Source organism: Dermacentor albipictus, chromosome 6, assembly GCF_038994185.2.
Source record: "Dermacentor albipictus isolate Rhodes 1998 colony chromosome 6, USDA_Dalb.pri_finalv2, whole genome shotgun sequence".
Classification (NCBI taxonomy): Eukaryota; Metazoa; Arthropoda; class Arachnida; order Ixodida; family Ixodidae; genus Dermacentor; species Dermacentor albipictus.
Window position 1 is genome coordinate 2,391,997 of NC_091826.1, and position 72,089 is coordinate 2,464,085.

The 72,089-nt window shown below is 49.4% G+C and overlaps 1 protein-coding gene and 1 long non-coding RNA gene across 2 annotated transcripts; both read right to left on the reverse strand.

The window, feature by feature from the left end:
* Positions 1-15,666: 15,666 nt before the first annotated feature.
* On the reverse strand, positions 15,667-60,009 carry LOC135917048 (uncharacterized). Its single transcript, XR_010569164.2, has 3 exons — positions 59,939-60,009; positions 16,753-16,839; positions 15,667-16,041 (listed from the first exon to the last, which is right to left on the reverse strand). It is a non-coding gene; the product is annotated as an uncharacterized lncRNA (long non-coding RNA).
* On the reverse strand, positions 21,219-22,745 carry LOC135917040 (uncharacterized). Its single transcript, XM_065450524.2, has one exon. The coding sequence runs from the start codon at positions 22,740-22,742 to the stop codon at positions 21,492-21,494; it is 1,251 nt and encodes a 416-aa protein (XP_065306596.2). The 5' UTR covers positions 22,743-22,745; the 3' UTR covers positions 21,219-21,491.
* Positions 60,010-72,089: the final 12,080 nt, after the last annotated feature.

A 72,089-nucleotide genomic window follows, 5' to 3' on the forward strand; every position in this document is an offset into this window, starting at 1 on the left:
GAATCCCACAGTCGCTGGTCTTCTCCGGTCGTGTTGGTGCGTAGAAAGGATGGTTCGATCAGGTTTTGCGTCGATTACCGCCGAGTAAACAAGATTACACGCAAGGATGTCTATCCGCTACCGCGTATTGACGACGCCCGGGATTGCCTTCAAGGAGCCGAATATTTCTCGCCGCTGGATCTGCGCTCCGGCTACTGGTAAGTGCCCATGGCTGAATCCGACCGCCCAACAACGGCTTTTGTCAACCCTCACGGTTTACATGAATTTAATGTGTTGCCTTTCGGCCTTTGCAACGCGCCTGCAACTTTCGAGAGGATCACGCGCTCTATTCTGAGGATTCAAATGACAGAGCCGTCTGTGCTACTTATACAATATAGTAGTATTTTCTGCAGATTCACTCGCCTTGAACATCACTCGCCTTTAATAACAAGTTATCGAGTGTCTCAATGCCACAGGATTACAGCTAAACTTGAAAAAAATGTCATTTTGGCGCCCGTAAACTTACGATCTTAGGGCACGTAGTCCCGAAAGAAAGCATCATACTGGATCCTGCGAAGCTTCGTACGGTTGTCCACTACCCCAAGCCCTGCACTCTAAAGGAGCTCGGTAGCTTCATCGGCTTGTGCTCGTGTTTCCGACGTTTCATCGCGCAATTTCGCCTCCACTATCGCGCCTTGACGCAGCTTCTTGCCTGCAGCAGTGACCTCTCGACCTGGAATCCCGAGTGTGATGAGTTATTTACAACGCTTCGCCGACTCCTCACACCCCCTTCAATACTGCGTCACTTTGATCCTAACGCACCTACTGAAATCCACACGAACGCTAGTGGTATCGGACTTGGTGCCGTACTCGCCCAACGCAAGCGCGGCTTTGACGAGCATGCTGTGGCATATGCCAGCCGTACACTAACAAATGCAGAGTCAAATTACTCCGTAACGTAAAAGGAATGCTTGGCCATTGTTTAGGCAATCGGTAAATTTCGTACTTACTTTTACGGTCGTCAGTTTGACGGACCACCATGACCTGTGGTTATCACCGTTGAAAGATCCCACTGGACGCCTCGCTCGCTGGGCTTTACGTCTTCACGAATATGGTGTCATTTGTTGCCCGGTAAGAAAACACTCGGACGCTGGCGCCGTTCGCCCCTACCTACTCGGCCTGTCTGCTCCGGCGATGCGTCGTCTCTCACCGACATGCGCCGGCGGAACAGCGCGAAGACCCCCGGACTGCTTCGCCGCTGGAGCACACCCACTTTCGCCTTGAGGGCCCGGAGGCGAGGGAGGGCTTCAATCCTTCTGACAATGTTGGCGCAAATGTGCGGAGCAGTAAAGAAACGACAATAAACAATCGCGACACCGACCTGACGATACCTGCGATACCGACCTGACGTTTCTGATGCGAAACCTATTGCTTAAGCGGCTGCTTATGCAGAAGAATGCCGTCAACTGGCGCGTTCGTTTACCACGCAAGACCAGCGTCGCCAAAAATCTCGCCATGACATATCTGCATCTAAAGCACACTATTCCCCCGGAAAGCTGGTTTGGCTGTGGGTTCCATCTACCACTCGGGCCTTTTTACCAAGCTCTTGTCCAAATACCACGGCCCTTACAGAGTCCTAGAGCAAACGTCGCCCGCGAACTATGTCATCGAACCGGTCCAGCCAGCTCCCGACAATCGTTTCCGAGGGCGCAGAACAGTTCATGTCGCACGGCTTGAACCGTGCAACGACCCGCCTGTGCTGTCTTCTTCCTAGGTCGCCAGGTTGGCTCCTTTCTACCCGGGGCGTGTTGTACCAGAGCACTTCGGCGCCAGTTCTGTGCCAGCACAGAGAAAGAAGTTGACGTTCGTGTGTGTGTCGGTTTTTCGGGCTGTGGCTGCCTTGTGTTAGTGGCCCTTTTCCAGAAGCCGTGTCCACGGTGCTGAGACGAACACGCCTGTTACATTATATATATATATATATATATATATATATATATATATATATATATATGATAAGAAGCCAACAAACACTGACACCAAGCAAAATATAAGGGAAATTACTTATGCTTACTAAATAAAGTAACGAAACGATGAATCAATGGAAATGAAAATATGAAATGAAATGAAAGTTTATATATATATATATATATATATATATATATATATATATATATATATATATATATATATATATATATATATATATATATTGTCGCAGCACTGCGCGACTGAGGCAGAGAAAGAAGTAGAGTGGGCGCGTGTGATCTCGGGGTACTCTGCGCCGGCTGGGTGTGGCTTCCATCTCGGACCTCGTTTCACCCTGCAAACCAAAATCATTCGTAACATCTTTGGTGGACGTGCGGGGTAAATCTTGGACGATCCTGGACGACCCAGCTCTACCAACTGTCCGACGGAGCAGGCGCTTGGCCGGTTTACGACCACAAGCAGCGGACATGGCCGATTCCGGAGAAGGCAGTGACGACCCCACCTGTGGCGGACCAGACAGTAATCACGCAGGTCAGGCTGGCTACTGGACACCGCTGCGACAGCCACCCACCTTTTCGGGGAAGGCGAACCAAGACGTCGACGACTGGCTTAAACGCTACAACAGAGTGAGTCGCCACAACCACTGGAGCACTACGAAGCAGCTCGATAACGTGTTTTTTTTTTTCTCGCTGGAACCGCGCTTCTCTGGTTTGAAAACCACGAGAGCGTTCTGACAAGCTGGGGCAATTTTGTAGAAGAATTCACCAAGTGCTTCGGGGACCCGATCTCTAAGAAAAAAAAAAAGGCTGAGCAGACGCTTTCCCGACGAGCTCAATTACCTGGCGAAACGTGTACAACGTACGTAGAGGCTGTTCTGAAATTATGCGGAATCGTCAGCGCTACCATGACAGACGCAGACAAAGTAGAACATCTTAAAGGAATCGCTGAAGATGTTTATAATTTGCTTATAACGAAGGAAGATCTTAGTACTCCGTCTGATCTGAGGAAACACTGCCGGGCGTTTGAAGCGCTGAAAATGAGAAGGATTGGGCCAAAGTTTGGACGCTTGGACAACGTTACTACTATTGCAAGTGTGTCCGTCCCAACCCACGACGACATCTCCTCGGTTATTCGGCAAGTGGTTAAAGAGGAACTTGAACGCCTTAAGGTTGTTGAAGGCGCTCATGTGTGCCATCAGTGTGCATTTGATCATAGCTCTCGTGTGCCACCGGACACCTGGGCACCTCAGAGTTACCGAGAACCTGGCAGGACCTATGCTGATCGTACGGACGGCAGCAACTTGCCACCGCAACCGACAAGTCTGGGACGCCGACAAGATGCACAACAACGATTTGTTCCGCGGGCTCTTACCTCCTACAACCAGCCTGAGAGTACGTTTCCACCCATAACACCCATGTCACCGGTGCCACCCGCGACAAGCCGCGACTCCCGCATTTGCTACAGCTGCGGCGTGCCTGGACACATTGCTAGGTATTGCTGCCACCGCCAGCAGCGTGCTCCACGGTTTAATTCCTACACACCCCGCGTGCCCGCTGACGAGCCCTGGCCGTATCCCAGTTCCTTCCAGCGGCTGCAGCATGGACGCGCGAACCGCAGCGACTCCCCCGTTTCCGATCGCAGCCTGACACCACCACCGACACGACAACGACGCTCTCCATCACCTCGTCGTCGCTCGTTATCACCGCCGCCACTGGGAAACTAGCTGGTGCGACCGACGGGGGTGAGGCCGCAATATGTTCATCTTCATCAAGACCACCTTGTGTAAAATTGTTTAAAAACAAAGTGTGCGTTTTAGTTGACAATGTGAGTGCTTTTGCTTTAGTTGACACAGGGGCGGCAGTTTCTGTTATGAGCCTGTCCTTCAAAAATCGTCTTGGACAAAAAGTTATGTTTTCTTGGGATCGGAACGCTACCTTTCGTGGAGTTGGTGGGGAAATGTTACGCCCACTTGGGGTCTGTTCTGTTTCAGTTACAATAGGGGACCAGACATTTCGAAGTGGATTTACTGTGCTTGAACGTACAACGCATGACATTATTTTGGGGATTGATTTCTTGCGTGAGTGGGGGGCAACTTTGGATTGTGGAAGTGACGCGATTTCTCTTCGTCGCGACGCACGAACTTCAATGACAGATAGCACCAGTGATGCCGCCGACGTTCTCTCCGTGTCACAAGATGTGTGTTTGCCCCCTCAGACTGCAGTGTTTGTACCTGTGAATACTTCTCGCCCACGTACAGGTTCTTGTTGTGGTTTAGCCGAGCCCGACTATAACAATACGCTCAAGAAAAATGCGATAGCCCCTCGCTCCCTCGTTGTCACCACTGATGGCTGTACTCGTTTGTGGACAGTGAACGTTTCAACCCAATCCATAACATTGCCGCTAGGACTTAAACTGGCAAGTTTTGATGAGCAAACTATTGTCAGCGTCGGAACGGTCGAAATGTCCACTGCCGAAAAGAAATTCAACCCCAATTCCAACCATGATAATTCTGCTGACTTTAAGCGCATGATTAAAAAGTCACTATCTTCTAGTGAGCAGTGTCTGCTGGAAGCTGTGCTCGCTCGCTACGCCACAGTGTTTTATTTTGCTCAAGGCCAACGAGCGTCCCATGCACCACCGGCGTCTCGTATGCAACACCGCATCCATACAGGGCAAGCAACGCCAATTCGTCAGAAGCCCTACCATGTTTCACCTTCAGAAAGAAAAGTCATCGCTGAGCAGGTCGAAGAAATGTTACAGAAAGGAGTGATCCAGGAATCATGCAGCCCTTGGGCTGCTCATGTGATCCTAGTGAAGAAAAAAGACAACTCATGGAGATTCTTCGTGGACTATCGCCGCCTAAACACCATCACAAAGAAAGACGTGTACCCCCTACCACGAATAGATGACGCCGTCGACTGCCTACACTCCGCGTCGTATTTCTCTTCTGTTGATTTAAGGTCAGGATATTGGCAAATCCCCATGCACCCCTCAGACAAGGAGAAGACAGCCTTCGTGACACCTGACGGTCTCTTTGAGTTCAACGTTATGCCCTTTGGCTTATGCAACGCTCCAGCGACATTCGAGCGATTTATGGATACCGTACTCCGCGGACTTAAATGGGAAATTTTCATGTGCTATTTCGACGACATCATTATCTGCGGCCGGACATTTCACGAGCACAATCAGCGCCTGTCGATCGTTCTTGACTGTATCCAGAAAGCTGGCGTTATTTTAATCTCGAAGAAATGTCATTTCGGTGAGCGTCAAGCCCTCGTACTAGGCTTTCTGGTCGACAAAGACGGCATACCCTGAAAAAAATAGCAGCGGTTTGCGAGTTCCAACAGCCACAAACGGTGAAAGATCTGCGAAGCTTTTTGGGCCTTTGCTCATATTTCCGGTGCTTTATCAAGAATTTCGCACAGCTTGCCTCTCCCCTCACGTATCTCCTTCACAAAGACACCCCATACTTGTGGACTGCTGACTGCGAGTCGGCGTTTCAACAGCTGAAAGTTTTGTTGACTTCTGGACCGGTACTGCGGCATTTTGATCCGGAGGCGTCAACTGAGCTGCACACTGACGCCAGCGGTGCGGGTGTTGGCGCGGTGCTTGTTCAACTCTGCGATGGCCGTGAGCATGTAATTGCCTACGCTAGTCGAACACTTACAAAAGCGGAGACAAACTACTTCGTTACTGAACTCGAGTGCCTAACAGTCGTATTCGCCATTCAGAAGTTCCGTCCGTATCTACATGGCCGTGCATTCACGATAGTGACTGACCATCATTCACTCTGTTGGCTGGTTGGGCGGCGTGACCCGACATCATTCGCAGTCGGTTGGCCCGCTGGGCTTTGCGCCTTCAAGAGTACAGCTTTTCAGTTAACTACAAGAGCGGGCGCTGTCACACGGATGCTGATTGCCTATCCCGTCTCCCTTCGCCCCACACTAAAGCTGAGGATGATGACTTCGATGACTACCTAGTTTCCATCTCTTCCGACTTTCCAGACCTGCGTACCTTCGAGAGCGAGCAACGTTACGACCCTACCTTGAAATCCCTACGGGCAGCTGCACGTGAGCCAGCAGGAACACCGTTTTCTTTTCGTAATGGTTTGCTGTACAAAAAAATTACTCGGCGGATGGTCCCCCATTGCTTCTAGTTGTGCCCGAAAATCTGCGCCCTGCTGTCCTTCGTTCCATGCATGACGATGTCACGTCCGGGCACCTTGGCTTTGCACGCACACTACACCGACATAGACAGAGATTTTTGTGGCACAAGCTCTGGAAAACAACGAAACAGTATGTCGCCAGCTGTACTGTTTGCCAGCGCCACAAGCAAATGACGACGGCCCCAGCAGGCTATTTACAACCAGTTAGGCCACCGACGCTACCCTTTGAAAAAGTCGTCATCGACTTGCTTGGCCCGCTCCCAAAGACGTCAGCTGGCTACCGCTGGATTATAGTATGCGTAGACTACCTTACTCGCTACACGGAAACGGCGGCACTTCCATCCGCCACTGCAGCAGATGTCTCTTCATTTTTGTTGCATCGCATCATACTCCATCAGGGCGCTCCCCGTGTTGTCATCAGTGACCGTAGACGGCAATTCACCGCCGACGTCGTTGAAGAACTTTTACGGCTTTGTGGTTCTGCATATCGTCATTCCACTCCTTATCACCCGCAAACCAATGGCCTCACGGAGCGGACGAATCGAACCCTCACCAACATGTTATCAATGTATGTCGCTGCTGACCACAAGAATTGGGACGCCGTCTTACCTTTTGTAATGTACGCGTACAATAGTGCCAAGCACGAAGTTACTGGATATGCGCCACTTTTTGCTGTACGCACGCGCTCCGCAGAGCTTTCTGGACACTATTCCACCCTTATCGTGCCAAGAAGATCCTTCCATCGCCCAAACTCTGTGTCGTGCTGAGGAAGCACGTCGACTGGCGCATCTTAGGACGTTGTCCTCACAAGGCAACAGCAAGATTCGCTTTGATGCGCGGCATATCCCCGTCAGCTTTACTCCCGGTGATTATGTTTGGTTGTGGACACCTGTTCGCAAAAAGCTAGGGATTGTACCGCAAGTTTCTCGCCACTTACACCGGACCATTCGTTATACTCAGCCGCTTGAGTGATGTGAACTATGTCGTCGCCAAAGTGACGGCAAGTAATCGGCGTTCACGTGCGACGCAAGTTGTTCACGTGGCCAGACTCAAACAGTACAATCACAGGTCCCTTTAACTCGCTCAGCGAGCTTCGTCTGCCCCCGGGGAAAATGTCGCAGCACTGCGCGACTGAGGCAGAGAAAGAAGAAGTGGGCGCGCTTGAACTCGGGGTACTCTGCGCCGGCTGAGCGTGGCTTCCATCTCGGACCTCGTTTCACCCTGTGAATAAACGTCATTCGTAACAATATATATATATAGAACGACCGCCTTTTCTTATATTCTAGATTTCGAAACATGGAAGGGCACCTAAGACAATAAGAAGTTCACCTTCTTTGAATCCCGGGCATCGTCGTCACCGTCGTTGTGATTCGCTAGCTATCTTGAGCAGTAAGTGAACGGATGAGGTCTGTTCATTCTATTTGCCCGTGTGTGGCACGTCTTCGACTTGGCAGGCTATAAGCCTTTATCGGCCTCCTTCAACTGCTCAATTCGGCGACCCCTACGGCTGCGGCGTTGTTGTGCGCCATTGTTCGTTGTCTACGCCAAGGTTAGCGCTGTTGTCGTATCGCGGCAGAAGTGCTCAACCGTGTTTAAATTATGGGGCTTTGCCTGCCGAACCCACAGTATGATTATGACACACGCCGTAATGCGACACTCCAGGTCAATTTTGACCACCTGAGGTTATTTGCCGCGCACCCAAGCCTGAGCGTTTTCGGCACCGTCGAAATGGGGCGACCTCGAGCAGCGCCGGCAGAGCGGCGTGCGGCCGCTTTCGCCCAGAGGCTGCGGTGCCTCTGCGCGCCCTGCGTCAATTGTACGGTGGACAAATTTGCACGGTGTTTACTACAGCGAAGCTCGGTACCTCTACATCTAGGGAAATTTTCGTGTCGTTGCGGTAAGCAAAAAACTCCCCATACGTGGTCCGACGCCGAAGATGGCGCAATGCCGGGCCGACCCGCGGTGGAGGTGAAGCAGGCCTTAAGCACTCCCCATACGTGGGCCGATCTCGAAGACGGCGCAACGCCGGTACGACCCGCGGCGGAGGTGAAGCAGTGTTAAGCACTCCCGATACGTGGGACGACCCCGAAGATAGTGCAATGCCGGCCCGACCCGCGGCGGAGATGCAATTCGCCATTAAGGGGCCCACATACACAGCTTCGCTCATCGTCCTTCTTCACAGAGTGGAAGGGCACTGAGATTTTTTTCTTTTGAGAAATAGCAGACAGTGTACCGCAGCTTGAACAGACATTTGACTGCTGTAGCAGTAGGTGTAGCGTCTCCTTGAGTCCATTCACGCTCAACCAACCTCCACCCCCCGTGCAGGTACATCGGTGCGATTGTGGCACGATGTACGGAAGCGAAGCTACCCGCCGCTTTACAATAAGAAACAAAAGAGCTCGAAGTTTGGATCGCTCTGCTTGCAGTATTTCGTCATCAATGACGCATCAAATTGGTGGTGCCCGAGTATTGCGCAAGGTAGTGACAACGCGTCGCATCTAGCTTTATAGTGTGCAACCGTAGAGCTTCACGAAAGGTTCACTTCACACACATTTTGCAACACTCTGTGACATCACTGCGACAGTGTCCCGTCTAATGACGCGCGTTTGATGTGTCCTTCTTACGCGCGCATATAACAATCGCGGTGAACCAAGATAATCGCCTTTCGAGCTACAGCGGTTGGTTTGTTCAAGGTTAAACCGCAAGCTGACACCTATAAGCCTGCGCAGGACCACGGCAATCACATATTATTTCTTGCTAATGCTGTTATAAAAGCTCATGTACGCAAACGTGTCATCCGGTGATTTGGTTCGCCCACCTATCATGCGATGCCCCTCGTCGCGGAAATTAAGGTATAAATAAATAAATATGTGGTTGTAGTGGTCCTGCGCAGGCGTCGAGTGTCAGCTTGCGGTTTAACCTCGAACGAACCAACCGCGGTACACCGTCAAGGCAGTGGATATAATCGCATCGCGCTACTGAGCTCCCGGTATACAGCGGGTTCCATGAGAGCCGCATTTCGACGAGGTGGCCGCAATATATGCAAGCACGCTCATGTACTTTCATTTATTGGGCGCAGCACGATAAGAAAGGACACTGGAGGGCGGAAATCAATATAGTGTGCCTCGCAATAAGACGGGCTTTCTAGCGCGGGAAACCGAAAGAATTAAATTATTAATGAATGGTTTATGTCCAGCGCTTGCACTATCGCCTTTTTCGCCTTTGCCCTTGTTATTCTTATGCCACAATAAGAAAGCACATATATATATATATATATATATATATATATATATATATATATATATATATATATATATATATATATATATATATATATATATATCCGAGCTATAGATTAAGCGCGCACAATGAAAGCATTATATATCTTGCATGGATTCGTTGCCATTGTTACTTGAGCACGGCAATAGTTAAATTTAAAAATAAGATAGGATGTATGTAGCGGCTCCAAGTCATATACATGTTATATGGGAAATCCATCCCCTTTAAGTCCTCCGTCAGCTAGCAGCACACATTTACCACGCCAGTTCTCACTGCTCAGCAATTGTAATCGTTATTTTGGCGTTGAACACTTTCTTTAATTTAGTTTTTTTTATATTCGTAAAATTTGTGACGAGTTAGGTCAAAACATTTCGATCAGGAATCACTAGACCAGAATTGATTTTAGTGCTACATATTTCGTTTAATTTAGTCGGGAATATAATAGCGCGAGCAAAATGTCTAGGTCTTCCAGGTAATTCAAGAGAAAAGTAACATTTGGCGCAATTCCAATGAGGTGGGTGCGAGCAAATGTCGTGCGTATGTATTTCACAATGGCCTGATTATTGTACCTCTCAACCAGATTGTGCAGTTGCCAACAGACGCTGCAACCGCCCGTCCTTGGAGTCCTTTTGGTTGGGGCACACACACGTTCCATCGTGTCTAGGTGAATGCACGAGTGAGTACGAACAAGGCTGCCGCCCGGCATGAGTGCGCTTTTCCCTCAATTTCCCGTGAATGGCGGCCAACGCCTTGTCAACGACTAAGGAACGTAGCAAAAGAAGAGAGCGATCGAAAGAAGAGAAATAAAGGCAACACTTCTTGACGAGCCCTCTGTACCAGCTGCACGTTAATATCGCGGCGTTGAGAGACGCCTTCCACGCACGCCGTGTCCGAAGGGGGCGGAAATCCGGGCCCAGACATCGAGGTTTCGAATTTGCACCAGTCCCGACGGCGCCATGAGCGTGCCTTGCCTCCCGGAAAACGGATCGATGCGCGACGGGCGTGGCGGCGGCGTCCTTGTTGCTGACGTCACGAGCCGCGTTCGGGCCCTTCTCGGCTAACGTCAGCTGGTGCACTGTGTCTGCAACGTGGAGAGGGCACAGTCCCCGTCGGAGCTCCACGTGCGTGCAAAACAGACGCGCCAAATGCGTCACAGTGGCATCCATCGATGCGCGCCACGTGTCTCGGGTTCCTGTGCGCGGCAACGAGGCCTGCCGTGTCGAACGTCAGAGCGCGGCTTCGAGCTGACTTTTCCATCCGCCCAGATCTTGCCAGGTAATCGCTGCCCTGGACTGCGGCGTCGAGTGGCGGTGCTGCGCGCCCGTGCGGCGTTCAAGCGAGTGACCAACGTCTCGGCAAATGTCGATCTTGCCCCTCGACGTAACCATCTTTTTCCTTCCTCCATGCGTCCGGTACAGAGACGCTTCCACAGAGCGCTGACACGTTCAAAACAGAGCGCTTTATCGGCGGTTCGTGGGGCTTATCTGTGTGACGAGGGAATTCTTACGGCGGAACAAAATATATTTGACGCCATATCCGTTAAAAACACAAACGACGTCGTTTTTGTTACCAAAGGCGCGAAAATTTATTTTCGCGGCCTACTGTTAGAACTGTATTTTTACGTGCCCCGCAATTCCACTCGATGGGCGCATTTAGCGTGAAAAAGGGTGCAGCAAAATATGAGCCGCACGGGCGCCGAAATCGTACGCACGCACAGAATATCGTTGCTCGGCTGGCCGAAAAAATGCTTTGGGAGTCGCATCGTCGGGCAGCGGCGCCGCGCGAAGGCACCTAAACAATTGCCTCACGGTCGCTTACCCTCGGCGGAACAGCTACAACAACGATGAAACACAGCTCGCCAGAGTCCAGAGAAAACGTAACGAGCAAAAAGAGAGAACGTCCGAGGACTAGCGTTTAGAGCATTGGAATTTTACGAGCGCGCCTTTCTTCAAGAAGCTGCACGGTACTTTAACTGATATCAACGACCCCTTTCCTTACCGGGCACTGAAAAAGTACGTTCCTCTCACATTCGTCTTTAGCGAGTTCTTTATGATAACTGTCAAGGTATTGTTCCTGAAGAATAGTTATTAATTGTTAATGATACAGGAAAAGAGAGTTGACTTTTCTTTCCTCGCCAAACACATGCAACATTGATTGGGATCTGTTATGTTCGGTGAATGAAACCAAACTGTGTCTTACTTTAATTAAATAAGCGGATTTTCTTTTTGTTTGTTCCCCCACCTCACACAGCCGCGCTCCAATCGCTGCTCCCATAGCCACCCTCGCTCATGTCGGTGACCATTGGCTCTGGGCCGATTTTCGGCCGCGGCCCATTCGGATCGGCCGTGCTGTGTCCCGAACATCGCACGGCATCTTCCGCCTTGCGCACCAGAGTTGCGCGATCTGTCGCTGCACGTACCGCGTGCTGTTAGTGCGTGGCAGCTGCTTTGCTGAGGCCTGCAGGTGCGACGGCAGGCGAGGAGGCCTCTCCTCCTCCTCGCGGTCGCGTGCCGCCGCGGAACGATTCGGAGATGTTTCAGCTCGTACTTTGCGCAACTCACGCAATGTCCGTTCACACGGGGTCGTCGGCGAAGCAGCCTTTCGGTGCATCGGTAACTGCGGCATGCGGAAATATCTCTTGTGGATGCAAACATGTGACGCGCGTTTCAACCGCGGTGTGTGTTGTCAACTATTTTAGCTGTATCGGTTTTAATTCAACCTAGAGAACCGGCATCTGTGTTTCGGCAGGAAATTGAAGATATGCTCAACTATCTGATCGCTTGGCGTAGGAACTGAAACATAAGAGCGCATGCTCGTATACGGCCAAACCAAGGTAACCCAGATACATCTAAGCGCCAGGCGCTATCAAATATTTCTGATACACAGGTATCGTCCTCACGCATTTCAAGCCTGGTAGACTGGAAATCACTATAATATGTCTACGCTAGCCTCCTGCATGAGGCCGATGGCGTTGCTCAGCACAGCGATCATTGCGGTTGGTGAGCCAGCATGATGCATATGTAAGATATCTGCTTCGGTGGAGGAGGAATGAACGTTTATTGTGAGAAACAGCGAGAAAGTGTTCTTTCCTCGCCCTAGGTGGGCGGCTCTCTTAGTCCAGAAAGCCGTTGGCTAATGCCGCAGCCCGGGCCCGGTCCACCAGACTTCGCTGATCTTCCAGGCTCTGTACCTTTAACATTGCCTCCCACGTTTCTTCGATCGCTTGTAGCGGTTCTGAGGCATCATCTCGACTGTTTTTCTCGCGGTGTGGGCACGCCAACATCATGTGTTGGAGGGTGTCTGGTACATCAAATATCGGCATAGGTATGAGAATTTCGTGGGGTGCATTCGGTGCATGATAATTCCATGGACGTACGTATTCGTTTGTATATCTGCGGAGGGCGGTGGCTTCTTCCTTGCTTAATTTTGTACGTTGTAGAGGATATTGTCTTCTTTCCAGTCGGTATAATGTTGCAATATTACGGTGTAGTTTATGGGAATGTCCTCCACCCTCGTCACTTTCCGGAGACCATGCGGCAGGAAATCCCGGCTGGTATGCTCTCGGGCGACAGCATGTGCTGCTTCGTTACCTGCCAGGCGTTCGTGGCCTGGGGTCCATCCGACGTAGGTTTCGGGTAGTTCTTGGCGTCTTGTAATTTCTTTCAGAATCTTCACTGCTGCGGCAGAAATGCGGTCTTTTCGTAGGTTTCTACATGCCATTTGCGAGTCGCTCAAAATTATTGCTGTGTCTTTGCATGGGGCGATGCCGAGGACGATGGCCACTTCCTCCACCGTTTCTGGATTTCTGGCCTCTATGGTCGCAGCGACTAGCTCCTTCCCTTGGTTGTTGGTCACGGTAATTGCGTATGCTCTTCTACCTGGGTATTTTGCTGCATCTGTATATCTCGTGTTGGGGTCCTTGAGTATTTCTTGCTCGTGTCCCAGTGGAGGCGTTGCACGGGTTGAGTGCGAGCCCTGTGACTGCGCCGTATTTTCTCGTTCTTAGCGCAGAATATTGAGAGAAACCCAGAGGGGGTTGTGAACACATGCGGACGGCACACGCGCAAGGATGGCGGGATACTCGACAAATCGAAGGGCGGGAAGGTTTAGTCGGGCCCCGCACACTCTCAAGTTCCAGCGGTCGCCACAGAGGGCGAAAAATCAACCACGGCGTGTTCCAGCATAGGCGCGCAAGTGGAGCTACGGTAACTTGGTCGCATAGTTTAATTCGTATTTTTTTCTGCTAGGGGGGCTCAACGGGGAGAAATATTGGTGAGATTTTGTGGTGAATGGACGTGCTTTTTTGGGGCTCCGTGACGGCGACGAAATCATGTTTTTGTGCATGCTTCGAGCTTGCTTCTGTTTTTGATTTGCCAGTTTTTTTGCCTTTAAATAGTAATTGGGTGGTTTTATTTTTTCCTTTTTTTGTCTCTCGTATTTCCTGTGCGCGGGCGTGTTTCATGTACGTTCGGTTTTGCAGGTTGGTTAGAGCGCCCTTTCGCGCCACGTGCTTCAACACGTGCAGCCGAGTGGGATGTTGAGTTATTAGAGAGACTAATAGCTATTAGTAATAGTCGAGACTACTATTAGTAATAGTCGAGACTACTAATAGTTGAGTTGACTACTGATAGACTACTAATAGTTGACTAATAGTTGAGACTAATAGCTATTAGTGGTTTTACTGTGTGTGTTTTGGTAGGAAAGTGAGAGCGTGGCCTCATCGCTGAGCGCGTGCGAGAGCATGTCATATCTTGGGTTTCCGCAGCGTTGATTGCTTTTGAAACAGTGGTGAGAGTTGCTTTGCGACATTTTGAGGATTTGGATCCTGTGCGTATCGGTTTTTGCTAAAAGGCACGTGCTCTGCATTATTATATTATTATAGTGTTTGCATCAGAAAAAGCCGTGCAATACATGGCAAGAAAGCCGGGTAAGCGGGCAGTGCGCGGGGGTCCCTCAATGCTCATGAGAGCACGGATGAGAATAGGGAGGGAATCGAGTCAACCGGCACACAGTGTGATGTTGATACTAGGCTGCAGAAAATGGAGCCCTTCCAGGAAGAGCTTGTCAAACAGGTGGAACAGCTCAAAAATGAGATAAACAGGGAGCGGGATGCACGGAAGGTAGTTGAAGAAAGACTTGAAGCAGCCGAGGAAAAGCTGAACAGGACCGCCATTGTGAACGAGAATGTGCGTGACAATGGAACGCAGTCCCCCGACGTGACAGGAGAGGGAGTGCTAGCAAAGTACGTGGAATGCGTGCAACGTGGTCAAGGGTTAGCTGGAAAGAGCGGCACCTACCTTGAACCTGCCACGCAGAAAAAGCAGGGGCACAGGGGACAATGTCCCTTGTCGAGTCCGAATCACGCGGAAAAGGACAAAGGGAAGCAGGGAGAGGTAGGAGAGAGCGAAATAGTGATTCTCGCCGGTGACTCAAACCTGGCTTGGTGCTCAGGAGCAATTGTGGAGAAGGTGAAAGGCGGCAAAAGAGGAGCGGTAGGGACCTTTCCAGGGCGGACACTGGGTTCTGTCATGGAACGAGCAAAAGAAAAGGTCGCGGAAAATGCCCACGTGCGCAACCTTGTTATAGTAGCAGGTGGTCTAAATGACGCCCTAAACAGGAAAGGGGAGGACTAGCCCAGCGCTTGGCGAAGGGGGTGAACGACTTGCGCGAGCTATCCCCTCAGGAATGAAGCGAGATATAAGAAGGAAGAAGAAGCATGTGCATGCTGCGATAAAGCTAGGGAAACTATGGAGCATCTTTTATTAGAATGTGAAGACGTCTACCCAGCGGTCGATTTAGGCACCACTTGCCTCCTTGAAGCCCTTGAGTTCAGTGAGAGCAGTGGAAAAGTAAACATGTCCGCAATATGGATTCGTAAGAGGCGATTGGAGGATTGAGGGAATAAAAGCATGGAAACGACAAAAAACGGAGACGTAAAAAAGCACAGTTCGCAATAGGGGATTAGAAAATTGGGTTGTGGGAGTTCATACTGTTTTTCTTTTTCTTTTTTTATTGTTTAACCTAGGTAGGGCATTAGGCAGTATAATAGCAAGAGCTTGGTGGGGCAACCCACCGCCCCGTTCAAAAGGGGACTCTCATAACATCCATCCATCCATCCTATTGGATCTGTAAATGTACATATAATAACCGTCAAACTTAGTTAACATGCAATTTTTTGCTAAATAAGAAGACAATTGTTTTTATTAAACCGATCTTATGAAAACATGTGCTTTATTACTTGTATACAGGTTTTAAGACCTCACTGACGTGTGATAAGCAGCAGCCCACTGGTATCGATTGCAGTCCGTGCGGTTTATCGATTCAAATTGTAGGGCAGCTATATTTGTGAACGAGGTGGTCGTTTTCTTTGTGCAGCATCACGCAGGTCCGTTTTAATTAGACAACAATAATATCTCAGCCAGCTCGTGCGTCCGACTTTCGATAGCCGCTACGAGACGAACGTGTTTAAAGACGCTGAATTTTATCAGCTGCGGCGTTTCACTGGCGTAATGGCTACATACACGGCTTCAATTGTCAGTGATCTGCCGCCTCTGGCCGCCTAATGACGGGCTGCTTGAAAAAAATGTACTAGCTAGCGTGAAAACTCGTCGCTGGAACTGGGCACAGTCTGTCTGGAAACCAACCAAGAAAGGGGATTAACCTTGCAGCCTCTGGGTGTGTGCACCGATGAGTAAAAAAACACTGCTTCGCATTTTCAACTTAAAATTTCTTCGGTTGCGAGGCGGATGAAACAGATTCCTGTAATAAATTTTTTTTTCAAATTGGAAAATCATAATAAAGTTGTTGCTCTTCAAAGGCAACTCAAACAATACTTTTGTTATTTTGCCACGTTGAAAAAATTCCTAACACGGAGTACAGTATTAAAAAGTAAATCGTTTTGACTGTGTCTGCATGAATGATACACTGCGATAAATTCACAGCACATCAGTGCAAGTGTACTTCCGGTGATACAGTTCGATTATATCACTTGATACATAATAAAATTACTGTGTTTATTATCTAGTAGCTGCCAGAAAATTTAATCCAGGCTTCACTAAGCACAGCCTGCACAAGGAGGAATCCATTGAAAGAATGCCCACTCAAAACAGTGTTCTATGTGTGTGCGCGCGTGTGCGTGTGTGTGTGTGGGAGTGTGCGTGTGCGTGCGTGCGTGCGTGCCTGCGTGTGTGTGTGTGTGTGTGTGTGTGTGTGGTGTGGTGTGTGTGTGTGTGTGTGTGTGTGTGTGTGTGTGTGTGTGTGTGTGTGTGTGTGTGTGTGTGTGTGCTTTTTGTCATGGAGCGTTTTGTGCGCTGTTCTTTGTCATACATGAATTACAAACTCACCCAAGCTTCGACCATAGTAAGTGAGGCTCTTCTTTTGCCTCCCAATAGGCTGCTCATATTTGATCATCCCTTTGGACTCTATTGTCTCTGGAAATACAAGTCAACAGTGAAAGCGTCACCGCGGAGCCAGAATCCTCGCAAGATATGTTTCTGAACACTTCAACTAGAATCGTGATTTGTTCATTTATTAGACAGACAAACTTTTGTTTCGCCATTCTCTGCTTACATGGTTGTCATGGCTTCATGATTTCTCTTTTCAGGATGGACAAAAGAGAGATTACTGGTTTGCAGGCTGCCCACGTCAAGCCAGAAGAAGCTCGACGGTCACCGTAATGACAACAGGTCCTCTTGAACTACGTGCCCCACCATGAAATGTTTGCAAGTTTACCAGATAGAGGGCTGTGAGCTCTATCAAGAAAGGAGCAGTCTACAGTTTTGTATCGTACCGAGCGGGAATGCAAAAATTTGACATACAAGCTTACTTGATTTTAAGAGTATTTTATGACAGTTGGATAAGTAACGAGTTGAGCCCCAACTTGTTTCTTTTGTCGTCATGTAGCAAGCTCCTACTTGGTAATGCACAAAATCTGTCATCTGCTATTTGCAAATCAAATTGCCGGACATTACCACTAAGTATCACATGCTCCCTCATGGCGTTAATTTGTTACATGAAACTGCAAAAAATTTTAACGCCTTCAAAAGCGCTCAGTGAAATTTTGAGGAAATGATGCTTCATGTTCACTGCAACTCTGGTAGTCACTCTTCACTTCATTATTCTATTTTTTATTTAAAATGGTCTGATGGCCATATACCGTTAAATAGGGGAGTCGTTACAAAACAGTACACTCTAAGAAGAAAAGGAGGAAATGGGGTATTGAGGTTACTCCTTTAGGGGAGCAACTGATCTGCCACAACCATTCCTCCCTTTAGGGGGTAAGTGCGAGGGGATGAACTGTTACTCCTCATGCCGTTACTCCTCCGAGGACTAACAGTTGCTCGTTTCCGATGCTCCTCAAAGGAGTAACGGTCATTATTTCCGATGCTCCGCAAAGATGGAATTAATGAAATTAGGCATTTATACTCTAATAAAAAAGATTACTGAGCTGAAAAAGAAAGAAAAAAAAGGGCCCGAAAGCAGGATTCGAACTCACGTCCTCGCGCTCCCATGTTAGCTACTCTAACCACTGCACCTCGGCAGATTTTTTTTTTCTTTCTTTCATGGTATTTATTACAGTAGCAACAACCCGATATTCACCAGTTGTGCGTAGTCAGAGAAAGGAGAACACACTGACAGTCACTCAGAGAAAAGGCATCGTTCATACTGTGGGTAGAAATGTGGTTTCACTTTAGAAGGGTGGTAAGGATAGGCACCTCACCAAAATGGGGTACCAGTCCGGCTGGGTATCAAGTCCATCATAAACCTGCTTTAAGTGTAGGGTCATTTGGATGAAATTCACCCTCGTAGGTACAACCGTTTCGGCGTTTCTGTCCATAATTCGCGTTTTCCACAAACTGTGCATTCCGATGAGAAAAAACATGTCAAAAGGCGCACTATTATCAGCGGTCGGCAGCAGGTATCGCACAGTATGAGCGTTGATGTCAAAGTCTTTTTTTAAAGTCCGTTGGAGGACATCCCAAAATAGTATGGCGTCGGTGCAGCTAATAAAACAATGTTCAATCGTCTCTGGCACGTCACAGAGGCGACAGTTAACAGAAGAGACAAAGATACCCTTTTTCTGTAGCCATGTTTTAACCGGTATGGTTTCACTATGAAGTTTATAAAAGAACGTTTTGCAGCAAGGGGATACATACATTTTACGAACTCGCTTTAGAACATCGTGACCTGGCCATTGAATGTATAGTGATCGGTAAAATGGAGGCGGAAAAAGCATGCACAATAGATCTTTGTATAACGTTTTACGCGACGCAGAGTACAAGTATTCAGTGGAAAACCGAACTGTCAGGAAACGAATCGCCAAGTAAACTTCTTGCATGAATCCCCACAATCATAAACGCGAATAAAAATTCGAAGAAACAATTAAGTCGGGTAACGCATTAACAAGTGTGACTTGCATGAATGACCGAAGTATAGGATGCGATGTATCGCGAAAAAAGAAGAAACGAGACACTATTTGCCGCACATAAAGATGCACTAAACCCAGCCCACCTTCACTAACGGGCCTGAAAATATTGTCTCGCCTCATGGGCTCAAAAGTTGAAGACCATACGAAGGTTGCAAAGATTCGGTGAAAGCGTTGGATGTAGAGCCTGGCACAATGTATAACTTGCAATACACAATAAATTTTTGTTGCCAAGAACTTATTGCAGGCCTCGGCTTTCCCAAAAATAGAAAGTCGGTGTGGAACGAATGTCTGGGCGTAACTTTGCAGTGCCGAAACTTGTTCTTTCCAATAGTGTGCGCTTAACTTATATGCGCCTGGCGGCACGCCGAGATACTTTGGCGGGACACCGGTCCAATTAACGCCTACAAACTGTTCTGGTGTATAGCACCATGAGCCAAACCATAAGCCTAAGCTTTTTGCGGAGTTCATTCGTGCTCCTGATACGCTGCCAAATTCCTCTATTGTTGATACTACCTTTTCAACACTCGACTTATCCATGCAGAACAACGCTAAATCATCTGCATAAGCTAAGACTTTTACTTCATGACCCAGTATATTGAAGCCATGGATGTAACTCGACTGAATAACGCTTAAGCATAGCGGTTCCAGATAAAGGGCGAATAGTAATGGGGACATAGGGCATCCTTGTTTTACCGAAGAGCAAATGGAAACGGGTTTAAAGAGTTGCCCATTAATAACTAAACGAGTAGTACAACACGTATAACAAAGCTTAACGCCTTTAAGCACAACGGAGCCAACATTGGCATGCTCCAGAAGTGTAAATAAATAGGAGTGACTGACACGATCAAAAGCTTTAGCAAGGTCTACCTGGAGCATTGCAAGCTGCTCAGTGGAACCGTAGCAGTATTGAAGGAGTGTACGGGCGATATGTATGTTGGTTTGAATGGATCGGCCCCTAATTCCACACGTCTGATGGGAACCAGTGAGAATTGACATCGCAAATTGCAATCTATTCGATAAAACTTTTGCAAAAATTTTATAATCCACGTTTGACAATGTTATTGGTCGGTAGCTTTCAACAGAACGCAGTTTCTCCTTATCTGCACTTTTAGGAATTAAAACTGTGTGGGTTTTGCAAAAAGATTGCGGAAGGGCGTCTACCTCTAAACTTGTAATAAAAATGTCCAATAATATGGTTTGAAAGCTTTGTAAAATTCACAGGAAAGTCCATCAGGGCCGGGTGTTTTCGACAGAGGCAGCTGATCAATAGCTAGTTCAATTTCTTGGATCGTAAGGCTACCACTCATAACTGCACATTCATCATCCTGTAATGGTTTTACAAGAGATACAAAACTCTCTAAAACTTTTGCATCGTGATCATCCGGAGGGGCACTAAACAACATAGTGTAGAAAGTTTCGAACTGAGAAATTATGTATTAGTATTTGTTAGAAGACTACCTTCGGAGTATATTTCCGGAATTACTTTGGAAACAGCGTGACGTCGCTCGTCAAGTAAAGCTTGACGTGTTGGTTGCTCAGACTGCAGAGCACCCCTATTTCGAGATCGAACTCGCGCACCTCTGTAACGCAGTGCATCATACTTTTGCAACTCACATTTAAGATTTTCTATGTCAACAATGTAAGTGCCTGGCATTTCGCATTCCATCTGATAAAGGTTGTGTAGGCTTTTAAGAAGTATTGTTTCTTCATTCTTTCTATAGAATGCTTTCAGCGATCCAATTTCTATAGCCACTGTACGAACCTCTTGTTTAAAGAGTTCCCAAGCTGCAAGTAACGGCAAGTCAGTAGAAAAAGAATTTTTTTAGGGTCATGCGCACGCGATTAATAAATTCCTGATCATTTAGGAGCTCAGAGTTAAGCTTCCAGAGTGCCCACTGTGGTCGGAAATTAGTTACAGATTTCTCACCAATCTTTGCGATAACCATGCAATGATCAGAGAACGAAACTGGGATAGTAGTGCAGGACAGTTCCCGGGAGAGGAGGGATGAAGAAACATAAATCCGATGAAGGCGGGCGTAAGAGCGGCCTTGAATTCGTGTATAAGAGCGAGCTCCCTGTCCCGACACTCCTATATCAATGAGCCCTGCTCTTTCTATTAGGTTAGATAAAACTTCACCACTCCTGTCCCGCTGAGTGTTAATGCCGCTTCGATCGCACGGATCACATACACAATTGAAATCTCCCATTAACACAATGCAACGATCACAGTCCATTAGACTACGCACAGTATCAAAGAAGACAATTCGTTTTGCAGCGTCATTAAATGCATAGACGTTGACTAATCGCCATGGCACACCCTGCAACACAAAATCACAACATATATATCGACCTCCAGTGTCTACATGGTAACTAAGTGCTGAACAAAATAGGCTCTTTTTCAGAAACAGGAAACAGCCCGCGGATAAACCAAGAGCGTGTGAAACGCAGACATTATATTCAGACAGAAAAGGTCGCAAAGCCCTTTCTGTCTCGTCATCACTCTCAATCTTCGTCTCCTGCACGGCGACGAAGTCGAGGCGCTTCCTAGACAAAAGCCGGCGAAGCTGCGCCTGTTTCTGCAAAGACCTAAGGCCTCGCACGTTCAAAGTTGCGAAGAGAAGTTGCTGGGACAGGGCCATGGTGACTACCCACTATTTATACTTGATTCTCTATGCGGTCGGCCCTAGAGGGTAACGGCGAGGCTCCCTCCGAACTCTCACCAGGCCTCCTGGACCGTGATCGCCGGCACTTTCCTGAATGTGTCGATGTTTTGCGGCGACGTGCTTTTCTTGTGGTACTCGCCGTCTCGCTGTCCGTGCTTGACTCTGATCTGTTAGTCGCACGGCGCTTCGGAATTGACGTATCCGCGCTACTTCGGTTGTCCTCTGCCAGCATAGCGCACGTGTTGAGGTGCTTCGGTGCAGCAGATGAGTCATCAGCGGCTGTCTCATTCGCTGGCTGGGCGGCAACTGGCTGCGTGGTAGCGGGCGCTTCTTTCTTTTCGGTACTTTCCTTTTCCACAGGCAGTTCTGCGATGTCATTCTCTTTAACATGTAGAGGGGCCTTACTGGCACAGCTGGTATCCGCGGAAGAGGGAACGTCTCCCGTTGCATCGAGAACCTCAGTAACATCCATTATGTGTTCCTGCAAGCTTTCTTCTGGAGGCCTTGTCCTGTGCCGTAACTTGTCGGCGTATGTCACAACACATTCTTCATCTGTGTGACCAAAGCGTCGGCAGGCTTCACAACGTGGGGTTCTGCAGTTCCGACGAATGTGTCCAACCTTGTTACAGCGGAGACAAAGCGGGGGCCGGCCTGGAATCAATACAAGGCTCTGCACTCCACAAACGTGTAGCAGATGTGGAACGTCGCCCACGCCGACTCCATCGGCAAGAGTCAACACCACGTCACGATTGAGGGTACGCATTTGCTCCATTTCTGATACTCTCCAGCTTTCTACTGATATGGACTTCACTTTCCCGTAAGCCTGGAGCGCATCTCGAATGTAATCGTCTTCCAAACGCTCAGGAAGCCATAAAAGCTTCATTTTTACTTCCGTGGGCTCGGGGTCAATAACGAGGCAGCGTCTACCTTTTACGGATAATTCTCCGCACGTGACTAGCTTTGATTTTGTCATTGATGATTTGCACGTCACCATCCACACGTGCGACATCTGAAATTGTCCGATGGAACTTATTTCCTTCAGGTCAATAACGTTCCGAAGGGCGTCTCTGAAATCTTGGGCTCTGTACGGTCGACCACTTAAGTCAGCATGCAGGAAAACGGAGTCCGCAACCAGCTTACCGGTAGGAAGACGGGGTAACACAACACGGTAGTCATTGCTGCTGGCTGAAGCCTGAGCAGCACCTCGGCCAGGGGCCGATAAAACATTTGGAGCGGAGAACATGAAAAAAGCGACCGTTCGGAACGCCGTCTTCTTCTTTCTCCCTGCACCTGCACCTCTGCACCTCGGCAGATTGCTTGACGAGACCGGGAAATTGAGACAGATTAAGCATCGGAACGCAGGTGCGGCAATGTAAAAGCGACTCGGCATTTGTGTATGTTGTGCGGGGAGAGTGTAACGTTGAGTGTACTTGCAACCATCAGTGAGTGCGAAAAGAAATATGCCCAAGTATTCTTAGGGTGCTTTAAACTGAGGCACTACACGATGTAAGCGTGTAGCGAGCTCAAACGAGGCACCTAAGACGACAGAGACGGACAATTGCTCTGTCGCTTAGTGTGTCCCGTTTGAGCTACACATCGCTTCAGTTAAGTTCGTAATCTCCTTGGAACGGAATGAACTTAGGTACTATTGACCAGCAGAATCTGGCAGTCTATCAATGACTTGCGCGTTTAATTTCTATCGCTCACTTATGGGGTGCGCACGAAGGGCATGCCTCTTCACATTCCAACTTTAAATTTCACGCAATTTTCTCACGAAGAGGCAATGTGCTGCTTTGCATGTAGTTCAATGGACAGTGCACGAACTTCGAACTATTCACGATTTATAGACAACACAGTTTTTGCCGCATCACTGCACGACACGGACGAAAACAGCGGAGCGCATGGGGAGTAACTGTTGCCGTTCGTCCTCCCGTTGCTCTCTTTCTGACCAGGGACTAAACACTTACTCTCCAAAATTTGCACACGGCACGCACATCCATGCAGTTACTCCCTTGAGGGACGAAAGCGCCCTTTTTGGGACGAACTGCGCAGTTACTCCCGTTTTCCCCGGAATTCTTCTTAGAGTGTAGAGCAAAACAAACAAACAAGAGCAGTGAGTTCTGGTAATACAATGATTCTTCTGATTATTAAATGTTAGCTAATGTTCTGCGAAAAAAGTTTGTAATTGGTAATGGCTACGACACTTGAGAGAAGGTTGTTCCATTCCTGAGATGTACGGGGGATGAAAGATTGAAAGAAATACTTTCTGTAGCAAGAATCAATCCTCGGGTTACTGCGATGATCGATGCAGATTGAAATGTACTTGAGGCCGCGGTATGAAGTCGTCGTGAAGTCGGCGACAAGCGAAACATGGCAACTGCGGCGATTAGCGAGGGGAATAAGTGCTGGTTAGTTTCATCAAAGTTACACTCGCGGTACGGTTATAATTAGAAAGAATGAAACGAGCAGAGTTATTTTGTACTAGTTCAAGTGGAGTAATAAGACTAATGCGACTGTGATCCCATATTGCAGATACATATTCAAGTTTTGAGCGTATTACCGTCTTGTAAAGGTGTAATTTTAATGTAGGCAGTGCTTTGAAGAAGTGGCACTGTACATACCCGCGAAGGTGTATAGGATTGCTAATGACATACTCTATATTGGTCTAATTTAAGTTATTTGTAATGTGTACACCAATATATTTATAGTACATGAAGAAATCTAAGGTAACATTGCTCAGATGGTAAGTGATAGGAGTAGAATTAGATCAGGATATCGTATTTTTCATTTAACTACAACAAGCTAATGTACAGTTTGCATGAAATCAGTAACTACGCTAGCTCCGCACCATAAAAGATGGCTAGAACAGGTAAATTCACGCAGCTGGCCTACTGCACATTTGTCAAACATGACAACCCAATAAAATCAAATTTTCTCTCTCTTCAAACAGCAGATGACATACCTGAGGACTGTGTGTTCACAAAAAGTGTCTGAAATATACTTTAAGTTTGGCTTAACAGTCAGCCAATCAACAATGGATGATCAAGGGAAGCCTCAGCGTGGGAACTTCGTCACGGCCCTCGCAAATATGTTTGATTGTTGAAACGTTGGCGGTGGGCTGAGGCTCCCCTTGCTCACCTCTGTTACTCAACTGAAGTGTGAATTTCCTTGTAACCTTCTTGCATTGTTTGAACACACAAACCGAGACGTTCTTTCAACATGAAACCGCTAATCACATTTTACAAGGCTCCGTGAGCATTAATTGGGCATACTTTGGGCATGTTTATTTAGTGTGCTCGTTTATACACAATATTTGCAGAGGTCCTTGTAGGCACTGTCGTCTCCATAACGTTCCTCGGCTCCCTATGAGTAATCCACCTGTGCCAAAGCTTTTACTGCTGCACTTGAGCACTAAATGTGCAGCAAAAATATCAAGGGCACACAGTATGTAGTCAAAAATTTAGCATAACGTTCTTTTTTTTTTTTCTCTACACTTCGTGCCTATCGCCAATGTGTTATAAAAACAATGCGACATTGCAGCACGAGCTTACCTTGCTGATAGTACATCTTTGCCGAGCACTTCTTTTCTAAATCTAGCTGAAATCGTAGAAGGCAGACAATATACGTATAGTATCGAACACGCCAAACAGCACTGTACGCTATGCAAGTAAGAGTGTAGCCGAGGACAAATGTTGTTGTCTGAAGCTTCCCTCTCCTTACTTTGGCGGCACGCCAAACACGATGAGAAAACTTCGCTCGATTTCAGATTTGAATTTCGTTAATCTGTATTCTGTATTTCTGTAAACACGATGAGAAAACTTCGCTCGATTTCAGATTTGAATTTCGTTAATCTGTATTTCTGTATTTTGTAAACTCGGTGACTGACAGCATTAGTTCCACTTGACCTGTACGAAAATTGTGGGCATGTACTACTTCATTCCCGATTGACAATAAACAATGTAAGCTTACTTGCCTGACGGGATTTTTTTGCCAGTTGAGGTCTCTCGGTCACCTGGCGATATAATAAAGGTATCGGTAATCACCTTAGAGTATCATACAGACGAAACCGCTCTGAAAGCGACATTAAAACGCCCAAAACCAGCGAACGAGCAGCGCAATGAACCCCACCAGCCGCTTCCGTAGAGGCCATAATGCTCACTACGAAATGATGATGATATTAGTTTTGATTTTGCCAGCGCCATCTCTAGGTCCCATACTTTAGTTCACAACGCCACTGCTACTCTTATTTCCGTTGCACTGTGGAAGGTACAATTTCCCTTCTCTAAGTTTATGTAGGTGTTCGGTGATTTAATCATCAAATAAGTTGCGTGGAATCCAGTTTAACCCCCGTATGCAGAAATGCAACTTAAGTTGAAGCCCATGCTTGACTTGATCCGAGTGACGCCTATCGGGAACGCGCCGAAGGAAACGCAGTGAGCGTCTTTGGGCACGTTAACGCCAGGCGTCATCTAAATCAAGTCAAGCATGTGCTTCGACTTAAGTTGCACTTCTGCATACGGGGGTAAGTAAGGCAAGCGTCACTTAACCTGTGGGTTCTAATTCGAGATTTTTTGTGCTAGCTACTCAGCAAGCCTGCAATGAATGCACAAAATTTAGTAATTAAGCTCCGCACCTTCTTAAGAAGCCCGTGGAGGTCATAAGAAGCAGACTCTCAGGTGTCTTCAAACATTAGGCGACAGGTTGCGCGCGAGATGTCTCGATGCATCCTCGCGAACGACCGCGGGAAGGCCCGTCTGGCATTGATCAGATCTTCAGAACCGACTTGGTCAATGCTGTTCAGTGTGCAGGAGTGCATTGCAGGTGCATTTCGCGGCGCTAATTCCACCACGAGCTGGTCGCTTCTGCGTGACCTGCCGACGATCGGACGCACAAGACGGTGACAGATCGCCGTCGCGAGGGGCGTCCTCTCGGGAACGGCTCGTGTGCCGCAGCGTGAGGCCGTCAGGCCAAAGGCAGGAACGCGCTTGTGACGAGCCCGTTTTTCGCAACTCTCAATTCACCCCCGGCAAGCTATTCGTCTCGGAGACACACACGTGCGCGTGTACGCATGTATGTAGTTCAACCGATAATGCTATAGTTTGTGGCACTTGCTTACTTGCAAATTTTATTTGAGCTCCATAAACATTCATTACCCATAAGATTGCACGGTTAACTCCAGCATCCCTCCACCAAGTGTTCAACGACGTACAGCGTCGTGTGCAGATATATTCTCAAGCCGTTGGTGGACATTTTGCAGCGTGTCCTGCAGTAATCACTGCCCTGGCCTTGTAAAACTTCAAAGAGCACAATTTCCACTGAGCAGTTATTTTGCGGACATCCAGTATCTGTGCAATGGCATGGGGGATGGCTGTCGGTGGCATCCTAATGCCATTCGCGAGTCAGTAACTAAGTTACAGCGTCTAGGCAGTATCAGACGAACTACAGGCCTTGTGCTATCATATCCCACGTGGAAATGCGATAAACGAGAGAAAAGAGGGTTAACCGAGGTGCTCGATTTTTATAAGTCATATCGTAAGAAGCCAACAAACACTGACACCAAGGACAACATAGGGGAAATTACTTGCGCTTAATAAATGAAATAAAGAAACGATAAATTGACGGAAATGAGAGTGGATGAAAAAAATTTGAGACTTCTCAAGGTTAAGCCCAGTGGATGCGAAGCATCCACTGGGCTTAACCTTAGCGTATCCTTAGCGTTTGGAGGCATCTTGACCGCATACACGCCCGGCGCAAAGACGCTGGCGCGGTTGCGGGCACAGAGACTGACGCGACGGCGGGCGCGCGCCGCTCCATCCCTGGCGTGACGTCACATATCACGTGATGCAGCGATGGTGGCGCCGCCGCCGCGTCGCGTGCGACGGCGCGAACCGAAGCGTGGAGGCCTCCGCTGGGCGACGTCCGACTGCGCTATATGAGGCCCCATCTGCAGCCGGTGTAACGTCATCACGTGACGTCACATCATGTGATCTCACTTCAGGGTCAATGGTAGCCATCGCCGGGAGGCGACCGACGGCGCGATATGGGGCCCCATCTGCAGCCGGTGTGACGTCATCCCGTGACGTCATGTCACGTGAGCTGCTTGAAGGTCACTTGAAGGTCAATGGTGGCCACCGCCGGGAGGCGACCGACGGCGCGATATGAGGCCCCATCTGCAGCCTGTGTGACGTCATCACGTGACGTCAGGTCACGTGAGCCCACTTCAGGGTCAATGGTGGCCACCGCCGGGCGTCGCGCGAAGGCCCGAAACCTACGTTAATATGCTTCGCATAAAAACAACTTGCCACAGGTGGAAACCGAACCCACAACCTTCGCATTTCGCGTGCGATGCTCTACCAATTGAGCGACCGCGGCGCTGTTTCCCCATCCACTTTCTTGGGTATTTATGTGTCATAGTAGAACCCTGGAAGGCGATGTCATTCAGAATTATCCTCATCCCATCATATTTTTTTTTTCATTTTCTCACTGCGAAGTTACTTCTCGGACGCCCTGTATTGTCGGCGAGCTCCACCACTGGAAAACCTGGCGCCACCGTCGGCGTGAGGGATCACGCGGACCCAGCGGCCGCGTCGGTAGCGCCGAAGCGAGCTGAAAACGAAAGTTTAAAGTCGCACCTGCGCCACGGTTCTGATTAAGTGGTGACGCTTTACCGCCGTGGGTGTCTGCTTGACAACATTCGAAAGTACTATAATAGGTAGTGGCTGCCTTTGGAGGCGTGCAGCATGGTAGGCTCGGTGTCGCAGTGCCCGACGTACGGAAGGGAGCCCGGTCTCAGCCTTATTCACACGTAGCCGCAGGGCAAGGAGCTGCGTTCGGTTGGCGCCAGCAGTTCGGTTCGGTTGGCGAAACCGGCAGGGCTGCAACTCGGGCGTGCAGCACGCGCAGACGCGAGGAAGATTTCTGCTACGTTCGGTGAGCAGCACTGAGACGCTCGCCCGCGCGCCTGCTGCCCGGTTAATGTCGTGACGCTTTATAAGGTCTGTCAACTTTTTGACACTAGATTCTGACAAGTTCACTGGAATGGAAAGGGAGTGGTGAGAAGCGCATTAAAGAAAGGTATTGCATATGGTCATGTTCGTGTTATGAATTAACGCACTGGATTACGAAAAAGAAGCAGAGGGAAATCGCACGCTGAGGAGACCGATAAACATACAGTGCGGTGCAACTTGAGAAATTATATTGAAATGTTCAGGACGTGCTCACATCGGCTCCGGATTTTATGACCAATTTTGCAGTGCTAATTATTTTTTACCGCGGTATAACTATTACCACTGTGTCTGTGAGAGTGCGGGTCATCAACCGGTACCGGTGGCTACCAAGAGGTACGATGTTTCGCCAATTGTCGACAAACATGTCGACCGAGATGGAGACGTCCATTGTTCGGGACCCGGCGAATTCCGGCGTTAGCCATATGTGCGTTGAAATTCAAGGGGAAGAAATTTCTTCCGAGGAATTCAACGACGATGCAGACTGGTCACATGTAGGCCGGCGTATGAAGACCTTGGCCGGCCAGGGGACTGCCGCTCGCCAGTCAAGACCTACGACGAAGAACTTTGCCAGGAACGTGAAAGCTTCGGTGACGAGGGCAGCAAGGATGGCGGACGCTCTACTGAGGGAGGAGACCAAGGTGATAGTGCGGCCTCGGGGAGGCCTTCACATCGAGAGGACTCAGACCGCCACCGTGGCATCAGCCATCATGACGGCGGCGAACGTATCAAGGGAGGAGGGAGCAGCGGACACCTTCTGCCCCAACTTGCAACAAAACATCATGGTGGTGAGTACCCCCGACGATATACGTGCTTCACGTTACGCCGAGATAAAATCGATCTGCATTGGTGGCAAGGAACACGTGGTTGGCGCATGTCAAACCGCGCCATATGGCACCGTTAAAGGCATTATTAGAGATATCCCATACAGGACACCTCGGCCGCAATCGACCGGAACATTGTTAACTCGAGAAATCCCTTGGCACTTGGCGCGAAGAGGATTGGTAGCTCGACCACAGTCATCGTGGCTTTCAAGGGCCTGAAGGTCCCGAATTACGTGTGCTATGGTCCCGTTCTCACCAAGTGCAGCCTATATCAAAAACAATTCGATGTATGTAAGCAGTGCGGAAAGGTGGGCCACCGCCGCGACGTTTGTCCAAACCCTCACGTGAGGGCTTGCTTTGCTTGCGGGGCCGTTGACCCCAAGGAAGACCGTAGTTGTACCCCCACTTGCAGATTGTGCGGAGGGCCACATCTGACCGGTGACAAGGTTTGCAAGAATAGGTTCAAGGTCCCATACGTAGTTACAAGGAGACAATGGGAGCGCAAGATGGCCGAACAACAAGCGCAGCAGCAACAACGAGCATCTCTTATAGCTGAGGAATTTCCATCGCTGATGTCAGCAACCGCAACACCTGCAGGCCCAGCTGGTCGCCGAGCATCACGTTCAGTCTCCAAGCGCAGGGCCAGCGACAGTAGACAGCGTAGCCTTAGCCGTAACCGATCGCAGTCACGTGACCGTGTGAGCTGGGCCGATGCAGCAAGGCACGGTGCCAAGAAAGCACAGGGGGGTGCCACCACCACTACCACCTCCAATACCGCAACGACCACCGCAACGACCAAGACCATTAGCACCAGCAAGACCGTCGATGGCAACAACAACAGCAAGACGAGGGAAGACGAGGCGATGAGGAGGTTGAAGGAAGCCAACGAGGCACTCAGGCGCAAAAACAACGAGCTCGAGACGAAAGTCAGTGGGCAAGAGGCCACTATTAGCAAGATGACAAACGAGATCATGGAAATCAAGAAGCTTCTGACGACCCGTTCCACCAATAACAAACGCCCCAAGCGGTATCATGTGAACCAACACCCAGCATCAGCAGCGCTGTACCATCAACATCCGCTGAGAAGGAACCGGCACCGAAGAGACGAGCGATCGAGAACCTGAAGGAGCGCAAGCTCAAAGACCGGGTGGACAACCTGAAAGACAAGGTCGACCAATTTGAGGAACACCTCGACGGGCTCGAAGATTATATTAAGACAACGTTCACCACGATGATTAACGACAGGTTCGCCGCCATCGAGCGGACGTGTCAGCAGTTAACGAACGCAATACAGCAAATAACGCGGCAGTACAATCAGCAACAATCATGGCCGCTCCAGCAACAGCAACAACTACAGCAGTGAAGGGTCTCGTGACCTGGCACTGGAACTGTAACGGTTTCGCTAGCAAGAAGGCAGTCTTGCAACAACACATAAAACAAGTAGCAAGCAAGCCTGATATAATCATGATACAAGAGACTCGCACTGATGCAGTGTCGCTACCCGGTTATCGGGTATACGCCAAGTCTCCAAAGGTCAGCGGCGGTAGAGGGATATGCACATTGGTTCGCAAGGGACTCACCTTTATTGAGCACGAGCTGCACAATAGTAAAATTGAATACACTCTCATCGAGGTCGTTACAGGCAAGAAACAAAAGAACAGCACCTTTCTGCTTAACGTCTACAGTAGCCCTTCACACTGGAAGCAAAAATTCAAGACGCTCCTTCACAGAGCCAGCACCGTGGCGGGGACTCACAGGCTCGTCGCCTGCGGGGACTTCAACGCGGCACACCCGGCATGGGGATATAACAAGCAATTGGCCAAGGGGCGAGACCTGTTCCAAGACACATTAGACCTGGGCTTCACCCTCATCACAGACCTGACTGATCCTACAAGGATTGGGAACTCTGTGTCCAGGGATACGACGCCGGACCTCACGTTCGTGAAGAACGACGAGAAGGGGAATATCTCCTGGCGCAACACGGGGTCAGAGCTCGGCAGGGACCACTACATCGTAGAAGTCATCATACCGGAAGAGGTCAAGGCCTCGGAGCACACCAGAAAACATAATTTTACGGATTGGGATGCCTTCCGTAGCCTGTTACCAACGGAGATGGAGGAAATCGAGAACATAGAAGAATGGTCAGCCCACATCGCGGGGAAGGTCAAGGAGGCGACCAAAATCATAGAAACGGATGAGCAGGTCGACAAGGTTGACAGCCGCCTCGCGCACTTATTCGAAGCAAAGCAATCTATCCTAAACAGGTGGAAGAAGCAACGACTAAATAGGTGCCTAAAGAAGAAGGTGGCGGAGCTGAATCGCGCCATCGAAGTTCATTGTCGGCTGCTCTGCACGCAACAATGGAACGAAATCTGTAATGCTGCGGACGGGCAGATGCATTGCGGCAAAACCTGGAACTTGATGCGGCATCTACTCGACGTGACTAAAACAAGATCCCACCAACGCGACCGCCTCGCAAAGATCATTCACAGAGCAGTCAAGGAAAACGGGGAAACTGAAGTAATCAGACGCATAAACAGCAAGTACCTTCCGGTTACACCCACGGAAAAGCATCCTGAGTACGGCGGTCAAGCCAACGAGAAGCTTGACCGCGACATCAGCGTCGAGGAGGTGCGAGCGGCCCTGCACGAACTAAACAGCAAGTCGGCGGCCGGGTCGGATCACATCTCGAACAGAGCGCTCAAGAAGCTCAGCGATGTGGCCATCGAAAACCTCACAGGTTACTACAAGTGCTGGAGTGCGGGGTCACTGCACCAGCAGTGGAAGACTACCAAGACCATACTCATCCCCAAACCAGGCAAGCCGCCGAACACGGACAACCTCCGGCCCATCTCGCTCACGTCCTGCGTGGGCAAGGTGTTGGAGCATGTCCTCATGTGTAGGTGGCAGGATTACCTGGAGGAGTCGGGACTATACCCCACCACGATCATCGGGTTTCGGCGTTCCCTCGGCACCCAAGACGCGATGATTCTGTTGAAGAAAGATATAATTGACGATGACACCTTAACTAAAGACAACAAGGCCATTCTGGGGCTGGACTTGCAGAGCACCTTCGACAAGGTGAAGCACTCTGCAATCCTAGCCCAGGTGTCCAGACTCAACATGGGCGCAAGAACGTGCAATTATATCAAGGACTTTCTGACGGGGCGGACTACGGAGCTCTGCGCCGGCGATCTATGGCTCCAAGAGAAGAGGCTCGGCAGTGTCGGGACCCCCGAAGGCTCGGTCATCTCGCCGTTGTTAGTCAACCTCGTTATGATCGGGGTGGCCAAGCGACTCTCTCGCGTCGAGGGCGCCCGGCACACCATCTACGCCGATGACATCACGCTGTGGGTTCCGGGAGGCACCGATGGTCACATTGAGAGCACGTTGCAAGAAGCCGTCGACGCGATCGAAGACCAGCTGAACGGTTCCGGTTTGATCTGCTCACCGAGCAGGTCAGAACTGCTGGTGTTACCACCGAAATACGTCAGACGTAAGAAGAGCGAAGCGAGGGTTTACGAGGCCATCACGATCGTGACGAGGAACGGCCACGTGATCCCGGAGGTCGACAAAATCCGGGTGCTCGGCATGATTATAGACAAGCGACGGGGCAACGGCGAGACTATTTCCCGCCTTACAGCCAAGATTATCAACGCAATATGTCTCATCAGACGGGTTGCCAACCGCAAGGCAAGGATGAAGGAGGAAAGCTTGATTCGGCTTGTGCACTCCTTCGTAATCAGCCACATCACCTACGGTGCAGCCTTCCACAACTGGATGCAATGTGAAAGGAATAAAATCAACGCCCTGATACGCCGAGCTTACAAGGCGGCGCTCGGACTATTCGAGTGTACGAACACCAACAAGCTCCTGAGCCTGGGGGTACACAATACCCTCGACGAAATTGCGGAAGCGCAACGGACTGCCCAGCTGGAGCGGCTCTCTATGACTGAAGCCGGCAGGCGCATACTTCAATACTTGGGCTTCACGCCCGGAGCGAAAGCGGCGAGTAGCGACGTTTCTGTCCCGGACGGAACCCGGCGCCGGATTCGGGTGGACCTCATCCCGAGAAACATGAACCTGAACATGAACGTGCTGTTCAGACAATTGCAAACTGGTTCTTTACCCACCCCAGTGTTAATTAATGACTCATCTATACCCTAAATTATATGTGAGCGATGTGTGCCGCGTGTGCCAGCGGGAGAGGGCCACCCTGACGCACATCCTATGGGATTGCACCAAGTTCCCCAGTGAGGCTTCGACAAGTACGATTCCGCCGTGACTCGCGGCTGCGGCGGAATGCTACGACCAGGAAAGCCAAACCTGGACCGTCCAGCAGGTCTCGGCGGCTCTTGAAAGACAAAGGCCGAGCGAAACCAACGGAACGTTGCCCCTCAGGGCGACCGACCGCGGGAGTAACACGCGCTGGAGTTGAGTAGAGACCACCCGCTGAGAAGACGTCAGGGCCCGCGTCACGGCGCCATTTATTCATGGTGTCGTTCTGCAGGCGATTACATGAAGTTGTCTCTGTCTCTCTTGAAATGTTCAAGAATTTAGGAGAAAGAAAAATATGAATAATCGCGACGGCACATCACAGTCACCCTTGGCGTCCAAGTCTCTATAACGAAATTATTATGCGAAGCATACTACTAGAGCTCAACCCAGCTCCTCAGGCGCGGTGGTGTCGCCTTCAATGACCTTTAGTGACCCCATGCCATACCACGTGACACCGTGACGTCACGACAGAGGAGAAATGGGGCTCCAACTCGCGCCGTCGCTCGCGGCTTCGCGGCAGTATATAAGCAGCTGCGCTTGCCTCTGCTAGACACTCACGAGGTGAGATGCCTCCTGGAGACAGAGCTGCTCGTTGGTATGGGACTGGTTGTGGCCGGTGCATATATCGCGCCCCAGACGAGCAACGCAGACGCGATCAACATCTTGGCGGACGGACTGCCACAACGAACTGACAAAAGGATGTTGGTCTGCACGGGAGACTTTAATAAGGACCCAGTGAGGGACAAAACATTCCTGCAAGATGTTGAAGAAAGATATGACCTTAACCTGTGTGAGCTGCAACCAAAGTCTACAACCCAATGGGGCAGCAGTTTGGACTTGGTTCTGTGTAGGAATAATGGGAGACAATACCGAATAAGTGATGTACAAACTAAGAGTCATAGCTTTACGGATCACAAGAGTGTGTTTATTGGTTTGAAAAAAATAAATGATGATTTGCAGTGATGTACTGGTTCTGTGTTAATCAATAGAGACCAAGTATAACCGAGAACACCCATGCCCTACCGAGATTAGCCGAGAAAGACCAAGTACAACCGAGAATAACCATGCCTTACCGAGATTAGCCGATAAAGACCAAGTATTAGCGAGAACAGCCATGCCTTACCGAGATTAGCCGACAAAGACCAAGTATAACCGAGAACAGCCGTGCCTTACCAACTTTAGCCACCAATATGCTTCGCATCTGACTAGGCTTAACCAAGCTAAGCCTCAGCCAATTTTTTTGAACATTTCTGATAGCGTCCATGCAATAATGGTTGCTAGTGTGCTGTCAAATGCTCATACGCTGCGGCCTAAAGCTAACGGCACGGTGCGAAAACGCTCTCACAGGGAAAGCAAAACATTGTGCGTGGACACGCATGCAAACGCGCAGTCGGTCGCTGCGAACACTTGCGATCGCTGCGTTGAGGCTTCACTCTGTTATGCCCCACTTCGTTATGCAGACAGCCCGCTATAAGAACATATTTCACATAGCTTACTCTCAGTGTTTGCCTTCCTTTCGCGTGAGAAGCCGGTTCGGGGGACTCCATCGCGGCGACCGCGCGCAGTGGCGTTCACTGTACGTATTCGGTAACGAGATAGCGTCTGTAAGCGATTCTGTGCTTTCAGTTTGCCGAAGATTATTATATCGACAGTCAAAAACTTCCTTCGTTTTGAGAGCACCTACATAAATGTCCAGGAGGGCTGCCGCGTGGTGTTTTTTTTTTTTAGTGCCGTAAGCGATACCTATAAGGGGTGCGTTGCGTGATCCCTCATACTACGCAAGTGAGGCGCTTCCGACAGATGGCGACTCCGTAATTCCTCGCCCCCAATATAACGTTAAGAAAAACCGTGAACTTGACATCTGCAAACCAAACAAGCTGATCTCTTTCCTGTGAGATGAAACTGAATTCAACATGAACAAGTATGCGTGGAACGATTTCTGATATTCTGACTTCTCTGATAAGTATGCGTGGAACGAGTTATTAAAGGACGCATTATTTTAAGGGTTCTGCGGAGTGGCAAGTCCCGCAAGTCTAGTTGTTCGTTTAAGTCACGTGTCCTGTATGGAACAGAGAAAGACACGTGAGTAGGCGTAATGAAAAGTTTCCCTACGACGCAAGTACGCGTTCTGTTTAGTGACCACAAGGCTAGTGCGCTTGTGATTACGTACTTGTGAGGTTGACCAGATTGTTCAGTGGCACCAATACGTGCGATAAGTACGCCACTGCGATACATTGGAAACATGCTGTTCGTGTAGTTAGGCCACTTAAGTTATGTTCGGCTGTTTTCATTTGTTGTTTGCATCGTCAACGACATTTTGTTTTGCAACAACAATAGTACTCTGGTCTTGTCGGCATTCGAGGAGAAATGGATAGCTGTTTGGAAGGGTGGTTGGAACTGCTTTGTGAAAATTGGGGAAATAAAAGATCAGGGTTGATTTTGACTCAGTAATAGCCTGGCGAGTCAGGGGTGAAGAGCCTGCGCTTATACGTTGGGCAGCGCTGTGTTGTTTTGTTTGTTTCACGTATGTTCTCCAGGGCCCAGGATCCCGAAGTTCGTCAAACGAGGCTCGACACCAATACCCTGCAGGTTCTTTCAGCGTTCCTCATGGCCAGCGAATTGAGTTCACCGGCCATTCAGAACTTCCGGGGCGAGGACGAGCTGTTAGATACGGGACCTTTTTCTGAGCCCCCTTCGAGTTCCCCAGACCACATCGAATCGCACCACAGCTAATTAAGGAGCGCAGAAGCTCGGATGCCACATTCCCGAAGCGCGGCACGAGCGAACAACTTGAAGGCCCCCACTTCGTACGCCGCCGGTGGAGCTATTCAAGGCTTGGCTCTTCCAGAAAGCGAGGGGATAGCCCGGCACTGTTCCAGGTAACGTGAGTCCCGAAGCCAGACGGCTGTGATGTACCGGGGAGGCCTGGAAGCGTCGCGCCGGTCGCCTTTGAAGAAGGCATTTGCAAGCCAGCGGGGCCGTACCGCCGGGAGTAGGGGGGCCATCGGACAATGGGGCCCAAGCGTCCCCCTTGTCCGCCTTTGAAGAGCGCATTGCAAGTCAGCAAGGCAAGACCGCAGGGAGCCGCCGGGTGTGACACCGCCGCAAGGGCGCCTACCTTTGGCCGAAAATGGCGTCATCTGTGCGGACTCTCCCATTGGCCGAACATGACGCGACTTCCAGTCCTCGAAGGGTTTAAAAGAAGCATTCCAGATATACCAGAGCATTCCCTGACTGACCTCTCTCGAACGTCTTGCCGCGGGCCGCAGCGTCCGAGTTGCTGCCGGCCCGTAATGACTGTACGACTGTTACTTGACTCTCACCTCTCTGTTTATAATGTAAAATAAATCCTCCAAGTTTGTTTTCATCTCGAAGTCCGTCCACAACCCCTACAGCGCCCGCGGCAGACAGATCCGAACGCGCGGCCTTTCTTGAGACCTCGTGGACGCGAAATCACCGATGCGTGCAGCTCGACAGGTCGGCCGTGCTTATTCTTTCTGATGTTGTTCAAGTGGGTTCAACTACAGGCAGAGCGACGATTAAACCTTCCTTTCTTTCAATGGCTCCTCTTTGATCCGATCAGCTCTTGTGCCTCTGAGTACCAAGGAAGTGTCATTCGAAAAGTATCGACCCGTCGTGTCGTGCGCCGTGGGCCGCGGGGGCAACGAAAGCTGCGGCGCCTTGACGTCGACACTGCTGGCGCCTCGGCTGCAAATGTCGGCCTCGAAAGCGGGTCGGGATAACGCAACGGCTGTATTCCAATGGCTATTCCTTTTCGCCCTTCGTCCGTGGTACAAATGGTGCTCCACCGCCTCGTTATCGGCTGGTGGGGAATAATTACATAACACCGGACCTGTAGACTCATCACAAACGTGGAGATCATCATGCATGCCTTGAGCACGGGTGGGCTTAAATTCTGCAAATATACAATGATTCCTGGAGTAAACAAGCGAAACGTTCACTAGCAAAACTTACTTCACTAAAGAGCGAATCGGTTATCAGCGAATAATGAATCGGCAAATTTTTCACCCTGTCAGCTCTCCATGTGTACTGCAGAGTACAATCTCGGGTGCAGGAACATTTCCGTGTTCATTTTATACTAACCCGGGGAGGGTTAGCCGCGTGAACATCGCGGCGGGTGTGCAATATTCGCTTAATAAGGCGTTCTCAGATGCTGTTCGGTAAACCATCGTTCGCTTCCTCAAGTGTGCCACGTTTTGTGCGTGTTGTTACTGAGCACAGGTGTGTAGTAGCCAGCCGTTAATCGCAGACAGATGGCGCCTTGCGTTCTTCGTTTGTTACTCTACGTAGTGAAATAATTCAAACTCTTAAATGTCAATAAAGGCGTAAATCAGTGTACCTGTATAACATCGCACCCTTATACCTTAGTAGGAATGCGATAGACCGATTTACTCCCTTATTCAGTTTTAAGGGTGTGATTTATTTTAGAGTGTAAGGTGCGCAGTTTGTTACGACTTAAAAAGCAAGCAATGCTCTATTTTGTTGTACTGTAGTTAAAATTGTAAAATATGAAATACGCCTCAATGAAACGACAATGCTGCTGATTCTTCCATCGCCAATTATACCGCAGTTGATTCCTGCTACAGAACAAGCTACAGAACAGGTATTCGGCCTTAACTCAGTAAGAGGACCTTAGTGCTGAAGATATAAACGACAATCTTATGGGCATCTTTAAGGAGTGTGCAATAGAAGCCGGTGGTAACTCTGTTTGACAGGATGCCAGTAAGCTATCGCAGGAGACGAAAGATCTGATCAAGAAACGCCAATGTATGTAGGCCTCCAACCCTACAGCTAGAATAGAACTGGCAGAACTTTCCAAGTTAATCAACTAGCGTAAGACAGCTGACATAAGGAAGTATAATATGGATAGAATTGAACATGCCCTCAGGTACGGAGGAAGCCTAAAAGCAGTGAAGAAGAAACTAGGAATAGGCAAGAATCAGATGTATGCGTTAAGAGACAAAGCCGGCAATATAATTACTAATATGCATGAGATAGTTCAAGTGGCTGAGGAGTTCTATAGGCCGCGTGCACCGCCTATAGAGGCGCCACTGATAGCCACCTAGCGGGCGCTTCCAACAATACGCGTGGGAGCAGTAGCAGACGACAACGCTTTGCAGCAAGGGTGACTGAAGTTCGCGGCTGCGATTTGTCCTTTATTCGGGCGCCAGACTGCTTCTTCTGCGGTGACAGCTGTAGGGAAGACGCAGACCTCTGTGGGAGCGGGTATGAACAAGATGTTACCGGTGTTTGGGGCAACATGGAACACATACGCGCCAGGTGCGTCCCGCAGACAAACGCCATGAAGACCATTTACATGAAGTGGAGCTCTTGCCGACAAACTTGCCGGCAAATTTTGTTGACTAATGCGATGTCTCGACCGTGTTTTCTTTTTTAAATTCTACCCTTGCCGTAATGCTGCTTCTGTACCTCAGTAATAAGCACCCGTCGTTAGTGCAGACTTAGATAACAAATCCGCACGGTGCGATGTCTGCATATGCCATTGTGATTATTCTGCCGATGAATACATGTGACGCCGCCGAATAAGTGTAGTGAAAGTCGCCTGAAGAAGAATAATTGCGAATTTATTGATAGAAACGCGTACACTATATAGTCAACGAAGCCACCAAACGCACGGGTTAATAAAAGCGCGTGTTAGCGCTGTACCGCCGATGAACTGCCGTTCGCGCTGCAGTTTTTGCAATTTTAAATTCCCTAAGGGAGCTGCTTGGAAACGTACAAAGCTGTAGTCTGACTAACTTTGCAGTAGTTTTTTTTTTTAAATGTTACTAGAGAGAGGTGCCACATGATATATTTAAAGGCAGAGCAGCGCCAGTCAAATAAGATCCAGCGCTGGCGGCAAGGCCGGATTTAGTCCTATGCGGAGTAAGCATAATAAGAAATAATTCAGTTGAGTACAAAACTCACTTGCAAGAAGCGACTACGTTGTGAAACAAACAAATCACTCGGCGTGTTAAGTCTGCTCAGAAAGCATCAAGGTGTGATGACTTACCAAACGTGACGCGAACTATTCAGCGAAAAATGTAACAAAAATACCATATGCAGGAACTATTAGCAATTCTCGCCCTGAGCTACCTATTTTCTAAACACATTTCCCAAAAAACCAGAATATTTAAGATGCCCTCGGGCGAAATGAATAAAGCTGTTAAAGAAGCACTTGCTTGGTGTCATTCCGATAAGACACAGCGTGATTTATACCCTTTACAAACGAGGCAGGGTGAAAACCTCGCAGCTTAAAAGAATCAAGAGTTATGCATGAAGCAACTAGCAACAGTTAAACATGTGCGAAGCCACGCATAAAATCGATGTAAAAACATGAAGTGCGTGACAGCTGGTGCGAGGATTTACCGAGCCACATAAAACTAACAATTTCAGTTCTTGCAAACTTCTGTAGCTTTAACATACAATACAATGCGCTCGTGCAGTCGTGCTGCCTAGCTAGCCCAACGCGGTAAAGAAGCGGAAAACAATATAAGCGGCAAACGGCATTCCGAACTTTAGCGAAATGCCTTTAAACCGCATGTTGCACTGCAGACGAACTTCGTCGCTTACGCGTCTAACTACAATCGAGTAAAAATAATAATAAAAAAGAAAGAACACCGAAGCGACAAAGGAAAGGATGAGAACAAGAAATTTCGCGCCGAAGCGACGATCCATTGCCACCGTTGCTCCTGCTGATGAGGCTTTGCGGGGAATAATTGGAACCGTATCGCCGGCACGTTTTCGCCGGTATTTGAGCCCCCCACCCTGCAACAATTTTTCTTCGACATTCTTCGGAAGCTTTGGCCATCCCACACCTGCGAAGGGTGTTGCCCATTTTGCTCTGAAAACACAAATAAGGCGGAGAAGCACTATCAGCGACGCAACAAACTACGGCGCACTACGGCGCGCGGCTCGCTCCTCTCCCATGCGTTCTGCGCAAGGCCGCCACCAGTGGCGCGGCCATCGGCGTGCACGCCGCGTATAGAGATTTATACAGTAGAAGGGGCACCCGCGATGATAATCGAAGAGAGAATAGTCTACAGGAATTTCAGCTTTCATTGAATACGAGAAAGCGTTTGATTCAGTCGAAACCTCAGCAGTCATGCAGGCATTACAGAATCAGGGTTTAGACGAGCCGTATGTAAAAATACTGAAAGTTATCTATAGCGGCTCCACAGCGACCGTAGTCCTTCATAAAGAAAGCAACAAAATCCCAATAAAGAAAGGCGTCAGACAGGGAGATACGATCTCTCCAATGCTATTCACAGCGTGTTTACAGAAGGTATTCAGAGACCTAGATTGGGAAGAATTGGGGATAAGAGTTAATGGAGAATACCTTAGTAATTTTAGATTCGCTGATAATATTGCCTTGCTTAGTAACTCAGGGTACAAACTGCAATGCATGCTCACTGACCTGGAGAGGCAAAGCAGAAGGGTGGGTCTAATAATTAATCTGCAGAAAACTAAAGTAATGTTTAACAGCCTCGGAAGAGAACAGCAGTTTACGATAGGTAGCGAGGCACTGAAAGTGGTAAGGGAATACATGTACTTAGGACAGGTAGTGACCGCGGATCGGGATCATGAGACTGAAATAATCAGAAGAATAAGAATGGGCTGGGGTGCGTTTGGCAGGCATTCTCAGATCATGAACAGCAGGTTGCCACTATCACTCAAGAGAAGAGTGTATAACAGCTGTGTCTTACCAGTACTCGCGTACGGGGAGAAACCTGGAGGCTTACGAAAAGGGTTCTACTTAAATTGAAGACGACGCAACGAGCTATGGAAAGAAAAAATGATGGGTGTAACGTTAAGGGATAAGAAAAGAGCAGATTGGGTGAGGGAACAAACGAGAGTTAATGACATCTTTGTTGAAATCAAGAAAAAGAAATGGGCATGGGCAGGACATGTAATGAGGAGGGAAGATGACCGATGGTCATTAAGGGTTACGGACTGGGTCCCAAGGGAAGGGGAGCGTAGCAGGGGGCGGCAGAAAGTTAGGTGGGTGGATGAGATTAAGAAGTTTGCAGGGACAACATGGCCACAAATAGTACACGGTACACGACCGGGGTAGTCGGAGAAGCATGGGAGAGGCCTTTGCCCTGCAGCGGGCGCAACCAGGCTGATGATCCCTGCACTCGTTCGCCCGCATGCGGACAAACGTCGACGCACGCACGCAGCGAGTGGCTCGACTCCACCAGCGGCGCAGCGAGCCCTCGGTGTTGCGTGGTCGCGCTTTCCGGTGCCTCGACCCCACTCAAGGATATCAGCTGGAGATTCATGGCGCAGCATGCAAGGAGCAGATAAGGCACACTACAAGTCGACGCCGATAGGAGCGAACGACCAAGGGCGTTGTACTGCGCGATGGAACGTGGTTGGTGACGCTTTCTTGTCTGCGGTATGCAGACAACGAGTGCCGCAAAGGCGCAACCTTTACATCGGCTCGCGCACCGGCGCCATTTTTTTTCGCAACAGCGCACGAAGGAGAAATACATAAAATATATTTTTTTGTCGTTCAAGTGACCACGTACTCCAAAGCAGATCAACCGAGCAAAGAACGTTTATTATGGGTATCGCGTGCAATATATAGCACACAGCGAGAAAGAGGGGAAGGGACAAAGAGAGAATGAGGGAAGAAAGTGATTACAGCAGGTGCGCCCAACTTCATAGGCATGTGCGGTGCCATGACGACATAACAGTCGTCACGTGTATCTTCAAGGCGTAAGCGTAATTAAATGGCAAGTGATATCTCAGCAGATTTTGCAGTGTATACATTTCTTGAGTGCATCAGGAGAGAAGGGAATGCGTGCCAGTGTTCATCAAGTGTTGTTGGTAAGCTATGCTGCATAGTTAAAAATTATGTGGCTATCTTAGTGGACGTGGATGACGATAGCCTCTGTGCCGGAAGGAGGAGGGAGCACCGGCCGTGAGTTTATTCGGCTTCTCTATTACAGAATTGCGAGCCGCAAAAAAAGTGATCTTGCTGCTTAGATATACGCAACATCATCAGTCATGCGCCGAAAGTTGAGAGCAATAGCGGCAGCCTTGGTTTGCTTGAAACCAGGCTAATTAGCTTTACTCAATAAACGCCAATTTATTTAGCACAGCTGATTACCCTGCTTTTATTTAAAGCAGTTAGCATTCTTTGCCCACTTCAGCTGTTTTGAGCCTTCCATCGCCATTTTGTCTCTCTTGCGCCGACCTCCACGTTGTCGACCAGCTTGAGCCACTAGCCATATGACGCCGTCGTCATCGTTCCGTTCTCGTCATTCCAGCTTCCTCGTCGGACTCCCGTGGTGCCTTTTATGCCCACCTGGTGGACTGCGTTGTCTAATAGCTAGGCATGAGCTTGTGGCGCGCGATGACGTCATTTCAGCTTCGTCATGTCATTGTCAGTGGGGGGAAACTCCCCGGTTTCGGTGGCAGTAAAATCCCTTGATAATTTGAAAGTAACGACACTGAACTCTGCCGCCGTCGCGCGACCTCCTCGCCTCCTCCTCGCCCCTTGCGTGTTCCCCCCGCGGTAACCAGTTTTGCCCCCGTTTTTTTGCACGACGATTGGTCTCCCTGCCGTTGCCCTTGGAAACGCGCGGATCTTGAGTTTTGCTTGTGTTTCTCTTTTTCGTTCGCGCCATTTTCCTCCTGAGCACGGCTGGCTCGGCGCTTTAGCTCGGCGTAGCGAACCTTGTACGCCGTGTTTCCTGCTCTATGTGCTAGCGCTATGCCGGGCTGTTGCGCATATAACTGCAGCAAGAAGCCTGAAGATAGTTATGCCGTTTTTATAATACCACAAGGAAAGCGTGATGGCTTGCGCAGGAAGCAGTTGCTGCATGACATTGGCCGAAAGAACTTTGTTCGAGAAAGAACAGCGTTGTTTTCGAGCTGAGGCGTCTTTCTTATAGCGCGTAGCAAAGCCTCCCATAATGCTGCATTTTTTTTTCATTCGTCCGGCCTGCTCACCAGCGCTTTTGCGGTTGTCCTCAGTATGCTTAATATTCCCCTCGCACGTCGCTAACAGTTGTTATTCAGTCGGAAGTGCAGCCTTATAGATACTGCTTTGCGCCTTGAAAAAATTAGTGGCAAGTATACCCGTAGTATTGCCGGTGATGAGCGTTAGCTAGTCAACATTGAGGTTTTTTTAAAGTTTTAAGCCGAAAGCCTTTAGATCTCTGTTTCAATGTCGCGTTGTAAACTGGAAGTATCATGTTACCCAAGAAAGGCCAGAGGTGACCCAAATCATTTCCACCCCTGTATAAGAGAATGATTACCCAAGTTAATCATGAATCATTAGTGATTGACATAAGGTGGATTAGGGAGAATTAATGTTGATTAGAGTGTATTAAAGAAGATTAAGGTGGATTAGAGTGCCTTAAGAAGGATTAAGATGCATGAATAAAGATTAAGGTGGGTGGAGGAGGATTAAGGCGGATTATGGTGGATTAAGGTGAAGCGTTGATGAAAGGGAATTAAAACCGATTAGGGTAGATTAGGGTGCATGAACTAGGAATATGGAGGATTAAGGTGGATAAGGTAAGATTAAGGTCGAATAATGTGGATTAAGGTTGTATTAGGGTCGCTAAAAGAGGATTAGGACCGACTAGGATGGATTAGGGTAGATTAAGGTGTATTAGAGACCATGGAGCTGGATTAGGTTTGATAGAGGTGGATTAGGGTGCATTAAAGTAGGTTGGGACTATTAAACAGGATTAAGTTGGATTAAGGTGCATGAATAAGGATTAAGGTGGATGATGGAGGATTAAGGCAGATCATGATGGATTAGGATTGATACAGGAGGATTAAGACTGTATATGGTAGGCTAAGGTGCATTAGGGGCGTTGTAGGTTGATTAGGTGGATTGGGAGTATTCAGCTGGATTAAGGTGGATGAAAGGGCATTAAGGTGGAATAGGGTGGACTAAGGTGAATTAGGGTTCATTGAGTATTAAGACCGATTAGTCTACCATAATCCTTAATGCACATTAATCCACAGAATCCACATTCATCGACCTTGATCCTCCTTCATTCACTTTAATCCACCATAATCCACGAGTGTCCAACTTAAGGCACCCTAATCCACCTTCATCGACCTTAATCTACTCTAACCCTCCTTAATGCACTTTTATCCCCCTTAATCAGCCCTATTGCTTCCTCATTCACTTTATTCCACCCTAATCCACCATAATCGTCCTTAATTCACCTTAATCCACCTTCATCTACGTTATTGAATGAATGAATGTTTATTTTCATCTCATTGAATGTTTATTTTCATCATCATCCACCCTAATCCCCCTTAATCCTCCCTTATCCTCCTTTATTCACTTTAATTCACTTTAGCCCACCATAATCCTCCTTAACGCGCCTTAATCCTTCTTAATCCACCCTCATCCTTCCTCATGCACTTTAATCTACCCTAATCCACTATAATCGTCCTTAATGCACCTCAAAGCACCTTCATCCACCGTAACCCACTTGCATCGACCTTAATCCAACCTAGTCCTCCTTTATGTACCTTAATGAACCTTGATTCACCATAATGCACCTTCATTGACTTTAATCCTCCTTAATACACCCGAAGTATTCTTAATCCAATCACTAATCAATCATTACTTTACCAATCATTAATCATCTCTTATACGTGGCTGCACATGCTTTGGTTCGCTTGCCGCCTTCCTTCGGTCACGTGATATTTTCTGTAGCTCACAACGGGACCTTGAAACAGAGGTTTAAGGCTTTTGCTTAATAAGCCACACACAAAGGGATGCGTCACAAGCAATATAGATCAGACACACGAATAAAGCATCTGATCATGTGGCAGAAAAATTGTCTGGAGTATAAAACTCGCCTCAAAGCTCCCTTTACATCGGTATACCCCGTTCGTACGGCTTTAAGAAAAAACCAACCTCCTCATAGACGTTGCCTCCAGCGTTATCGATGCTGTTATTAGCATTTCTAAAAATTTTCAACCCCACTGGGGCGCGCAACTGGCCCAAAATAACACGCCTCCATAGAACCCTGCCGCCCGTCCGCGGGAACCCAGCAGGAAAAGCGCGCCGTGCGCAGCCGGCCGGCGAGGAGAATCGAGGAGGAAAGTGTCGCTACTTTCAAATTATCAAGGGGTTTTAGGTGGCAGTAAAGCCCGATTCCCTCAACCGTCGCTTCAGTTTCACGTAACTATTTTTAACATTGAATATGCTTAAATTACTGCCTGAGTGCGCCTTCTGCCATGATATGAGCGCCCGGGAAGAAAAAAAAAGCCGCACACAACATGGAGCTTGCGGCGGTCTCAGACAAAAAAAAAATCTGGGATTTGAAGAGCCAGAACCGCGATACGATTATGAGGCACGCCGTAGTGGGGGACTCAGGATTAATTTTGACCACCTGGTATCATTTGAAATGAACCTAAATTTAGATAAACGTAAATAAATGTTTGAAGGAGATTTAGGTAGGATTAATGCAAGACAAACTTCGCTACTAAATGTCTTCGGTGCGGCTTTTAGCAACGGATTAAGGCGAACGTGAAGTGTTAGGACCTGCGCAGTTGAAACTAGCTGTATTGTAATTAGGCAATTGCCTTAGCAAGCAGTCGTGTAGAAGCGTCAGTAAGCCCAGCAATTATTCACGCTGCTCGGGGTTTCGACGCAGAAACGACCAGACTAGGTACTTTGGTTCTTAAGGCGCAGCTATCTACGATATGTTAAAAACTTTATAATTCGATTAAGAAAAGAAATAGAACGTGTTGGTGCAAAAACAACATGCAAGCACGATCATTTATGTACCATGTAATATAAGCGGAGCGAAATACAGACAACATAGAGGCGTCCGGCACGCTGTCGACAATGGTCAAGGCGGGAAACATATTCTTCGTAGGAAGATGGAGATGGCCTGACAGGGGCAGAGAAGAAAGAAACGTTGAGAAATGAACTGGGCGAACGGCCATAGACAAGGTAGAATGGCGAGTAACCGGTTGTGCGTTGAACGGCGGTGTTATACCCCAAGGTGGCGAACGGCAAAACTTCGTCCCAATTTCTATGATCTGGTTGAATATAGGCGGCCTTATGTCAGAGAGCGTTCGATGAAACCACTCAGTGAGGCCGTTGGTCTGGGGGTGGTAACCTAAAGAGTCATGTGAGTTGTACCAGATGCTCTGAGCACTTCGCCTACCAGTTCTGAAAGAAATCTATTTCCGCGGTGGCTCAGAAGGACACCAGGGGCGCCGTGACGCAGGATTATGACTTGAAGAATGAAAGTAGCAACTTCGGAAGCAGATGCAGAACTGACACAAGCTGTTCCGGCATAGCGCGTGAGGTGGTCGATGGCTGTAACTATCCATCGACTACCGGCGTGAGTCATGGGAAGAGAGATCAAGAGATGGGAAGATGGCTGTAACTATCCATCGACTACCGGCGTGAGTCATGGGAAGAGAGATCAATGCCAACAACCTCGAACGGTACCGCAGGACACGAGACCGGTAGTAGCTGCCCGGCAGGAGCTGATGTTCGCCGCTTTCAATGCTGACAAATGACGCAGGAAGAGACGTAGCTCGCCCCACTGGTAGATAGGCCAGGCCCGTAGAAGCCGCTTCTTGTGCGGTCATAAGTCTTCTGGATGCCAAGGTGGCCAGCAGTCACATCGTCATGAAAGGCCTGAAGGACACAAGCACGAAGGCAGCGAGGCAGTACAAGGACCCAGCGTTGTCCGTCCGGATGATGGACATTGCGGTACAGCACGGAGTTCTGTAGCTTGAATTGTATCAACTGTCGACGGAGCCTGGCGTTAGGTGGGCGCGAACCTCCACGAAGGCGGTCTATAATACGTCGACAGTACGAATCGGCGAGTTGTTGAGACGAAAATTATGCATGGTCGTCCGAAGCGAGATGGTCAAGAGTGGCGAAGGACAAAATCGCCGTTGAAGAGTAGTCACTGATTGCGTTCCTGGAGGTGGTTGCAGAGTCACTGATGAGTGCGGTTGTAGGAAGCGGGCAGCGAGAAAGAGCGTCTGCGTCTTGATGCTTTTTACCAGATTTGTAGGTGATCTCAAAGTCGTATTCTTGCAGACAAAGAATCCAGCGACCAAGACGTCCTGACAAATTCTTGAGTGTGGAGAGCCAACATAATGCGTGATGGTCCGTAACGATGGTAAAATGGCGGCCGCGGAGATAAGGGCGAAATTTCTGGACAAACCAAACGACAGCTAGGCATTCCTGCTCGGTGATGGTGTAGTTCTTCTCGGCAGGCGTGAGCACGCAGCTTGCATATGCAATGACTCCCTCACGCAAAGAGGCGTCTCGCTGGAGAACAGCACCAATTCCATGGCCGCTGGCATCCGTGTGCAAGATTGTGGGCGCAGTCTCATCAAAATGACACAGGACAGGTTGAGATGTTAGGGCGCCCTTCAGCTGGTCAAAGGCAGATTCACATTCCGGTGACCACACGAAGGGAGCACCAGAATGAAGTAGGTTGTGTAAAGGAGCAGCTATAGAGGCGAAGTCGCGTATAAATCGGCGAAAGTAGGAAGCGATGCCAAGGAAACTGCGTAGTTCTTTTGTCTTTTCTCGTCGAGGAAAGCAATGCACCGCCGAAATTTTGTCGGGATCATGTCGAATACCATCCTTGCTCATTATGTGACCTAACACCTTGATCGTCTTGCTTGCAAGACAGCACTTTATGGTGTTGAGCTGAAGACCAGCGTTAGCGAGGCATGCGAGAACCTCGTCCAGACGTTGCAGGTGATGGGCAGACGCGGCGAAGGCCGTTTGCCCAGTCCACTATAACGATGCGATTACCCGCACGATGAAGAAGAAAGGCGCACACATGATGATGATAATATACAGATACTGAAGAAGTGCACAATAAATGCGCCTAATATATATATATATATATATATATATATATATATATATATATATATATATATATATATATATATATATTATAAAGGAGGTCATAGCATAGCATATTATAAAGGAGGTCATGAAGGAGGTCATAAATTCATCATAGCTCTGGCACAAGCTGATGACGTCGCCGACAGTGCGCGGGTCCTTGGCCAGAAGCATTTGGAACGCGTCATTGTCGATTCCCTTCATGACGTGCTTGATCTTTTCCGCTTCCGTCATGGCAGCGTTCACGCGCCTGAGCAAATCGAGAACGTCTTCTATATAACTGGTGAATGTCTCACTCGTGTCCGATGCGCGTGTCTCGACGTCTTGAGCGCCGACCACGTTCGGATATCCCTTTCATGATTTCTGAACCAGAGACTGGCCACGCCCGCGAGGTAGAATGACACGTAAGCCAGCTTGTCCGAGTCATTCCATTTGTTGTGAACGCTCACCCGTTCGTAGGACGACAGCCACTCTTCAACGTCGTTGTCGTCGGTTCCGCTGAAGATGGGAGGCTCCCGCTGGCGAACGGTGCCAGCGCAAGGGACGGGTGGCGATGGAAGAGTCTGCTAGTCGGCGTCCGGCATGGCAGAGGGTAGCGTCCGAGAACGGAGTTCCAGGATGGTAGAGTGGAACGTTACCCCGCACCTCCACCACTTATAAAGGAGGTTTATTGGGGTTCGTAGCGACCGCCGGTTCTACGATGCACCGAGCACAGTCCCCGATTTCGAGCCTCTGCTGCGCGCTTGATGCTGCCGATGCTGCTGACTGCACGCACGTTCCTCATCTTCCTTACAATATACAGTTGAATATTTGTTTATGCACTTCTCAAGATAACTGCTTATTATGACGACGGTTTCCGGTTCAAGCAATGAACTGTTGCTTATAATGAACTACAAGGTTGTACAAGGTTGTACAAGGTTGATGAATATCACGACATGTGTGTCATGTAGGTCTTGAAACAGCCGCCTACGTCTTGGGGCTCTCATGGTCGCTTCGTTAACTTAATATGTACCAAAATTGGCATAGTATGACGATTGTATGACGAACATAAGTGGTAGGTCATGAATGAGCCGTCTACGTGTTGGTGCTCTCATGGTCGTTTTTTTAACTTGGTAGGCTCCCAGCATAATGCTTCGCATAACATCGATTCCCACAAGGCGTGGGATTTGCCGGCTTTTTTTACATGAGATGTGTTTTCTTGCAGACACGTAATGAACTACAAGGTTGTTTTTTGCGGAGGCTGCGTTCGCACTGTGGAATAGCTCGCAATTTTTGATCGGTTCTTGTGAGAATCTTCCTTGTATAAGAGTTCTCAATGAAAAATACTTTAATCTTGAGAAAAAGAACAAGCTATGTACTTATACAAATGCTAACACGTTGTTTAAGATTAATTTGCGTCTTGTTGCTTTAAAGCGAACATATGTTCGTCTCTCGCTTCGACTTATCCGCTGCCGCCTGGCACACCGCGTCGAGGGGTAGTTCTGAGCTTGTGTACACGCGGCAGAAGTACAAACTGGACAAATATAAATTCAAGGTGCAGTACGGTACGCTTGTGCTATTCCTGAAAAATAAGCCCCACGCAAATTTGTCACCAGCAGCGGCAGCGTTATAGCTATGGCGTTGCTCGAGGTCACGGGTACCATCCCGACTACGGCAGCCGCATTTTGACTGCTTCGACTTAGACGGACGTTAGGGAATCTCAGGAGGTTAAAATTAACCAAGATTCCCCCACTACCGGGCGCCGCATAATCAGATTGTAGGTGTGGCACGTAATGCCCCATAATTTAAGTAAGGTTAAACACTTGTGCCACACTGCGATGCGGCGTGTGAGGCGGCGGCAGTTCTTATCTCGCAGGCTACGAACAACGGGGCACAACTACAGCTCAAGCATACACGTTTCGCTGTGTTTTATGTGTACTGCGCAGACAAACACAAGTGGTGCGTGCAAGGTAATGTTTAACCTAAACTCACCACACTTGTATTGCACTAAACGCTGAAGAAGTTCAACATTCACAGTTCTCGTCAATCCACGCAAACAGCACAAAAGGTTCGCTTACATCGATTCCTACACTGCGTGAGATCCAGAGAGTCAGTCAAGAACTTTATTGAAGTCCTGAGGAGTTTCAATCCGTTGGAGATCCCACGCGGGGAACTCCTCCGGCAGAAACCGTAGGCGACACCCAAGTCGGGACGCGAACGTGGTGACGCTCCGCCAGTTTTTGGGCCCTCTGGACGGCCTTGAGTTGAAGTTTGAGGTCCGGGCTTTTGAGGGCTTCTTCCCATTCGGGCTCACTGGAGAGAGGGCCCTTTGGTAACGCGGTACATTGCCATAGCATGTGCGAGAGTGAGCAATAAAGTTCTGGGCAGTCTGGGCAATTTGCCGGGGTTTCTGAGTTATAGTGACTTAGTAGGCCTCGTGACGGATACGAGTCCGTTTGTAGCATTCGAAACGCGGCCGCCTGCGCGCGTTCGAGTTTGGCGTGTGGGAGCGGGAATTTGGTTCTGCCTTTCCGATAGTGGGAGGTGATCTCTTGGTAAGTGAGCAGCGGGTCATTAAACTGAATGTCCAGCCCCTCGTAGGCCGTGGGACAGTCGCGGCGGGCAAGTTCTCGCGCACGGTCATGGGCCGTTTCATTGAGGTTAGCTTTTTGCGGGTGAATGTATTTCCCCATGTGAGCGGGGAACCAGGAGAGGCACCGTTTGCCCTCTTTTGAGCTCGCTAGTAGTATACGCGCTGCTTCCTTAGATACGTTGCCGCATTCGTAGGCCCGAATTGCGGCACGCGAGTCCGTGAAGACATAAGTAAATGTGGGGTCTGCCATGGCGATGGCTACGGCTATTTGTTCCGCTTTAGCGCTGGTGCTCGTTTTAACCGATGCGGATGATCGTAGCGTTCCGTTGCCGTCCACGACCGCTATAGCGAAAGTGGATGTGCTGCCGTACTGGGCCGCGTCCACAAATGCGGTGGCTTCACGATCCGCGTCGATGCGGTCGAGAATCGCGCGGGCGCGGGCCCGGCGCCTACCCACGTTGTGTTGTGGGTGGACGTTTCTGGGAAACGGTGAGACTTTGTATTTGTCTCTAATTTCGCTCGGTAGGGTAACCGCGTGCTCTAGACAGGGAGACGGGGAGACATTGGCGTCATTTAGGATTAGCCTACCGGCTTTGGACGAGGATAGGCGGAGTATTTGCGCCATAGTCTGAGCCTCGATCACTTCGTCGATGTTGTTGTGCATACCTAGCTGGTCAACCTTTGCTGTACTTGCTCTTTGTGGAATTCCCAAGACCTGTTTGATGCTCTTGCGCATGAGTGTGTTTAGCTTCGTCTTTTCTAGTTTCGTCCAGTTGTGGGCAGAGGCGACGTAATTATAGTGACTCATAAGGAACGCGTGGTATACGCGCAGAAGGTTATCTTCGCGGAGACCCTTCCTGCGCCCCGAGACTCTGTGGATGAGTCTGATCATGTTTTCGGTTTTGGCGGTTAAGTGTTTGATCGTGTGTCCGTGGCATCCGGTGGATTCGATTAGGAGCCCAAGAATGCGTATGTGGTTGACTCGCGGAATCTGTTGTCCGTCTCTTGTGTGTAGTGCGAGCGGAAGTTCTAGAGGTGTTAGGTGGCTGACTCCTTGGCAAGACTTGCGAAATAGTAATAGTTCCGATTTCTTTGAGGATAGTTTCATTCCTGTGTTTATAAGGTACTCTTCCGTGGCATCAAGGGCAGACTGTAATGCCTGCTCCATGTCTCCCAGGGAGCCTACCGGGCTCCAGATGGTAATGTCATCTGCGTATAGTGCGCAGTTTACGTTTGGGATGTGTCGTAGTTTGTCTGCAAGTCCCTTCATCACTATATTAAATAGTAATGGAGAGATGACTGAGCCTTGTGGGGTTCCGACGGAGCCAAGCGTGAGATCCAGATATTTTTTTTCGTCTTTATTATCTGCAGCCCATAGAGGCAGGCTCGCGTGCATGCCCACGCGAGCAAACACCGCTGGCGCGTTGCGAAGCATCAAAAGGACACGCGGAAGCGACACATGTTGGTGCCCGAACTTCTTGCATGCGTTGACTGTGGCTGATGTATTGAGCGGTGACTGCGTGGCCGTCGCAAAGCCCGTCTAGGTCGGTGGTCTTGCGCTCCTGCTATAGGTGGCGGCATTGGATCATGGTGGCGTCGAATCTCGCTGCTGTTACATCGCGTCTTCAAGTCTTCTCAATAGGACCAGGCCACATAGCACACTTTGGTTATACGCTGCAAGTTGTTAGTGCCCAGCGTTCTACCACAGGATTTTTTTTTTCAAATCGGTTCATTAATAGCCGCGATACAAAAAAATTGGAGGACGCTTAAGCTTCGCCTTCAAGAGTGGGACGCGACAGCGTTCCCGTCGACCCGCCAAGGGGTATAAGACAATGCGCTACGGCACAGCAATCACTTACGATGCGCCCCGCATCGGACTTAGCGCCCACCTATCACGCGGTGAGCGTCGACCAACGCAGCGTTCGGCGCGGCAACGAAACGTGCGCCTGAGCGAACGGAACGAACCAAAGAACTCGGTGTCTCGGAGGGGAAACGATCTACGCCAGCCAAACGTCGCGATCGGCACGGGCAGAGAGATAGATAGTAATCTAAAGAAAGGACCGGGAGCACGGCGAAGCGTCGTCAGGGGAGAGGGAGTCCCGCGACGCGCCTGGCAGCGGTCCCAATGCGCGCGCGGCGCGCCTCCTGTCGGGGCAGCGCCGTACATTGAGCGGAGGGGGTCTTCTGTGTTTGCCGCAAGATGGCTCTGCGTGTGCGGAAAGCGCAGAAGAAATGCAGCGGAAACGCACTTCGCAACTCGTGTAATTGTGACTTCTGTATGTTACATGTTCATAATTACCGATATACACCGCAGTATAACTTTCCACGGCTCGTTTCGAAGGCAACACCGCATTCACTAGAGGCGCGTTTGCACCGCTTGGAAGCATCGAACTCGTGGCTGAGTGGTAGCGTCTCCGTCTCACACTCCGGAGGCCCTGGTTCGATTCCCACCGGGCCAATCTTGGAAGCTGCTTTTTATTTATGAAGCGCCTGCCGTGATTTATCGCTCACGGTCAACGCCGCAAACGCCGACACCCGACGACACCGGCTTTTCTGCGACACGAGCTCCTTAACGCTATCGCGTTAACACTACAGTGCCGCATACACACGATTTTAGGAGGCGAACGCCACCGCCAACACACACTCTCTCCACTCGCTACTTCTAGGTTCAGCAAGCGCTTCCTCGCGTCCTTCCATACCGGAGTTGGAGGATCGCGTGCCGCGTACGCCACGGGCCCCACATTTTTTTTTAAAGCTTGAAATGCTTTTAGCTCCTGTTGTCGGCGGCCTTCAAGCGACTTTAAGCCAAAAGCCAGAGCCGTCATCAGGGCGCTCAAACGAGAACATCCGGGCAAGTTGAGAGAAGGGAATGACGTCCCCCCACCCTTTGTACAGAACCGCATTACATATGGTTACTCTCAAACACGTTAGAAAAATATTACTTCCGAGTCTTTCCTGATGTTTCTTCAGTGTATCACTCTAGCTGTAACTTCTGGTAGGCTCAAGCTTTTTTGCCATATGCAATAGCGACGTTCGAAAGGCAGATACAGGACACAATACACTTCGATTGTGGGAAATGGAATTTGCTGCGGATCTATTACGATCGGCGAGCTGCTGTGTGGTATGGCACCGGAAGCGTCTGATGCGCAGCTTTGCCTTCATGGATGAAGGAAAAAGTTAGGAGCGAACATTACGTCACGCAGCGAGCCCTGGCCATCGAATGCTCCAGCCCTTTGCTCAGAGGCGGCCCGACACGCGACCTCTTGCGTTGAGATCATGCAACAAGAATGGAGATTTGGTGACACGTTTGGTCCCGCCTCCTTGAGGCGCTTTTCTTCCAGCTGTGCAGTTCGCTCGGTCTCCTTAGCGTCTTTCGCTGCCTGTCACGCGTCCTTCAGCCAGTTTTCTTCTTCTAGCTTGGCAGCGCCCATATGGACCAGTGCACACTATGGCGTGGTGCGGTGTGGTGGGGTGGGGTGGGGTGTGCCGTTTCAAAAAGACGCAGCACCCATTTTAAGATTCTGGCAAGTATCATCTCCAAACAATCTGCTTTGCCGATTGCTACTTTATGCTTACATCTACTCTCGATTACAGGAGAGCCAGCAATTTTTTTCTAGCTTTCTTGCTGCGCGGCGTACTTCTGCTGACGGTCTCGCGCGCGAGCTGTTGTGTTTCTTCGCGCAACGCACGATTTTCCGCGATGTGAACAAGAACACCTCATTATCGGAATAGGCCAGTGCTACATGAACACTGAGGCAGAAGTAAGCGGATCACTTGGCAAAATCGCCTGCTGGAACACGGTAGAAAATGACATGCTTTCGTTCTCTGTGTGCGTAAGTGCAAGACATGGGAAGAAGCAGACGAAACGGAAGTACATCTCTCTAGCTACCGCACGAAGTAAAACAAAGACAACCAGGCATTCGGTTTCTAGGTTTTATTATTTTTCTAAACTTTAATTCGCACATTGAAGCAACAGGTGAAACAAATCTTGCCTCGAATAATTCTCAAAGCCGCTGTCAGTGACATCACAGCCCGGCGAACAGCAACGGACCGCCCAGCTGGAGCGGCTTTCTATGACTGAAGCCGGCAGGCGCATACTTCAATACTTGGGCTTCACGCCCGGAGCGAAAGCGGCGAGTAGCGACGTTTCTGTCCCGGACGGAACCCGGCGCCGGATTCGGGTGGACCTCATCCCGAGAAACATGAACCCGGAGTATAACAAGGAGAGAAGAGCGGCGAGGGCCAAGGCCCTCATCGACTTTCACGCCAAGGACGAGCACGCAAGGTTCGTGGATGCGGCAGAATACCAGGGAGACTGCGCGGCGTTCGTAGCTACCGTCATCGAGGCGTCGTCCGGCGCGACGAGGGCAGCGGCGAGCTTACGGGTCCGCGAGGCGTGTCAGGCGGTGGAGGTGGCCATTGCCCTGGCCATTGCCGACCCCGGGTGCCAGACGGTGTTGTGTGATTCCCGAAGTGCAGTGCGGAATTATGCAAAGGGCAAAGTGTGTGGTGAGGCTGTGTGCGTTCTGTGCTCGGCTGACCTGCAACGACAGAATCGGTATGTTAGAATCAAGTTGTTCCCGGCGCACGCGGGCAACGATGCGTCCGAGAAGCACGATAACCACAACGAGACGGCACACGCAGTGGCGCGCACGCTAAACAACCGCGCCGCTGCAACCGACCGTCCAACGTGGTGTAGTGCCAAGGACCGCATGACGACGTTCAACGAACTTACACAGTTCCACCGCCTGGCTCGAAGGACTTTCCCAACCCCGCACCCGGGGCTGAGCCTAGCGGAGGCGGTGCTGTTCAGACAATTGCAAACTGGTTCTTTGCCCACCCCAGTGTTAATGACTCATCTATACCCTAAATTATATGTGAGCGATGTGTGCCGCGTGTGCCAGCGGGAGAGGGCCACCCTAACGCACATCCCATGGGATTGCACCAAGTTCCCCAGTGAGGCTTCGACAAGTACAACGATTCCACCGCGACTCGCGGCTGCGGCGGAATGCTACGACCACGAAAGCCAAACCTGGGCCTTCCAGCAGGTCTGGCGGCTCTAGAAAGACAAAGGCCGAGCGAAACCGACGGAACGTTGCCCCTCAGGGCGACCGACCACGGGAGTAACACGCGCTGGAGTTGAGTAGAGACCACCCGCTGAGAAGACATCAGGGCCCGCGTCACGGCGCCATTTATTCATGGTGTCCTCATGCAGGCGACTACATGAAGTTGTCTCTCTCTCTTGAAATGTTCAAGAATTTAGGAGAAAGAAAAATATGAATAATCGCGACAGCACAGCACAGTCACCCTAGGCGTCCAAGTCTCTATAACGAAATTATTATGCGAAGCATATTACTAGAGCTCAACCCAGCTCCTCAGGCGCGGCGGTGTCACCTTCAATGACCTTTAGTGACCCCATGCCATACCACGTGACACCGTGACGCCACGACAGAGGAGAAACGGGGCTCCAACTCGCGCCGTCGCTCGTGGCGTCGCCTTCAAGGCTGACCACGTGACACCATGACGTCACGACAGAGGAGAAACGGGGCTCCAACTCGCGCCGTCGCTCGCGGCGTCGCGGCGGTATATAAGCAGCTGCGCTTGCCTCTGCTAGACACTCACGAGGTGAGATGCCTCCTGGAGACAGAGCTGCTCGTTGGTATGGGACTGGTTGTGGCCGGTGCATATATCGCGCCCCAGACGAGCAACGCAGACGCGATCAACATCTTGGCGGACGGACTGCCACAACGAACTGACAAAAGGATGTTGGTCTGCACGGGAGACTTTAATAAGGACCCAGTGAGGGACAAAACATTCATGCAAGATGTTGAAGAAAGATATGACCTTAACCTGTGTGAGCTGCAACCAAAGTCTACAACCCAATGGGGCAGCAGTTTGGACATGGTTCTGTGTAGGAATAATGGGAGACAATAACGAATAAGTGATGTACAAACTAAGAGTCATAGCTTTACGGATCACAAGAGTGTGTTTATTGGTTTGCAAAAGATAAATGATGATTTGCAGTGATTTACTGGTTCTGTGCTAATCAATAGAGACCTAGTATAACCGAGAACACCCATGCCTTACCGAGATTAGTCGAGAACACCAAGTATAACCGAGGATAACCATGCCTTACTGAGATTAGCCGAGAAAGACCAAGTATAACCGAGAATAACCATGCCTTACTGATATTAGCCGAGAAAGACCAAGTATAACCGAGAACAGCCATGCCTTACCGAGATTAGCCGACAAAGACCAAGTATAACGGAGAACAGCCATGCCTTACCAACTTTAGCCACCAATATGCTTCGCATCTGACTAGGCTTAACCAAGCTAAGCCTCAGCCAATTTTTCTGCTACCAGCCTGTCGACGACATTTTCCTCGGACAAGGCTTCGCTCAAGGAACAGCTATATCTCTTACCTTCCTGAAGTGGGCCCATCTTTTAGATTTCACGAGAGTTTTTTACCCGACCTCGTCGCTACGCCTAACGCCGGAGCTGAAACGTAGTCGTGGAACCCACCTCCGCTCCCGTCGACGCCGGCCTCGCGCCACCGCGTGCGGTTGCGTTCCACGAGCTGGCACGTGTCGTAAGCGCCCACGTGCAGTCGGAGACGCTCACTTATAATGGGCCTTACCCCGCCTGCCCCCGCAACCGAGCTAGCCAATGTAATGGACACTCAGCAAAATGAGAACGCTGTTGAAGACGGCTGGACAACAAATCCATACAATAAGAACAATCTTACCGCCCCCCTGCACCTTGCTGCGCTTCACACAGTCGTAATTCGACCTCAGAGTGATGTGCACCTCCCTCAACACAAATTGCACCCCATCCCACAGGCCGTGCGGCACAAAAAACCCCCCTCACCTCACACGAAGCTCTGGATCTCTCACTGCATATCAAGCCACGAAGAAATATAGTCGTTATCAAGACCCCAAGTTCAATAGCAGCGGGGATAATCGCTGCCAAGTTTCAACTCGCACTTGGGCCAACTACGCACACTGTCATAGCATACATAACCACGCCGGCCAACTTCTGCAGAGGGGTTATGCACGGAGTAGACGCCGGCACATCTTCGGAGCACCTGATGCAGAACTTGGACACTTTTCAACCCACTATACTAGCCGGCCGCACGGTGGGCCGTTCAGACTGCTATTATTACATTTCAAGGAAGCACTGTCCCCAGAAAAATCCTCTATCATCGAGCTATGTTCCGATGTTTGCCCCACCACCCTAAAGCACAGTTCTGTTCGTTATGCCTGATGTACGATCATCGTGCTGACAACTGTCCCACCAAATCAACTATTATCAGATGCACTGACTGCACGAGACAACTCAAGCAAGCAGGAGAACACCAATGCTTTCTCCTCTGCTTGCACTGCGGTGGAGATCATAGGACCAACGACCACAGCGGCCAAATTAATAGGCATAAAGACCATAACAAGACAAAACGAGCCTACTTACAACGCATCAAACTGGGCAACCAGCAGCAGCCTCTACTTGGTTCCAGCGCCCCCAACACCGCAACTTCGGCTGATTACCATCGCAAATACCCTGCATTATTATTCCACGGACAGCAACTGCAATCAGCGCAAACGCAACAGCCCCAGAAGAAGAAAGAAGGCATGCGACCTAATGCACCGCTGTCACAGCCGACGACATCGGCAAGGGCTACACCGAGCGTGCAACGACCGGCCTCAATCAAAAGCCCTGCGCGCACCCCACAGTATGCGAGAACCGACACACCTAAAGCGCCTGGTAAGCCAAGCACTCCTATGATCCCACAATCCCCATCCTTCAATACCCTAACCTCACAAGCACATTCTACTACTCCCATTTACGAAGCACCACAATATGAGCAACACGTCCTACACGCGCAATCCCACAAGACACCTTCAACGCTAGAGCCTCGTCTAAACCAATCAGAGACCCTGTTAGCACGCTTTGAAAGCATAGAAAAGAAACTCGACCACCTCACCAACATTGTCGAAAAACTTGCCTCAGCCTACGAACGTCACGAAACACGCCTAAGGGCGTGTTTACGCTCGACCCGCCGATCGCCGCACCACACTCGTGCGGTCGCGCGAAAAATTGCACATATCGAAGAACACAAATTTCCACAAATTGTGCACAAATTTCCGTTCACACTGTGTAGACAGTGTAAACCGTAGACATTGTAAGCCGAAATTTGTACAGAAGTGTTCAACATGTGTAATTTTTCGCGCGACCGCACGCGTGTGGTGCGGCTTGCGGCGATGGGTGGCTCGAGCGTAATCAGGCCCTAACCATGCTAGAACAACGAGTAGACCGCATGATTAAGTACCTTCTTCCAGATGAAGATCTTGGCTACGAAGAGATGGACGACATGTCTCATTAGTAAAAGAGACAACTTCCTGATGAGCCAATCGACACTTCCAGCACCCAGTCTAAGACTGCAAATGTCGCTAATCCATGGCGAAATGAGGGACGAAAGCTTTTGCGTTTGGCAGAAGAACTGCTGCGGTTTCAGTAACGAAAAAGCAATGATGGCGCAATACTTCCTTAAATCGAAAAATCCACCACATGTGTTACTCCTGCAAGAAACATACAAAGAACAGAACATCCCAGGATACAAAGGTACACATTCAGCGCACGACGAACACGACCAACCATTAATTTCGACGTACGTAAAAGATAACATTAAGCACTATACTAAAGTAGCACCAGACCGTTTAGCAAAGTACACCTTAATAACTACAATATATCCGGACAACTCACAACGACCTGTCAAGCTATACAACGTCTACAATCCACCAAAATCAACGTACAACCTTAGTCACATTTTCAAGCACGCTAAGAAAGATGAGAAGACATGACACTTACATCATGGGAGACCTCAATGCACCAAACACATCATGGGGATACAAGGTGAACACGAAAACGGGCAGATTGCTGGAACACAAAATAAACAAATTTCAGTACACAGTTCTCAACACTACAGGGGTAACAACTCGCGCAGGGGTGCAAAATCGAGTTCCTACTACACCGGGCCTCGCTTTGCACAAAAGTGAATATGGTACGAGCTGGGAGAAGAGCCACGAAAACCTAACTAGCGACTACGACATAATAAACATCACTACACACATGGCGCCTCGAAAGCACCGCGCTACAGTCCCCTTCACAAATTGGGACAAATTCCGGAAACTGAGGCAGAAGAACACTCACACAGGGCATGACTTGGGCACGTGGGCTAAAGGCCTTATAGAAACTAAGACAGCAGTTACAGGCACTCATACAACTTCAGCGCCAGCAGACGGGCCCGACCCGCACCTCACATGCGTCCGGAAAAAACGCAAGAAGCTTTTGAGAGCCTTATCCAAGCAACCGCATAACAATCAGCTTCATGAATAGGTAGATGATACAACTATTCAAGCGATCAAGCATGCCCGGGCGCTCGAACAGACAGAATGGAGCCCTATTTGCGATAGCATCCAAAATACGTAAGACAAAAACACACGTGGCATCTTTTGCGTGGCCTGCTCGGCACAAAGAAACAAGTGATCCCTACCATAGAGAAACACGCCAGTACACAAGGTATAAACAAAACATTTTATGAGCTTCGTACCCTTTACATACCTGCGGCACATGGGTCGCTGTACACAGAGTATACGGGCCCCCAAACGACAACATCGATGCCGACTTCACTATGGCAGAACTAAACATAGCATTGTTGCAAAACAATAGGGAGACGGCGCCGGCTCCTGACGGCATCACATATACTCTTCCGCGTAATCTGCCCGACGGAGATAAAGAAACGCCTCTCTCGCAGACAAATTAGCATTGGAACACGGGCATCCTCCCAGACGAATGGAGAACATCCCGTAGTACCATGATCCCAAAACCAGGGAAAAAAGCCACACTTTGCAACCTCAGATCAATATCCTTAACATCATGCACGGGCAAAACAATATAACAGCTTGCATTGAACAGACTAGAAGAACATTTCGATAACATGAAACATTTTCCGCACCAGCTCATAGGCTATCGCAAGAACATTTCCACAGAGGACTCATTTCTCACACTAGAGAACATGCTTCTGCAGCCAAGGATAGCGCAGGCCCAGGCCCATCTCGCAATAGATATTGTCACGTGGTAGTGACGTTAAAGAACACAGTAGCAATACCGTGAAAGACAAAACTAGCTTTTATTTGGCGAACCTGTGCCCACAAGACAGGCTACACTTAAAGCAGAACGATAGCGGCGAACACAGTTGGCGATCGTCGAAATCTGATCAGCGGGTCAAGCGCCTCGGCTTTTATAGACCAGTCGTCGAATGTTCCAGAGTAACCGCTAGGACACGCGTGTCTTCCGCAAAGTTCTACGCTATTCGCGTCGCGCATACATGCAATCAGATTACACAAGTTTCTTTCTTTCTTTATTGATTTATTCAAGACAATGAACAGATTGTCTTGGAACAGTTACGGGGAAAGACAGCGGATGGAACCATCGATAACATTCCAGAAACTGCCTTTACATGTAGGCGCGTACTGCGCTGTGCGACAACATTCGTTAGGTGGTAAGAAGTGGTCACCCGATAAAGATAAAGAAGTACACGTGTCATTACCCCCCCCCCCCCCCCCCCTCTTAAGAAGCATCATCCCGATGCTACAAATATAAGAGAGCGAAACACAAAAGGACACTTATTAAACAAAAGTGACAAAACTACGAAAGGAAACAAAGTCCAAAGGTCAGTTACCTAACCCCAAACCTAACCTAACCCCAAAGTTCATTAACGCTGGTAGTACGGCTTGAGTCGCACAACGTGGACTATTTGAGGTCGTGAGCGGCGCCGCTGTGATAGCGAAATGCCGCCTGGCACGACCACATAGTCCAGTGCGCCAATACGTCGTATGCATGATCTTGTACGGTCCGAAATAGCGACGCAAAAGCTTCTCGCTCAGTCCTCGTCGGCGTATAAGGGTCCAAACCCAAACACGGTCACCGGGCTGGTACTCGACGAAGCGTCGTCGGAGGTTGTAGTGTCGGCTGTCGGTGCGCTGATCCGTAGGCGGGCGAGCTGTCGGGTTTCTTCGGCGCGCTGCAGATACGTCGCGAAGTCAAGATTCTCTTCGTCGGTGACGTGCGGCAGCATGGCGTCGAGCGTCGTCGTCGGGTTCCTGCCATAAACCAGTTTAAACGGCGTGATTTGTGTTGTTTTTTGCAGCGCCGTGTTGTAAGCAAAGTTTACGTACGGCAGGACCGCGTCCCACGTCTTGTGCTCGACGTCGATGTACATTGCTAGCATATCGGCGAGGGTCTTATTCAGGCGCTCCGTGAGACCATTCGTCTGCGGGTGGTAGGCAGTTGTCCTCCTGTGGCTTGTATGGCTGTGCTGCAGAATGGCTTGGGTGAGCTTTGCTGTAAACGCTGTTCCTCTGTCGGTGATGAGGACTTCTGGGGCACCATGTCGCAGCGGAATGTCCTCTACGAAAAATTTCGCCACTTCGGCTGCGCTGCCTTTCGGTAGAGCTTTAGTTTCAGCGAAGCGGGTGAGATAGTCCGTCGCCACAACGATCCACTTATTTCCGGATGTTGACGCCGCAAACGGTCCGAACAAATCCATCCCGATCAGCTGAAATGGTCGGCAAGGAGGTTTGATCGGCTGTGGTAATCCTGCTGGCGTTGTCGGTGGTGCCTTGCGTCGCTGACAGTCTCGGCATGTCTTGACATAACGGACGACGTCGGCGGTCAGACGCGGCCTGTAATGCATTTCCTGCGTCCTCGATAGCGTCCGGGGGAATCCGAGGTGCCCAGTGGTCGGATCGCCTTGCAGAGCCTGTAGTACTTCTGGACGCAGCGCTGAGGGAACAACAAGAAGGTAGTTGGTGCGGACTGGTGAGGAGTTCTTCCTTACGAGCAGGTTCTTTTGTAATGTGAACGAAGACAATCCGCGCTCAAATGCCCTAGGTACTACGTCGGTGTTCCCTTCCAAATACTCGACGAGGCCTTTTAGCTCCGGGTCTGCTCGTTTTTGTTTAGTGAAGTCTTCTGGGCTTATTATTCTGAGGAAGGCGTCGTCATCCTCGCCGTCTTCCGGCGGGGGACCGATGGGGGCGCGTGATAGGCAGTCGGCGTCTGCGTGTTTTCGTCCGACCTTGTAGATTACCGTGACGTCAAATCCTTGCAGTCTGAGCAGGCACGTACCCAGGATTTTTTTCGGGGGGGGGGGCGCCCACCACCTCCATCATCATCATCATCATCATCATCATCATCATCATCATCATCATCATCACACCACCACAATCATCATCATCATCCTGTTTTATGTCCACAGCAGGACGAAGGCCTCTCCCTGCGATCTCCAATTACCCCTGTCCTGTCGCCAACCGATTCCAACTAGCACCCGCGAATTTCCTAATTTCATCGCACCATATATAGTTTTCTGCCGTCTTCTACTGCGCTTCCCTTCTCTTGGTGCCCATTCTGTAACCCTCATGGTCCAACGGTTATCTAACCGGCGCATTACATGACCTGCCCAGCTACATCTTTTCCTCTTGATGTCAATTAGAATATCGTCTATACCCGTTCGCTCTCTGATCCAAGCCGCTCTCTTTCTCTCTCTTAACGTTATGCCTAGCAATCTTCGTTCGATCGCTCTTTGCGCGGTCCTTAACTTGCTCTCAAGTCTCTGCCCCATATGTCAGCACTGGCAAAATGCACTGAGTGCAATCCTTACTTTTCAATAATAATGGTAAGCTTCCAGTCAGGAGCTGGCAATGTCTGCCGTATGCTATCCAACCTATTTTTATTCTTCTGTGAATTTCCTTCTCACGATCAGGGTTCCCTGTGATTAATTGACCTAGGTAAACGAACTCCTTCACAGTCTCTAGTGGCCGACTGGCGATCCTGATGTCTTGTTCCTTTGCCCGACTATTTTTCATTATCTTCGCCTTCTGCATATGGATATTCAACCCCACTCTTACACTCTCTCAGTTAAGGTCTCCAATCATTTGTTGTAACTCGGCCGCATTGTTGTCGAGTAGAACAATGTCATCGGCAAACCGAAGGTTGCTGAGATATTTGCCGTCGATCTTTACGCCTAAGCCTTCCCAGTTTAAAGCTTGAATTCTTCTAAGCACGCAGTGAACAGCTTTGGAGAAATTGTGTCTCCCTGTCTGACCCCTTTCTCTATAGGTATCTCCCTGCTTTTCTTGTGTAGAATTAAGGTAGCTGTAGAACCTCTGTAACTATTCTTACGCGAAGGACGAGTGAGTCAGACGAGAAACTATTTACAGATTATATTTACAACAACGGTTGCAGCGCTGACTGGTTAGATTCACAGCGCGAGCCCAGTTCGTTCTTCGTCTTTTCTGGAGTGATGGCGCCCACGCGCCTCGTTCAAACAAACAAATACCACACGCGTGTAGCAATATTTTACAAGCTATTTAAGCATTCTGTACTCCTTGATTACGTAGTGCCTCTATGACTGCTGGTATCTCTACTGAATCAAATGCATTTTCGTAATCTATATAAGCCACGTAGAGAGGCTTATTGTAATCTGCGGATTTCGCGATAACCTGAGTTATGACATGGATGTGATCCATTGTAAGGTGTCTCTTCCTGAAGCCAGCCTGTTCCCTTGGTTGAGAAAATCCAGTGTTGCCCTTATTCTATTGGAGATTATTTTGGTAAATATTTTATATAATACTGGGAGCAAGCTAATGGTCCTATAATTTTTCAATTCTTTAACGTCTCCTTTTTTGTGGATTAGTATAATGTCTGCATTCTTCCAGTTTTCTGGGACCCTTGCAGTCGATAGACACTTCATATAAAGAACCGCCAGTTTTCCAAGCATTATGTCTCCTCCATCTTTGATTAAGTCGACTGTTATTCCACCTTCGCCTCCCGCTCTTCATCGTTTCATTCCTTGCAGGGCCCTTCTGACCCCATCGCTAGTTATAGGAGAGTTTCTGTATCCTGTTCATTACTGTTTCTAAGTGAACTATCGTGACTCCTCTGAGTACTGTATACGGGTCAGCTTAGAATTTTTCCGCTGCTTTTAATATATCTTCGAGATTGCTGATGATATTATCTTTTAGTGTATACATCATGGTTTGCCCCAAACCAGGTTTCTTTTTTACTGATTTCAGGCTGCATTCATTTTTTCCCGCTTCTTCAGTATTTCTCATGTTATAGTTTCGAATATCAGTTATTTTCGCCTTGTTGATCAGTTTTGACAGTTCCGCGAATCGCGTAAAGCTGTGCGGCCGCCAGTCCCACACAACCGCGTAGAGCGCAGGACTCCGCGAGTCTAGATGTACTGCGCTCACCGCGAAAGGTTCGATAAACAGCCACATAAGCATAGCAGAGAATTGGCTACGTGAGGCGGTTCGAACGATAACTGTAGAAGCGTCATTCAAAGCAAGTAATTGTTCTCCACTTTCGGCAGCGTTTTCTCTGCTTCCTTTTTAAGTAAAAAGATGTTGATCCATAAATATTCTCATAAACGGTTAACTTTTTTTATTATTCGATTTTCCTTGCAGTTTGGTTGTTGCCTTGGCTCTCTCTCCCTTAGTAGATCGCTTAATTTCTCAACTCCTTGCGATTTTTGTTTTGAGTTGCCAATTTTGCACGAAAAGTGCTATACAATTAGGGAAAAACAGACGAGGCAACGGGCGACAGTCATCTTGCTTATGGGTTTAAGGGTTATTGCAGGGTTTCATATTTGGACGCACTTTCACATTATTTTATTTCCCACGTTATCTAACACATATCACGTGTATATGGTTGCGGGCATCTGCCAGCCTCGCGGCGAGCCGTAACTCAAGGAATTAAATAATGAAGCAAAGGGAAAAGTTAAACGCAATTGGCGTTTTCTCCGGCCGCAACTCGTTCCACAAGAGTACAGACCAGCTCAGTAACAGCTGCATCCCTTTCCTGGTCCCAGGATCAGCCTAAACAAAGAAGGTTGAACTAACAAAAGCAACAGATATGCGCGTGGTGGTAGAATAGATGGTGACGACTGAACGCATCTCGAGTTAATCGCACGGGTGCGGAATCTATGAGAAAACTGTCCTTCAGATTACAAGAGATGCCGATAACTACCGCCATCTAAAAGGAGAGAAAAAGGCAGCATAATGCTGACCGATTAATATATGCCAAGTCTCAACATTGATCTGGCGGGGCTTTAGGAATGTGTGAACAGTGGTGGCGTGGGTGGGGAGGGGGATTGTATGCCACTTGATTTCGGGGGGGGGGGGGCGGGCCCCCCCGGCACCACCCCCCCTGGGTACGTGCCTGAGTCTGAGGCTCCACATCGCCAGCCGTCCTGCAGGGTCCTTTATGTTAGCTAGCCAACGCAACGCGTGATGGTCGCTGACGACTTTGAATGGCCTGCCATATAGGTAAGGGCGGAATTTCGCTGCAGCCCAAATGGTGGCGAGGCATTCCTTTTCAGTCGTAGAATAATTGCCTTCCGCTTTTGACAGCGACCGGCTAGCATATCACCCGTTCATGTCCTTCTTTCTTCTGGACTAGGACGGCACCGAGGCCTAGGCTACAGGCGTCAGTGTGGATTTCCGTATAGGCGTCTTCATCGAAATGTGCAAGTACCGGCGGTGACTGCATGCGTTGTTTTAGTTCTTGAAATGCGTCGGCCTGCGGCGTTTGTCACTTGAACTCGACATCAGATTTGGTTAGATGCGTTAGCGGCTCAGCGATGCGTGAAAAGTCCTTGACAAAGCACCTGTAGTAGGCACACATTCCAAGCAATCTACGCACTGCCTTCTTGTGGATGGGCTGCGGGAACTTTGCGATGGCAGCTGTTTTCTGCGGGTCGGGGCGTACTCGGGATTTGCTGATGACGTGGCCTAGGAACAGAAGCTCATCGTAAGTGAAGCGGCACTTTTCTGGCTTCAGAGTGAGCCCTGATGACTTCATGGCCTCTAATACTGTCGCAAGCCGTCTAAGGTGTTCGTCGAAATTTCCGGCGAAGACAACGACGTCATCCAAGTAAACAAGACACGTCTGCCACTTCAATCCTGTTAACACCATGTCCATGACGCGCTGAAACGTTGCAGGCGCCGAGCACAGTCCCAATGGCATGACCTTGAACTCGTAGAGGCCGTCTGGCGTGATGAAGGCGGTCTTTTAGCGATCTCTCTCGTCGACTTCTATTTGCCAGTAGCCAGACTTGAGGTCCGTCGACGAGAAGTATTTAGCGTCGTAGAGCCGATCCAATGCGTGGTCTATCCTTGGAAGGCGGTACACGTCCTTCTTTGTGATCTTGTTCAGTCGACGATAATCGACGCAGAAGCGTAGGGTTCCGTCCTTTTTCTTCACCAGGACTACAGGAGATGTCCACGGGCTTTTCGATGGCTGGATGATGTCGTCGCCCAGCAGTTCGTTGACTTGTTGCCTAATAGCTTAACGTTCTCGCGTCTAAACTCGGTAAGGGCTCTGGTGGAGTGGTTGAGCGCACTCTTCGGTTATTATGCGATGCTTTGCAACTGGTGTTTGTCGAATCCTCGATAACGTCGAAAAGCAGTCCTTGTATCGTCGGAGAAGACTTCTGACCTGTTGCTGCTTGCTCATGGGGAGACTTGGATTTACGTCGAAGTCTGGTTCGGGAACTTTGGAAGGCGGGGTAGATGCGGCAGAACCGGAGAGAACAACCGTATTAGTGGTATCCAGAATTTCCTCGATGTACGCGATCGCAGTGCCCTTGTTGATGTGTTTGAACTCCTGGCTGAAATTTGTCAGCAACACTTTAGTTTTTCCTTCGTGCAGTCGAGCGACCCCTCTTGCGACGGAAATTTAACGGTCTAGCAGTAGACGTCGCTCACCCTCGATGACGCCTTCTACGTCGGCAGGTGTTTCGGTGCCGAAGGAAATGGCAGTGCTGGAGCGAGGCGGGATGCTGACTTGACTTTCGAGCATGCTTAAGGCATGGTGACTACGAGAGCTATCCGGCGCTATCGCTCGATCTTCCGACAGCGTTATCGACTGCGACTTCAGGTCGATGATTGCGCCGTGTTGGTTCAGGAAGTCCATGCCGAGAATGACGTCTCGTGAACACTGTTGGAGGTTAACGAAGGTGGCAGAGTAAGTCCGGTGATGAACAGTAATTCTTGCCGTGCAGATTCCAGTCGGCGTAATGAGGTGTCCTCCAGCGGTCCGAATTTGAGAGCCTTCCCATGCAGTTTTAATTGTCTTCAACTGGGTGGCGACGTGTCCACTTATGACGGAGTAATCGGCCCCTGTGTCGACTAAGGCAGTGACTGCGTGGCCGTCGAGAAGCACGTCGGGGTCGGTGGTTCTTTGTCTTGCGTTACAGTTAGGTCTTGGCGTCGGATAAAGGCTGTGTCGCGTTGACCTGTACGTCGTCAGGTCGTCTTTCGTCGTCGTATTCTTTGCTTCCACACTTCGTCGGGACGGCAGCGTGTCGTTATGTCGCCGAGGTAGTTTCTTCGGCGTCTTCGTCGGCGGCGGAGGATCTTCGTCAGTTCCACGAACAGCAACCCCACCTCCATCAGTTGCTGCTTTTACTTTTCCGGATATGGGCTCGCTGACCGGCCGCGGGCTGGGCCAGTGTATGGACGGCGCTGCGGCGACAGGTAGCGGCCTGGTGACGGTGAACGGGACGGTCGTCGAGGGCTCTACTAAGCAGCGGCGAGGTAGTCGGTGATGTCACGAGGGCATTCACCTTCCTTCGGGCGCTGTGCGTTGACGGCGAAACCTCGCAGTCCCATCTCCCGGTATAGGCATCGGCGGTACACATGGCCGGCTTCGCCTCAGTGGTAGCAGAGCGGACGGTGGTCGGGAGCGCGCGAAATATCCATCTTCCTCGCGCAGGTGCGCTGGGCGACGGGTGGGCGTTCTGGCGGCGGCGGACGACGGAATTGCGGCGTTACAGGGCCCTGGCGCGGTCGCGGAGGGGGGGGGGGGGGGGGGCCTTGACGGCGTGCGACGGTGGCGTAGTTCATCGCTTTTGGCTGCGGATGCGGTAATTGAGGTTGCACCTCAGGAACTCCCAGCGATCGCTGAACCTCATCTTTCACGTTGTCAGCGATCGAAGCTACTTGAAGCTGCGACGAAGGCAAGACCTTGCACAGTTCTTCGCGCACAATGGCCCTGATGGTCTCTTGGAGATCAACGGAGCCCAGCGCTTGGATGGCGCACCGAGGCGTGAGCACTTGGCGGTTTTATTGCCTAGCGCGCATTTCTAAAGTTTTCACAATCGTCGTAGCCTCTGTCAGGAACTCAGCTACGGTCTTCGACGGGTTTCGGATTAGCCCGGCGAAAAGTTCTTGTTTTACGCCTCGCATCAAGAAACGTACTTTTTTTCTCTTCGGACATTTCCGGGTCGGCATGCCTGAAAAGACTGGTCATCTTTTCTGTGAAGATGGCGAAGGTCTCATTGGGTGCGTAGTTGGCCTCGGGTTTGCCGCAGAACTTCGGCTCTTTCTTTTCGGACAACGCTCGTGAACGTTCTCAGGAAGTTACTGCGGGATAGGTCCCATGTTGCAAGGGTGGACTCCCGGTTCTCGAACCAAGTCCTCGCGGCATCTTCCAAGGAGAAGTACACGTGTCGTAGCTTATCCTCAGATGTCCAGTTGTTAAAGGTCGAGATCTTTTCGAAGGTTGCGAGCCAGGTTTCCGGATCCTCCGAGGTAGCTCCACGGAAGGTAGGGGGCTCTCTGGGTTGATGATGTACGACGGGTGACACTGGGGCTGCCATTGTGGTTGTCTTGGCCACAATCTTTTTGGTCTTCTCAGGTGGAAGTCCGTGCGCCGGGGGCAGCTGTTGTAGACGACGGTTTGCTCGATGGTCCGGGACTACGTTGGTGCTCTCTTTGCGGTCGGGGCTTGGAACATCTGGTCTATCATCATCTGGACTGGTCTAGCAGTTGATAGACCAGTCGTTGTGGTGTGAACCTCTCCTCTTGTCCTTTGTGCTTTTTGACTTGTTTTTTCCTTCAAGTTCTTGTATCACGGTTTGTCGGGGGCGTCCGGTACATGGACGAAAAGCAGCTCCACCAGATGTCACGTCGTAGTGACGTTAAAGAACACAGTAGCAATACTGTGAAACACAAAACTAGCTTTTATTTTGCGAACCTGTGCCCACAAAGACAGGCTACACTTAAAGCACAACGATAGCGGCGAACACAGTCGGCGATCGTCGAAATCTGATCAGCGGGTCAAACGCGTCGGCTTTTATAGATCAGTCGTGGAATGTTCCAGAGTAACCGCTGGGACCCACGTGTCTTCCACAAAGTTCTACACTATTCGCGCCGCGCATACATGCAATCAGATTACACAAGTTGCGGGGAAAGACAGCGGATGGAACCATCGATAACATTCCAGAAACTTCTTTTACATGTAGGCGCGTCCTGCGCTGTGCGATAACATTTGTTAGGTGGTGAGAAGTGGTCGCCCGATAAAGATAAAGAAGTACACGTGTCAATATAAAAAGGCATTTGATAATGTTACACACGATCACATACTCAAATCGGTTCACGACACTGGATGCGGCGCCAACATGTGCAATTACATACGCAGTTTCCTCAAAGGTAGGACAGCACGCTTCAAGGCAGCGCAGTCTCTTTCCTTCCCCATCAATATTTCTCGTGGAATACCTCAGGGATCAATTATATCTCCCATCCTCTTTAATCTTTCCATGACAGCGTTATCAAGGCAGCTATCCACAATGCCTAACTCTCACCACACTTTCTACGCCGATGATATTACCCTATGGTGCGAAACCGGATCTCCAGGGAACGTCGAAACGACCCTCCAGGAAGGCGTCGACACCATAGTTTACCACTTACACAAAACAGGATTCCAACCTCAAACAGAAAAGTCGGAACTTCTCCTCATGAATCGAACACCATACCAAAAGAAAACAAACGCCCCGATACAACTCACCTTATTAGGCAAACAGACACCAAAGGTTACATCGTGCCGAATACTCGGATTTATCATAAATCACAACAACAATGCTAATGCTAACCTTATACAATATCAAAAAGACTGCCGAAATCTCACGCACCTAATGCGAATGATCATTAGCAAAAAACACGGACTGAGAGAAGAACAAGCAACACAGATCGTGACTGCGCTCGTGTATAGTAGGCTTATGTACACCGCCCCATTCCGTACACTGACACAAACACAAACTCGAATCTTCACTTAACACCCTTCACAAGGCCGCCCTGGGTCTACCGATATACACCTCAAATCATCGCCTTCAACACACGGGCCTCTTTCACACTTTCGCAGAATCAACACAACAACACCGAGAGACAAGTAGCGCTCTTGTACGGATCAAGGATGCGACATCCTGAAACGAGCAGGGATCGCCCCTATCTAGTTAACACCAGTTAGTCAAAGCTGCCACGCAACATTGCATTTACAAACATACCAAAATAATATCAAAATAATACATGCATACCATAATACCAAACAATACATACGAAAATATATTCTAAATATACATTAACGACTTACCGATAAATTGTTCTTCCAAAATTTGTTTATTTTTTTCTGATGATTGTGTAATCTATCGTCCTATAACGACACTGATTCTCGTGCTCTACAGTATGTCCTTAACGTCATCGAAACTTGGTGTAATAATTTACTAATGTCCCTCAACGTCAAAAAACAACAACAACAACGTCGCTACTTACTTTCCATCGTCGCCAATCATTCATTTCAGCTAATTACATTATCTCCGGTTCGGAAATATGTGCTGTGACTTCTGATAAGTACTTAGGTATTCATTTGTCCACTAACCTCGGTTGGTCCTCGCAATACCAATAATTTACCAATAATGTCAATTGTGTACTCTGCTACCTGCGCCGTAATCTACGCCTTGTTCCCCCCTCAGTAAAACTACTCCCATATTTAACAATCGTTCGACCCAAACGGGAATACGCATGCTCAGTGTGGGACCCACACCAATATAACGTGGCAACAGCACTGGACTCCATACAGAATCGGGCAGCAAGGTTCATTCATTCTGACTACTCTTACC

Bases quoted from the DNA above. Each gene is read 5' to 3' on its own strand.
- LOC135917040 (XM_065450524.2), bottom strand. From the start codon at position 22,742: ATGTTCTCCGCTCCAAATGTTTTATCGGCCCCTGGCCGAGGTGCTGCT.